The sequence below is a fragment of the Bos javanicus genome, chromosome 3, assembly GCF_032452875.1.
Source record: "Bos javanicus breed banteng chromosome 3, ARS-OSU_banteng_1.0, whole genome shotgun sequence".
NCBI lineage: Eukaryota > Metazoa > Chordata > Mammalia > Artiodactyla > Bovidae > Bos > Bos javanicus.
The window spans coordinates 329,583-390,530 of record NC_083870.1 but is presented as its reverse complement, the minus strand read 5'-3'; the positions used below and the strand labels follow the sequence as shown (position 1 = coordinate 390,530).

Below are 60,948 nucleotides of genomic sequence, written 5' to 3'. Positions count from 1 at the left end.
ATATCATGTATATAATTCATATGATCCTCATATGATCTTCCCAGGTGGCTCAGTGGTAAAGAATCCACCTGCAATGCAGGAGACTCAGGTTCAATCCCTGGGTCAGGAAGATCCCCTAGAAAAGGAAATGGTAACCCACTCAACTATTTTTTGCCTGGGAAATCATGAACAGAGTATCCTTGAGGGTTACAGCCCTTGTGGGGTCACAAAAGAATTGGACGTGACTTAGTGACTAAGCAACGACAAACATACAATTCAGGTCAAGGCACTGTTGTGGATGGCCACAAACATTTGCTAAGAATATTTTAAAATATCTACCTTTTCTATCACTATCATTTCAGAAAATTATAAGTAATTATAGAGAAAACAAGTTCTCCCCAGAAAGTATGGATATTATACCACCACATATACATGACACTTTGTTGTATACTGCATAGTAAATATCTTGTAAGTGCATACATATATCGTGTTTTGTTGTTAAAGACTTTTTTAATTTCCCTGTTAAAATGGTCAAAACCTCATCACATGTAACTTCATCCTCTTTGAGACGAGGAACTGCATATTTCTTAATTGGCACATAGCACTCTATAAATGTTTTTAAAATAAATAACAAATGAATTAAAAAATGAATCAGCAACCATGAAAACAAGGTGGGGGAGGAAGTTATTTTTAAGATATTTTAAGATATCTTGTATTTTAAAACAGTGTTCCTCAAGTATTACATGACCATTGCTTGCACTGTGGGAGAGCTAGTAATATAGGGCTATTGTACAGATTGTAATATTCTGTCTCCCTCCTCTTTCTTATGGGTCCTGCAATTAACTCAAAGTGCTTCCTTCTTCTTTCCAGTAGGAGAGGAGTTTGGTCTCTAACGTTCTCTGAAGGCAGGGATAATGTTTCTTTAATTTTGCATTTGTATGTCAAGCACCTGACTGTGTGTGTGGTATATAGTCCTGTTGTTCAGTCACTCAGTTGTGTCCAACTCTGCAATCCCATGGACTGCAGCACACCAGGCTTCCCTGTTCTTCACTATCTCCTGGAGTTTCCTCAAACTCATGTGCACTGAGTCCGTGATGCCATCCAACCATCTCATCCTCTGTCGGCCTCTTTTCCTCCTGCCCTTACTTTCTGCCAGCATCAGGATCGTTTCTAGTGAGTGGGCTCTTTGCATCAGGTGGCCAAATATTGGAACTTCAGCTTCAGCATCAGTCCTTCCAGTGAATATTCAGGGTTGATTTCCTTTAGGACTGACTGGTTTGAACTCCTTGCTGTCCAAGGGACTCACAAGAGTCTTCTCCAGCACCACAATGTGAAAGCATCTCTTCTTGGTGGACAGCCTTCTTTATGGTCCAACTCTCACATCGGTACATGACTACTAGAAAAGCAATAGCTTTGACTATCGAACCTTTGTTGGCAAAGTGATGTCTCTGCTTTTTAGTAAGTTGTCTATGTATGTAATAGGTGCCCAATAAATGTGAAAGGATTGAAGGCAGTGAGGCTAATCAATGTGGAACAGGGAGGCTGCCTTGGAGAGGATGGAGGGATTTTTGAGGGAAGAGACTGACCTCTTGGAGGAGTTCGCCATTAGCCCTACCACAGAGCCATCAAGTGGGCAACCCACAAACTGGAGAACAATTATACCATAGAAGTTCTCACACTGTTGGGAAGGTCCTAGACCCCACATCAGACTTCTCAACCTGGGATCCAGCCAAGAGACTGGGAATCCCCAGGTCTGAAGCTCAGTGGAGGTTGATTATGGAACTTTCACAAAACTGAGGGAAACAGAGACTCTTGGAGGGCCCAAACAAAACCCTGTGAACATCAGAACCCAGGGGAAAGGAACAGTGAGTGCACAGGAGACTGAGGTAGACTTGCCTGTGACATCTCTTGCAGAGATGTGGGCCTGCCACAGGGTTGGGGGCACTGGCAGCAGTCATCCTGGGAGGCACAGCGTGTTGGCATAGGTCCTCTTGAAAGAGGTTGCCAATCGCCTTACCATAGCCTGTGGCCCTATCATAGCGACTGCAGATTCCAGGACTGGGCTGCCTTGGGCCAAACTACAGCGAGGGATCACAGCCACACCAATAAGCAGAAAATTGGTATAAAGATTTACTGATCATGGCTGTGCCCAACAGAGGAAGACCCAGTTTTCCCCACAGAGAGTCCCTCACATCAGGAAGGTGCACAAACTTCTTATCCTCATTCATTAGAGAGAAGACAGAATATCAAATAAGTACAATCCCTTGGCCTTCAGAATGAAACAAAAGACAACAAACCTAAATGACCACATGGATAACAGCCTTGTGAAACTTAATGAAACTATGAGCCATGCTGTGCAGGGTTACTGAAGTTAGATGGGTCATGGTGGAGAGTTCTGACAAAACATGGTCCACAGGAGAAGGGGATGGCAAGCCATTTCAGATTCTTGCCTTGAGAACCCCACAAGGAGTTTGGAAAGGCAAAATGATATGAAATTGGAATATGAGCACCTCCCCCCAACCCAGGTCAGTAGGTGTCCAATATGTTATGGGCAAAAGTGGAGAAATAGCTACAGAAAGAATGAAGAGGCTGAGTCAAAGTGGAAATAGAACCCAGTTGTGGATGTTTCAGGTGGAGAATGTAAAATCTGATGCTGTAAGAATAATATTGCACGGAAACCTGAAATGTTAGGTCCACGAGTCAAGGAAAAGTCTGTTCAGTTCAGCTGAGTTGCTCAGTCATGTCCAACTCCCTGCCACCCCATGGACTTCAGCATGCCAGGCTCCCCCCTCCACCACCAACACCCGGAGCTTGCTCAAACTCATGTCCATGGAGTCAGTGCTGCCATCCAACCATCTCATCCTCCATCGGCTTCTTCTCCTCCTGCCTTCAATCGTTCTCAGCATCAGGGTCTTTACAAATGAGTGTTTTTTGCATCAGGGGACCATAGTATTGGAGTTTCACCATCAGTCATTCCAATGAACATTCAAGATTGATGTCCTTTAGGACTAACAGGTTTAATCTCCTCCAGTCCAAGGGACTCCCAAGAGGCTTCTCCAACACCATGGTTCAAAAGCATCAATTCTTAGGCACTCAGCTTTCTTTATGGTCCAACTCTCACATCTATAAATGACTCCTGGAAAAACCATAGCTTTGACTAGATAGAACTTTGTCAGCAAAGTAATGTCTCTGGCTTTTTAATATGCTGTCTAGGTTGGTCACAGCTTTTCTTCCAAGGAGCAAATGCCTTTTAATTTCATGGCTGAAGTCACAATCTGCAAAGATTTTGGAGCCCAAGAAAATAAAGTCTGTCACTGTTTCCATTGTTTTCCCATCTATTTGCCACAAAGTGATGGGACTGGGTGCCATGATCTTCATTTTTTGAATGTTGAGGTTTTTAAGAAAATAAATTAATTTATTTTAATTGGAGGCTAATTACTTTACAATATTGTAGTGGTTTTTGCCATACATTAACATGAATCAGCCATGGGTGTACATGTGTTGCCCATTCTGAAGCCCCCTGCCACGTCCCTCCCCATCCCATGCCTCAGAGTCATCCCAGTGTTCTGGCCCTGAGCACCCTGTCTCAGGTATCAAACCTGGACTGGTGATCTATTTCACATATGGTAATATACATGTTTCAATGGATTTCTCAAATTATCCCACCCTCGTCTTCTCCCACAGAATGTTGAGTTTTAAGCCAGCCTTTTCACTCTCTTCTTTCACTTTCATCAAGAGGCTTTTTAGTTCCTCTTTACTTTCTCCCATAAGGGTGGGGTCATCTGAACATCTGAGGTTATTGATATTTCTCGCTGCACTCTTGATTCCAGCTTGTGTTTCATCCTGGCATTTTGCATGATGTACTCTGCATATAAGTTAAATAAACAGGGTGACAATGTATAGTCTTGACATACTCCTTTCCCAATTTGGAACCAGTCTGTTTTTTCATGTCCGATTCTAACTGTTGCTTTTGACCTGCATACAGATTTCTCAGGAGGCAGGTAAGGTGGTCTAGTATTCCCATCTTTTTAAGATTTTTCCACAGTTTGTTGTGATCCACACAGTCAAAGGCTTTGGTGTAATTAGTAAAGCAGAAGTAGATGTTTTTCCTGGAACTCTCTTGCTTTCTCTATGATCCAATTGATGTTGGCAATTTGACCTATGGCTCCCCTGCCTTTTCAAAATCCAACTTAAACATCTGGAAGTTCTCTGTTCAGTTCAGTCACTCAGTCCTTTCCGACTCTTTGCGACCCCATGAACTGCAGACACCCGGCCTCCCTGTCCATCACCAACTCCCGGAGTTTACCCAAATTCATGTTCATTGAGTCAGTGATGCCATCCAGCCATCTCATCCTCTGTCATCCCCTTCTCCTCCTGCCCTCAATCTTTCCCAGCATCAGGGTCTTTTCAAATGAGTCAGCTCTTTACATCAGGTGGCCAAAGTATTGAAATTTCAGCTTCAGCATCAGTCCTTCCAATGAACACTCAGGACTGATCTCTTTAGGATGGACTGGTTGGATCTCCTTGCAGTCCAAGGGATTCTCAAGAGTATTCTCCAACACCACAGTTCAAAAGAATCAATTCTTCATCGCTCAGCTTTCTTTATAGTCCAACTCTCACATCCATACATGACTGCTGGAAAAACCATAGCCTTGACAGACCTTTGTTGATAAAGTAATGTCTCTGCCCTTCACGTGCTTGCTTTGAGAATTTTGAGCATTACTTTGCTAGCGTGTGATATGACTGCAATTGTAGTTTGAGCATTCTTTGGCATTGTCTTTCGTTGGGATTGGAATGAAAACTGACCTTTTCTAGTCCTGGACACTGCTGAGTTTTCCAAATTTGCTGACATATTGAGTGCAGCACTTTCACAGCATTATCTTTTAGGATTTGAAATAGCTCAGCTGGAACTCCATCACCTCCATTAGCTTTGTTCATAATGATGTCTCTGAGGCTGTCTTAACTTCTCATTCCACCTGGCTCTAGGTGAGTGATCACACCATCGTGCCTATTTGCATCTTGAAGATATTTTTTGTATAGTTCTTCTGTGTATTCTTGCCACCTCTTCTTAGTATCTTCTGCTTCTGTTAGGTCCATAATGTTTCTGTCCTTTACTGTGCCCATCTTTGCATGAGATGTTCCCTTAGTATCTCTAATTTTCTTGAAGAGATCTCTAGCCATTCCCATTCTATTATTTTCCTGTATGTCTTTGGATTGATCTGAGGAAAGCTTTCTTATCTCTACTTGCTATTCTTTGGAACTCTGCATTCAGATGGATATATCTTTCCTTTTCTCCTGTGCCTTTCACTTCTCTTCTTTTCTCACTTGTTTGTAAGGCCTCCTCAGACAACCATTTTGCCTTTTTGCATTTCTTTCTCTTGGGGATGGTCTTGATCACTGCCTCCTGTACAATGTCATGAACCACCATCCATAGTTCTTCAGGCACTCTTTTCTATCAGATCTAATCCTTTGAATCTATTTATCACTTCCACTGTATAATTGTAAGGGGTTTGATTAGGTCATACCTGAATGCTCTAGTGGTTTCCCTTACTTTCTTCAATTTAAGTCTGAATTTGGGAATAAGGAGTTCATGATATGAGCCACAGTCAGCTCCCGGTCTTGATTTTGCTGACTGTATAGAGCTTCTCCATCTTCCACTGCAAAAAAATATAATTAATCTGATTTCAGTATTGACCATCTGGTGATGTCCATGTGTAGAGTCATCTCTTGTGTTGTTAGAAGAAGGTGTTAGCTATAACCAGTGCATTCTCTTGGCAAAAATCTGTTAGCCTTTGCCCTGCTTCATTTTGTACTCCAAGGCCAAACTTGCCTTTTACTCTAGGTATCTCTTGACTTGTAATTTTGCATTCCAGTCCTCTGTGATGAAGGACAGGAATTTTTGGTGTTAGTTCTAGAAGGTCTTGTAGGTCATCATAGAACCATTCAACTTCAGGTTCTTCAGCATTAGTAGTTGGGGCATAGATTTGGATTACTGTGATAGTGAATGGTTTGCCTTGGAAATGAACAGATACCATTCTGTCATTTTTGAGATTGCACTAAAGTACTGCATTTCTGACTTTTTTGTTTACTATGAGGGCAATTCCATTTCTTCTAAGAGATTCTTGCCACAGTATTAGATATAATGGTCATTTGAATTAAATTTGCCCTTTTTGGTCCATTTTAGTTCACCAATTCCTGAAATGTCAATGTTCATTCTTGCCATCTCCTGTTTGACTGCTTACAATTTACCTTGATTCATGGGCAAAACATTCCAGGTTCCTATGCAGTATTGTTCTTTATAGCATCAGACTTTACTTCCATCACCAGTCATATACACAACTGGGTGTTGTTTTCACTTAGGCTCCATGTCTTCATTGTTTCTGGAGTTATTTCTCTGTTCTCCAGTAGCATATTGGGCACCTACTGATCTGAGGAGTTCATCTTTCAGTGTCCTATCTTTTTGCCTTTTCATACTGTTCATGGGGTTCTCAAGGCAAAAATACTGAAGTGGTTTGCCATTCCCTTCTCCAGTGGACCACTCTTTGTCAGAACCCTCCACCATACCCGTCCATCTTGGGTGATCCTACATGGCATGGCTCGTATTTTCATTAGTTAGACAAGGCTGTCATCAGTTTGGTTAGTTTTCTGTGACTGTGGTTTTCATTCTGTCTGCCCTCTGATGTATAAGGATAAGAGGCTTATGGAAGCTTCCTGATGGGAGAGCCTGACTGAGGGGGAAACTGGGTCTTATAATGATGGGCGGGGCATGCTCAGTCAGTTTAGTTGCTCAGTTGTGTCCGACTCTTTGTGACCCCATGGACTGTCACATGCCTGGCTTCCCTGTCCATCACCTACTCCCCGAGCATACTCAAACTCATGTTCATAGAGTTGGTGATGCCATCCAACAATCTTGTTCTCTGTTGTCCCCTTCTCTTCCCGCTTTCAATCTTTCCCAGCATTGAGATCTTTTTCAATGAATCAGTTCATCACATTAGGTGATTTGATGGGAGTTTCAGCTTCAGCATCAGTCCTTCCAATGAATATTCATGACTGATTTCATTTAGGATTGACTGGTTGGGTTTCCTTGGTGTTCAGAAGACTCTCAAGACTCTTCTCCAACACCACAGTTCAAAAGCAGCAATTCTTTGGCACTCAGCTTTCTTTGCAGTCCAATTCTGACATCCATACATGACTACTGGAAAAACCACAGCCTTGACTAGATGGACCTTTATTAGCAAAGTAATGTCTCTGCTTTTTAATATGCTGTCTAGGTTGGTCATAACTTTTTCCAAGAGGCAAGTGTTTCTTAATTTCATGGCTGCAGTCACCATGTTCAAAGATTTTGGAGCCCAAGAAAATAAAGTCTGTCACTGTTTCTATTGTTTCCCCATCTATTTGCCACGAAGTAATGGGACTGGATGCCATGATCTTAGTTTTCTGAATGTTGAGTTTTAAGCCAACTTTTTCACTCACCTCTTTCACTTCCATCAAGAGGCTCTTTAGTTCTTCTTCGCTTTTGGCCATAAGGATGCTGTCATCTGCATATCTGAGGTTATTGATATTTCTCCTGGTAATCTTGATTCCAGCTTGTGCTTCATCCATCCTGGCATTTCTCATGATGTACTCTGCATATAAGTTAAATAAGCAGGGTGACAATATACAGCTTTTACATACTCATTTCCCAATTTGGAACCAGTCTATTTTTCCATGTCCAGTTCTTTTTGTTTTCTTTTTAAAATTAATTTAATTGGAGGCTAATTACTTTACAATATTGTGGTGGTTTTTGCCATATATTGACCCATGTCCAGTTCTAACTTATTTCTTGACATGCATATAGCTTTCTCAGGAGGCAGGTCAGGTGGTTTGCTATTCCTTTGTGTTGTGATCCTTTGATCACAACAAACTGGAAAATTCTTAAAGAGATGGTAAATCTTTAATCCACTTATCTGTTGATGGGTGGGGCTGTATTTCCTCCCTATTATTTGGCCTGAGGCCAAACTGTCCATGCATGCCTCCACCTTTTCCAGACTTCTGGACACTAATAGGAAAGTATGTGTGTTCAAACAGGAGATGACAACAGTGAATATTGGTATTTAAGAAATCACTGAACTGAAATGGATGGAAAAGGCTGAATTTAATTCAGATGACCTTTATATCTACTACTGTGGGCAAGAATCCCTTAGAAGAAATGAAGTAGCCCTCATGGTCAAGAAAAGTGTCCGAAATGCAGTACTTTGCTGCAATCTTAAAAATGACGGAATGATCTTGGCTCATTTCTAAGGCAAACTATTCAATATCACAGTAATCCAAATCTGTGCCCTAACCACTAATGCTGAAGAAGCTGAAGTTGAACTGTTCTATGATACCTACAAGACCTTCTAGAACTAACACCAGAAAAGATGTCCTTTAAATCATAGGGGACTGTATGCAACAATAGGAAGTCAGGAGGTACCTGGAGTAACAGCAAGTTTGGCCTTGGAGCACAGCATGAAGCAAGGAAAGGCTAACAGAGTTTTGCCAAGAGAAAGCACTGGTCATAGCAAATATCCTCTTCAAACAACGCAAGAAAAGACTCTACACATGGTCATTACCAGATGGTCAATACTGAAATCAGATTGATTATATTCTTTGCAGTGGAAGATGGAGAAGCTCTTTTACAGTCAGCAAAAACAAGACCAGGTGCTGACTGTGGCTCACATCAAGAACACCTTATTGCCAAATTCAGACTTAAATTGAAGGAAGTAGGGGAAACCACTAGAACATTCAGATATGACCTAAATCAAACCTTTTACGACTACACAGTGGAAATGATAAATAGATTCAAAGGACTGGATCTGATAGACTTCCTGAAGACCTATGGATGGAGGTTCATGACTTTTACAGGAGGTGGTGATCAACACCATTCCTGAGAAAAAGAAATGCAAAAAGGCAAAATGGTTGTCTGAGGAGGCTTTACAAACAGCTGAGAAAAGAAGAGAAGCAAAAGGCACAGGATAAAAGGAAAGATACCCATTTGAATGCAGAGTTCCAAAGAATAGCAATGAGAGATAAGAAAGCCTTCCTCATTGGTCAATGCAAAGAGATACAGGAAAACAAGAGAATGGGAAAGACCTGAGACCTCTTCAAGAAAATTAGATACCAAGGGAACATTTCATGAAAAGTTAGACACAGTAAACTACAGAAATGGTATGGACCTAACAGAAGCAGAAGATTCTAAGAAGAGGTGGGAAGAATACACAGAACTATACAAAAAAGATCATCATGACCTAGATAAACACAATGGTGATCACTCATTTAAACCCAGATATCCTGGAATGAGAAGTCAAGTGGGCCTCAGGAAGCATCATTATGAACAAAGTTAATGGAGATGATGGAGTCCCAGCTGAGCTATTTCAAATCCTAAAAGATGATGCTGTAAAAGTGCTGCACTCAAGATGTCAGCAAATTTGGAAAACTCAGCAGTGTCCACAGGACTGAAAAAGGTGAGTTTTCATTCCAATTCCAAAGGAGGGGAGTGCCAATGAAAGTTCAAAGTACCACACATTTGTGCTCATTTTATGTGCTAGCAAGGTAATGCTCAACATTCTTCAAGCTAGGCATCAACAGTACTTAAACTGAGAACTTACAGATGTACAACCTGGGTTTAGAAAAGGCAGAGGAACCTGACATTTCCAACATCCACTGGATCATAGAAAAGGCAGGAGAATTTCAGAAAAACAACTACTTCTTTTTCATTGACTAAACAAAAGCCTTTGACTGTGTGGATCACAACAAACTATGGAAAATTCTTAAAGAGATGGGAATACCAGGCCACCTAAACTGCCTCCTGAGAAATCTGTATGCAGATCAAGAAGCAACAGTTATAACCAGACATGGAACAGGAGACTGGTTAATAATTGGGAAAGAAGTATATCAAGGCTGTATATTGTCACCTTGCTTATTTAACTAATATGCAGAGTACATCATGTGAACTGCCAGGCTAGATGAATCACAAACTGGAATCAAGATTTCTGGGAGAAATATAAACAACCTCAAATATACAGATAATACCACCCTTATGGCAGAAAATGAAGAGCAACCAAAGAGCTTCTTAATGAAATGAAAAAGCTTTCTTAAAACTCAACCTTCAGAAAACTAAGATCATGGCATCCAGTCTCATCACTTCATGGCAAATAGATGGGGAAACAATGGAAACAGTGAGGGACTTTATTTTCTTGGACTCCAAAATCACTGCAGATGGTGACTGCAGCCATGAAAATAAGACACTTGCTTCTTGGTTAAAAAAAAAATCTATGACAAACAGACTATTAAGAAGAGACATCACTTTGCTGACAAAGGTCAAAAAGTCAAAACTATCATTTTTCCAGTAGTCAGGTATGGATGTAAGGGTTGGGCCATAAAGAAGGCTGAGCGTGGAAGCGCTGATGCTTTCAAATTGTGGGGCTAGAGAAGACTCTTGAGAGTCCCTTAGACAGCAAGGAGATTAAACCAGTCCATCCTAAAGGCGATCAACTCTGAATTTGGAGTTGGAAGGACTGATGCTGAAGCTGAAGCTCCATTACTTTGGCCACCTGTTGTGAAGAACAGACTCCTTGGGAAAGACCCTGATGCTGGGAAAGATTGAGGGCAGCAGGAGAAGAAGAGGACAGATGATGAGATGGTTGGATGGCATCACTGACTCAATGGACATGAGTTTGAGCAAATTCCAGGAGATAGTGAAGGATAGGGAAGGCTAGTATCCTGCAGTCCATGGAGTCACAGAGTCGAACATGACTTAGGGGCTAAACAACAACAACAGACTGACCAGGCTTTTTCTGGGGTAAGGTCCCCTGCTCCAGTCCTGCTGGAGATGGGTACCTAGCCTGTCTGCCTCAGGATGAGATTCTGTTAAGAGCTTTGCTCTAGATGAGGCTGTCTGGATCATAAGAGTTATAATATCCTGCTTCAAGTAATTTTATCACTCCTTGAACATAAAGCTTGTACACTGAAGCCTTAATAGCAGGTTTCCCCCCATTCCCCATTTTAAAACAGAAATTTCTTAGATAGAATGGCTATCATCAAAAAATCCACAAAAAAGAAATGCTGGAGTGGGTGTGAAGAGAAGGGAACCCTTCTACACTATAGCTGGGAATGTAAATTGGTATAGCCACTATGGAGAACAGTATGGAGGTTACTTAAAAAGTGAAAAATAGAGCTACCATATGACTCTGCAATCCCACTCCTGGGCATATATCTGGAGAAAGCATGATTGAAAAGATACATGCACGCCAATGTTCATTGCCTGACTATTTACAATAACCAAGACATGGAAGCAATCTAAATGCCCATTGACAGAGGAATGGATAAAGAAGATGTGGTTCATATATACAATGGAATATTACTCAGCCATTAAAGAATGAATGATGCCATTTGAAGCAACATGGATGGATATAGAGAGTGTCATACTGAGTCAAGTAAGTTAGACAGAGAAGGAGAAATATCACATGACATCCCTTATACATGAAATCTAAGAAAAAATGATACATATGAACTTACTTCCAAAACAGAGAGACTCGCAGACTTAGAAAATGAACTTATCGTTGCTAAGAAAGGATAGTTAGGGACTTTGGAAGAGCCATGTATACACTGCTATATTTAAAATGGGTAACTAAAAGGACCTATGATATAGCACACAGAACTCTGCTCAATGTTGTGTGCCAGCCTGGGTGGGAGGGGTGTTTGAGAGAGAATGAATACACGTATGTGGATGGTGAATCTCTTCCCCATTCACTTGAAGCTACCACAACACTGTTAATCACCTATATCCCAATACAAAATAAAAAAAAGTTTTTTGGGAAAAAAAGAGATAACCATCAACGATACTGCATAGCACGGATAACATAGTGGTGAATGATGAACGGTGCAGCTGGATTCGTGGTCTCCAAAGGAGAAGCTTTAACTCTGGGACCAAAGACAGTCTCAGTCACTCATAACTTTGTGTAGATTTTTATTTAAAGTGAAAGTGACAGAAAAAGCTTCTGACATAGACATCAGAAGGGGTTAGGTGAGTATCCACCTCACTAGTTTAAGCGGGGCCTTACATATTTCTTAACTGGCTGCTGAGAATAGATAAAAAGAACACCTCAAGGTTGTAAGAGTTCCACCAGACCCTTTCCCAAGGCATACATCCTGAGATAATTTTTGGCACAAAATTAGCCAGGGAGAAAGGGTTCTGGGCAACGTCTCTGGGCAAGGTATACTGTTGCTATGTAATCAGGGGTACAAGTCTTGAGAAACAGGTTCCCAGGTAATATTTGTTACAGTTATAATCATTAACATAGAGCCTAAGAAAAAGCAGGTAAGGTAGGAATACCAGACCACCTTACCTGCCTCCTGAGAAATCTGTATGCAGGTCAAGAAGCAACAGTTAGAACCGGACATGGAACAACAGACTGGTTCCAAATTGGGAAAGGAATACGTCAAGGCTGTATATTGTCACCCTGCTTATTTAACTTATACATAGAGTACATCATGAGAAACACTGGGCTGGATAAAGCACAAGCTGGAATCAAGATTGCCAGGAGAAATACCAATAACCTCAGATATGCAGATGGCATCACCCTTATGGCAGAAAGTAAAGAAGAACTAAAGAGCCTCTTGATGAAAGTGAAAGAGGTGAGTGAAAAAGCTGGCTTAAAGCTCAACATTCAGAAAACTAAGATCATGGTATCCAGTCCTATCACTTCATGGCAAATAGATGGGGAAACAGTGACAGACTATTTTCTTGGACACCAAAATCACTGTGGCTGGTGACTGCAGCTGTGAAAATAAAAGATGCTTGCCCCTTGGAAGAAAAGCTATGATCAACCTAGACAGCATATTAAAAAGCAGAGACATTATTTTGCCAACAAATGTCCGTGTAGTCAAAGCCATGGTTTTTCCAGTAATCATGTATGGATGTGAGAGTTGGATAATAAAGAAACCTAACACCGAAGAATGATGCTTTTGATGTGTTGGAGAAGACTCTTGAGAGTCCCTTGGACTGCAAAGGGGTCAAATCAGTCAATCCTAAAAGAAATCAGTCCTGAATATTCATTTGAAGGACTGATGTTGAAGCTCCAATATTTTCTCCACCTGATATGAAGATATGACTCATGGGAAAAGAACCTGATGCTGGTGAAGATTGAAGGCAGGAGAAGGGGACAACAGAGGATGAGGTAGTTGTATGGCAACAACGACTCGATGAACATGAGTTTGAGCAAGCTCTGGGAGTTGGTGATGGACAGGGAAGCCTGGCCTGGTGTAGTCCACAGGGTCACAAAGAGTCGGACATGACTGAGTGACTGAACTGAACTGAAGAAAAGCATTTCCATGAATAATATACTGTGCTGTGTGTGTGTGATCATTTTCCAGACCTAAAGAAAGGCCATATCTTGGGCAAGATACATTGTTGCACAAGGCTTAAGGGAAGCATGAGCAAGAATGTTCACCTTCTTCTTAAAGGGCCCTAAGCTTTAACTCTCTCATTCCCTCCTTTTTCTTTTAGGAGAATATGGTTGTCAGGGAAAGGGGTGGAGAAATCATATGTAATTTCTTCCTGTTGGTAAGTGGCACAGACCCTAAATTGTTAAGGCAACATATTCTCCTTACCCTCAGGGTCTCTGATCTAGAGGCCCCAAGTAACAGTTGGAGGAGGCTGTGGCAATTGTAGGAGCTTGAACCATTGTAACTTAAAAGTCTCAAGCTGCTTAGATACAAAATTCATTATACAATTACAGATACAAGGAACAAACCACATAAATAAGATGATTACAATTATCAAACTTATCCCAGATTTAGTGGGTAATACTGGCCCTTTCGGAGAAGGCAGTGGCACCCCACTCCAGTACTCTTGCCTGGAAAATCCCATGGATGGAGGAGCCTGACAGGCTGTAGTCCATGGGGTCGCTCAGAGTCGCTCATGACTGAGCGACTTCACTTTCACTTTTCACTTTCATGCATTGGAGAAGGAAATGGCAACCCACTCCAGTGTTCTTGCCTGGAGAATCCCAGGGATGGGGGAGCCTGGTGGGCTGCCGCCTCTGGGGTTGCACAGAGTCGGACACGACTGAAGCGACTTAGCAGCAGCAGCACTGGCACTTTGTGATGTTCCCATCTGTAAGACAAAGAAAGAGATGATGTTCAGCGACTGTTCTTTCTTACTGTGGAAGCAGCCCTCCCCCAGGTCTCTGCTGGGTGACGGGTAGAATATCTAGCCTCTCCCTTGCACTGGCCGGTCAGAGTCTGCCCATTCATCTGGTGCAGGTGCCCATCTTTCTCTCAGCTTGCTCTGAGGGAAAGGTGAGGACTGGTTGGGAAAGTCCCTGGCCATGTCCCAAACCCGTTGCCAGTCCCTGTCAAAAATGATCACCCCACGGCTTCCTTTTTGTCTCATATCACATGCTGGGTGGAGCAGTGTAGCTTGCTCCAAGGCTCCTATGGTCAAATCCTGAAGAGCGGGTACCCCTCTCATTACTGTTTTCATTTGTGCTCTTATGATATGAGACAGTGCTATGTGTTCTGAGTGACTTTTCTATACACCAATGAGTCAGAGTTGAAACCCAAAGTGGCTTCCCCTGGTGACTTTACACCACTTCTTTAGTTACCTCCCAGGCTTTCCAAGATACAGTCTAAAGGGATGGGACTGAAATGGTGTGAAGCTCCCATTTGTAAGAGAGAAAAAGTGGCACCTGACACCCTTTTTTTTCCTACCAGAGGTGTATCTCTCTGTTCTAGATGGTGGTGGAGACAAGTTTTCCACCTAAGTGTCCCTTCCCTGATTGGATTTAACTCATCTCCTATTGGCGCGGGTGTACTATCTGTTCTCTTTGATCCTACTCGTTCCACCGTCAGGGAGGGGTGGAGATGCACCAGGAGCGGACCTGGTAGCATTCCACATTGACGTCTAGTCCCTTACCATCAAAGCCTTCATTTCGTTTCCCCTTTTTCTCAGACGCCACCCAGGGTGCCACAGGATAGTCTTCTGGAATGCGCCCCATGCCAAAGTCGCAAGGGGACCATGAGGACTGTGTGTGTTCGTGCCCTGTTGCAGGAAAAGTGGTAAGTCCAAAGGGACAAATGTGAAACCCAAACGTCTCTTCTGAGAAAAGCCATGCCAGTCTATGGAATTTCCAAGGAGGCAATGGAGAGTTGGCCAGCAGTGAAAAGATAGTCTATCCTGTTCATGGAGTGTCAAGGTCAGCCTTTCTATTCCTGTCCTGGAGATTGTACAGAAAGATTATCTAAGGAGCTGAGACCAGAGCCACCAGGCATTCTCTGGTCTGCTAAGAGCTAGCATTACCAAGGGAAGAAGCGTGCTGCTTTTCCAATTTGCCCCAAACTGAGGTGCCCCAATCTATATCCTCAGGAATCTCATGCTCACCAGCAATGTCTCTGTCCATATAGTCCAGAGGCATAGTGGTGACAAGAACTCGCCTCTGGGTCTCTGAAGTCAGGATGGTGATTTCCAGTCTGAGAGATGTCCCTGGAGCTAGAGCTCTAGCTAGCTCCCTAATGTGTCTGTGCCTGCAGTGTCTGTAAAACTTGAAATGGGGGTCTGGCTAGAAAAACACAATAGAAGCATGGATTGAAGGTCCCCTGAAAGTCTATAAACTGGCACACTAGGTTCAGTTCAGTCAGTTCAGTTGCTCAGTCGTGTCCAACTCCTTGCGACCGTGTCCATCGAGTCGGTGATGCCATCCAACCATCTCACCCTCTGTTGATCCCTTCTCCTCCTGCCTTCAATCTTTCCCAGCATCAGGGTCTTTTCCAATAAGTCACTTCTTCCCATCAGGTGGCCATAGTATTGGAGCTTCAGCTTCACCATCAGTCCTTCCAATGAGTATTCAGGACTTATTTCCTTTAGGATTGACTGGTGTGATCTCCACAATTCAAAAGCATCTATTCTTCAGTGCTCAGCTTTCTTTATGATCCAACTCTCACATCCATACATGACTACTGGAAAAACCATCACTTTGACTAGACTGACTTTGTCAGCAAAGTGATGTCTGCTTTTTAATACACTGTCTAGGTTGATCATAGCTTTTCTTCCAAGGGGCAAGTGTCATTTAATTCCATGGCTGCAGTTACCATCTGCAAAGATTCTGGAGTCCAAGAGAACCAAGTCTGTCACTGTTTCCATTGTTTCCCCATCTATTTGACATGAAGTGATGGGACTGGATGCTATGATCTTCATCTTTTGAATATTGAGTTTTAAGCCAGCTTTTTCACTCTCCTCTTTCACTTTCATCAAGAGGCTCTTTAGTTTCTCTTCATTTTCTGCCATAAGGATGGTGTCATCTGCATATCTGAGGTTATTGATATTTCTCCTGGCAATCTTGATTCCAGCTTGTGCTTCATCCAGCCTGGCATTTCGCATGATGTACTCTGCAATAAGCAGGGTGACAATATACAGCCTTAACATACTCCTTTCCCAATTTGAAGCCAGTCCATTGTTCCACATCCAGTTCTAGCTGTTGCTACTTGACCTGCATACAGACTTCTCAGGAGGCAGGTAAGATGGTCTGGTATTCCCATCTCTTTAAGAATTTCCCACAGTTTGTTGTTATCCACACAGTCAAAGGCTTTGGCATAGTCAATAAAGCAGAAGTAGATGTTTTTCTGGAACTCTCTCGCTTTCTCTATAATCCAGTGGATATTGGCAGTTTGATCTCTCTGGTTCCTCTGCCTTTTCTAAATCCAGCTTGAACATCTGAAAGTTCCTTGAAGCCTGGCTTGGAAATTTTGCACATTATTTTGTTAGCTTGTGAGATAATCGACCTTTTTCAGTCTTGTGGCCACTGCTGAGTTTTCCAAATTTGCTGGCACATTGATTGCAGCACTTTCATTGCATCGTCTTTTAGGATTTGAAATAGCTCAACTGGAATTCCAACATCTTCACTAGCTTTGTTTGTAGTGATGCTTCCTGAGGCCCACTTGACTTTGTTTTCCAGGATGTCTGGTTCTAGGTGAGTGATCACACCACTGTGGTTATTTGGGTTATTAAGACCTTTTTTGTATAGTTCTTCTGTGTATTCTTGCCACCTCTTCTTAATATCTTCTGCTTCTGTTAGGCCCATACCATTTCTATCCGTTACTGTGAGCTTGTATGAAATGTTCCCTTAGTATCTCTAATTTTCCTGAAGAGATCTCTAATCTTTCCCAAACAATAGAAGCTGTTTTCCTTTATTTCTTTCATTGATCATTGAGGAAGGCTTTCTTATCTTTCCATGCTATTCTTTGGAACTCTGCATTCAGATGGGTTTATCTCTCCTTTTCTCCTGTGCCTTTCTCTTCTCTTCTTTTATCTGTTGTTTGTAAGACCTCCTCAGACAACCGTTTTGGCTTTTTGCATTTCTTTTTCTTGGGGATGGTCTTGATCGTTGCCTCCTGTACAATGTCACTAACTGCCGTCCATAGTTCTTCAGGCACTCTATCGGATCTAATCCTTTGAAGCTATTTGTCACTGTCACTGTGTAATCATAAGGGGTTCGATTTAGGTCATACCTGAATGTTCTAATGGTTTTCCTTACTTTCTTCAATTTAAGTTGATTTTGGCAATAAAGAGTTCATGATCTGAGCCACAGTCAGCTCCCAGTCTTGTTTTTGCAGACTATATTGAGCTTCTCTCCATCTTTGGCTGCAAAACATATAATCAATCTGATATTGACCATATGGTGATGTCCACGTGTAGAGTCATCTCTTGTGTTGTTGGAGGAGGGTGTTTGCTATGACCAATGCGTTCTCTTCGTAAACCTCTGTTAGCCTTTGCCTTGCTTCATGTTGTACTCCAAGGCCAAACTTGCCTTTGACTCCACGTATCTCTTGACTTCCTACTTTTGCATTACAGTCCCCTATGACTTAAAGGACTTCTTTTTGGTGTTAGTTCTAGAAGGTCTTGTAGGTCATCAAAGAACCATTCAACTTCAGCTTCTTCAGCATTAGTGGTTGGGGCATAGACTTGGATTGCTATAACATTGAATGGTTTGCCTTGGAAATGAACAGGGTTCATTCTGTCTTTCTTGATGTTGCACTGAAGTACTACATTTCAGACTCTTTTGTTGATTATGAGGGTTACTCCATTTCTTCTAAGGGATTCTTGCCCACAGTATTTAGAAATAATGGTCATCGGAATTAAATTTGCCCAGTCTGGTCCATTTTAGTTCACTATTTGTAACATGTTGATGTTCACTTTTGCCATCTCCTGTTTGACCACTTCCAATTTACACTGATTCATCGACCTAACACTCCAGGTTCCTATATATTGCTCTTTACACATCAGACTTTACTTCCATCACCAGTCACATCCCCAATTGGGTGTTGTTTTTGCTTTAGTTCTGTCTCTTCATTGTTTCTGGAGTTATTTCTCCACTCTTCTTCAGTAGCATATTGGGCACCTACTGATTTGGGGAGTTAATCTTTCAGTGTCCTATCTTTTTGCCTTTTCATACTGCTCATATGGATCTCAAGGCAAGAGTACTGAAGTGATTGGCACACTAGGTTAGTAGCTTCAAATTCCCCAAGCAGTTACAAAATGGTCAGAGAGACCAGGAAAAGCTGATTGGGCAAAAGAACTTCAGTCCATATGCTTTTGAGTTAGCAAAATAGAGCCTTTACAGTAAAACAGTAAAAGAGTTCCAGCTCTGAGTATTCTTACCTTGCTTTGAAGGTCCTGGATGAGCCCCCAAGATGATAGCTTAGCAGTGAATGGTGAACACTGCCACCGGATTTGTGGTCTCCAAAGGAGAAGCTTTAACTCTGAAACCAAAAACAGTCTCAGTCACTCAGAGTTTTGTGTAGATTTTCCTTTAAAGTAAAAGTGACAGAAAAAGCTTCTGACATAGACATCAGAAGTGGGTAGCAGAGAACCAACCTCCCTATTTTAAGCAGGGCCTTATTTACCTCTCAGCTGGTTGCTGAGAATAGATAAAAAGAATACCTTAAGGCATAAGACTTTCACCAGACCATTACCCAAAGGATACATTTTGAGATAACTTTGGCACAAGATTAGCCAAGGAGGAAGGATTCTAGGAAAGGTCTCTGGGAAAGATATACTGTTGCTCTGTAATCAGGGGTACAAGTCTTGAGAAACAGGTTCCCAGGCAAGATCTGTTACAGTTACAATCATTAATATAGAGCCTAAGAAAAGCATTTCCATGAGCAAGACCTTGTGTGTGTGATCATTAGTTCCTTAGTTCCTGATCTAAAGAAAGGCCAGTTCTGAGGCTGGGTACATTGTTGCACAAGGCTTGAGGAAATCATGAGCCAGAATGTTCACTTCCTCCTTAAAGGGCCCTAAGCTTTAACTCTATCAGCACAGGGAACTCTACTCAATATTCTGTCATAACCTATATAGGAAAAGAATTTGAAAAAGAATATTATATATACATAACTGAACCACTTTGTTGTATATGTGAAAGTAATACAACATTGTAAATCAATTATAATATAAAATAAAGAAACTAAAAATGAAACAGAAAGTCTTTGTACTTTTATATCTGAACCCATCTAGCATTTCCCCTCAGACAACTCAAAAGTCCTTTGACTGGACCACTTCCAGGTAAGTGTTCCCCTAAGATTTTCAGGGCCTGAGAAACTGTACAAATGGAAGTCCATATGTCTAAATACTATTTTAAAAGCCATTGGAATATATTATAACAACATAAATTCAATTTTCAAATAAAATTGTCACTTTTTTATGTTTGCAAGAGTAATTTTTCTAAAATGTTCAAAATCAAAAGTTAAAGGGAAGAAATATAATTTATGATTAATAAACATTAAGAATTGAATATCAAGTATTTAAATAAAGTTGAAACTTTTTACTTGACATTTTGAAAATGTAATGAAATTTTATTAAATAAAGTTATTTATGATTCAAGTGTTCAATATCAAGTTAGAGTCATGTTTCACATACTTTATGTGTATTCATATTAAAGAGTAATATGAATTGTTTAATTTTGCAAAATACTTGCCAGCCTCCATGTGAACTGCTGCAAATACTGAATTAATTTATGGGTACCTCTGGGATCTTAAATTAGAGCATGCAGAAAAACAAGAAAATGGTTATTTCGTAGTGCTGGGAGATGGTATGTTCTTATACAAGAATCTATTGCATTCAAGGAATCTTAGTGGAGGGATCTGACAAGTGGACTTAGCTTTCTTCCGTTGCCTAAGCTCTTCCATTGTTTGTATTCACTGGCGAAGCAGTCTCTGCACAGGTAGTGGCACAACCTAGGAACTTCACAGCATTCAGATGTTGCCTTCTGTTTCAAGGACACTGGCTAGAAAACATGGATAAGCAGCTCCCTGGGACCTGAGCAGTGTTAACCACGAGAACGGGGTGTCACAGTGTTGAGAGTGAGATCCCAAATAACCACAGTGTCCTGTGTTCTTTAATGCATGTGTGCGTGTATTTGTGGTTTTCAGGCTCCCTTGCCAGCCTGGGCTAAGAGCAGTCTATCCCTACCCAGTCGAAAGAGAAATACTAATTTTAGGCATGAGGTGAGATTACAAGTATGGTCTTTCTTATCAAAATCTCACTGACTCTGATGAATGCAGAGTGGAGGTGGAGGTGGAGGGCAGACCAGTGGGTCTCACTTTGCTAACAAAAATAGGCTTTCTCTGCTGAGTTACATAGCATGGCCATTTAAATGTCACCATATCTGCCAATCTGGCTGTTAAATTCACTGAATTGCAAAAGACAGAGGCAAGTTTCTCATTCATTCATTCACTCACTAAATGTGAATTTACTGAGCACCTGTTTTGTGGGTCTTCTCTGGGTTCAGGGAATAAAGAGATGAGTGGCACTGTGAGGGTCTCCCAATGTAGAGGAGACAGGCGTGTAATAAAGGTAATACTGTGAGGTTAAGTATTTACAGTATGCTTAAGGGGCTCCGTGAACACAGAGGAAAGAGCAACTGCCATGTTAGTATGGCCTAGAGCAGGCTTATAGGATGAGGCAGAGTAATGCTGGCTCCCATGAGTTGCTAACTGAATGCCTGCCATGTTCCAGACTTTCTATAAACTGCCATGTTTACTGCCCACAATCACTTGCAGAGGTGGTCATTTGTGTCCATTTTATGCATGAGAAAGGTTAAGTAAATTGCTCAATGTTACACAGCTAGTAAGTGACGGTAAGATGTTTAACACCCATTTCTTCCTAACTCCACTATGGATGGACTTCTCACTGTGTCCTTATATTTGAAGAGTCTTGAAAGACGTGTAGGAATTTACTTGAGTGAAACAAGAGGGTAAAGAGCATCCAGGCAAGAGCAGTAGCATTTGTTGTTCAAGATCTCAGGTGTAAACTAAAATTATAAAGCACAGCCTATTCATAAAGATGAAATCACATAAACATGTAATTACAGCTATTTGACTGATTTGCATAGGGTCCTGTGCAAATCCCTTTGCTTAGTTGATTTACAATAGTTTCTAAAGGTCAAGTTCTTGGTAACATCTAAATTCTCTCCATTCAGACACAGCATTCCTACTCTTTCATGAATGTTCTCCTGTGTGTGTGTGTTCATGGTGGAGAAAGAGGGTATAGGAATATTCTCTAGTGGGTACTCCTGGTACTCTCCCTGTGGATTTCTTTTTTGTAAGCCTTTTTACACTTGAAATTAGTTTTCCAGACATTTCCCAGCAAGCAGTTTGAGATGTGAGACCATGTCCTGTCTATGCACCATCTGAAGGTAACATGGATTCTCTAACATAGAATCATTAGCACTGGAGTCTGGTTTCAGTACAACAAACCAAGGTGAAATGAAATATTTTCTGCCATATGGTGAGCAAGAAATGTCACAGCCATCAGTGATTTCAGGCCTCCAAATGTGAATGAAGGCTCCCAAAATGGAACACAATGCCTGCAAACCAGCAGATGCCACCAACACCCCACGCCCTCTCCCCCACCCCACACAGATTGCTGAGGAGCTGGGGGTGGGGGAATGCAAGAAGAAGCCATCTGCTACACCTGCCACCCCTTAGGGTGAACAAGAAATTAAGAAGGTAAACAATCTAGAAACAGGATTTGGCCCCATATAGTTGGCGGTGGCGGCTGAAAGGTTTTAGTCGTGTCTGACTCTTTGTGACCCTATGGACTGTAGCCTGCCAGGCTCCTCTGTCCATGGGATTCTCCAGGCAAGAATACTGGAGTGGGTTGCCATGCCCTCCTCCAGGGGATCTTCCCAACCCAGGGATCAAATCGCATCTCTTATGTCTCCAGCACCTGTAGGCGATTTCTTTACCACTAGCGCCACCTGGAAAGCCCCCCAGATAGCTGAGAGAGAGAGAGAGAGAGAGAGAGGGAGAGAGAGGGAGAGAGAGGGAGAGAGAGGGAGAGAGAGGGAGAGAGAGGGAGAGAGAGGGAGAGAGAGGGAGAGAGAGATCAGTCGCTCAGTCGTGTTCGACTCTTTGCGACCCCATGAATCGCAGCAGCCAGGCCTCCCTGTCCATCACCAACTCCCGGAGTTCACTCAGACTCACGTCCATCGAGTCAGTGATGCCATCCAGCCATCTCATCCTCTGTCGTCCCCTTCTCCTCTTGCCCCCAATCCCTCCCAGCATCAGAGTCTTTTCCAATGAGTCAACTCTTCGCATGAGGTGGCCAAAGTACTGAAGGTACATGTAAAAGGAATGAGTTCAGTGAGCCCAGAGGCTTGCATCTTCCCATACATAGAACACTAAATTTCTTAGCTTGACATCTGGCTTTCCTTACTACTTAACAATAATCTTTGATGTTCAGACTGCCTGCCCGCTTTGTTACAAACGTGCATATAGCCTGACTCCCTTTCCTGCCTCCTCAGAACAGTTTTCTCAGGGTTACTGAGACACTATTTCCCAGGCTCAGTCTTCCAGGCTCAGAGTCGTTAACATTCCCACGAAATAAAATAACTCCCTACTTTCAGATTGTGACTAATTTTTTAGTCAACACCAAAAACCACAAAACAATCTAATATAGATTGCACTCCCTCAAGCAAGTTCTACTCCTTTCTGCCAAAATCAGTCTTCTGGATGCATTTCCAGTTGGAATTACAGTAGTGTTTTTGTTAACTTTTCCATAAAGCTTATTAAATGTACTCCAGTTGGCCTCAAGTGATTTTTAAACAGTTGTTTACACTGTAACTAGGACATGAATGCAGATTCCTCACAGCATTTGTTTATAAGTTTGCACCCACACCAGAGGGAGTGTGGGACACAGGAAGATGGGTTCCAGGCGTCAGTCTTGTTTTTGCAGTGTCTTTCATGTGCTAGGGACTCCGCGTTTGTTCACTGAACCTATGGAGGGCCCCCGGAAGGGAGGGCTGCCGCTTGCAGTGTGTAATGCAGCGCTGGACGCAGAACCGCGACTTCTCCTAGCTCGGCAGACCTTAAATCCAGCTCTTCCTGCCCACCCCGCCTTCCCAGACCAAAATCAGCCGGAGAAAGAGGGCGGGGCGTAGGCGGGCTGTGGGCGGTGGCCTCGCTGGGCGCCTGCGTGGGTCGGAGCCAGGTGGGCAAGTACCTGGGCGGGGCGCGCTGTGGTTGGCGACGGCTGGGGCAGCACCCGGAAGAACCTGCGACTTAGCCAGCGCAACAGGCGGCTGGAGGGGCAGCCGGGTGGACCCGTCCCGCCATGGACAAGCTGAAGAAGGTGCTGAGCGGGCAGGACTCTGAGGATCGGGGCGGCCTGTCTGAGGTGAGTGCACCTTGGCGCCCCACCCTCCTGGTCGCACTCACCTCCGCCCCGCGGCTGCTGCTCCCCTGCAGCGGTGGTAGGTCCGTCGGGGGCCTCGGAGAGCACCAAGCCCGCCCCCCAGCTCCGCCGGCTCTTGTTGCTGGCTGGTGAGAAAAGCATGCTGGACTTCTAGGGTTTCTTGGAAAGCAACTCTGCCTCTGCCCCTTTCTCCTCCCTCGCAGGCTCAAGACCTTCGCGCTCCCCCCACTTTCCACCCCAAGTGCCAGGGCCCAGGCACTCTGCATAGGGCGGTTGGCACCTGTTTACTTTTCTTGTCCTTCACCCTGTCAACCTTCCGCGCCCCATCCCCTCACAAAGGGAGGGCCACGCTGGAGCAAAACTGAGAAACATCTGCGAAAGGAAGGGTGGCCGTCGGCGACCCCGTTCCTGCTGGCCAGGGAAGAGGCTTTAGCGCCGAGCTAGGCTGAGGCCTCTGAGAACCCGGCGGAGGGAGTCTTCGTATAGATTGCCTGGGCTAGGCCCTGGTGAGGGTCCCTGCTCGATGCCCACTGCGCGACGGGGCTTGTGGCCGCGCCCTGGTAGCCCCGGCTCGGTTTAAGTTGTGGGGTGTTACATGCCCACCCGACGTTTGTGTACACTGCTGCTGTAAATTGTCTCCAGGAAAACCGTGAATTCCTGGAGCTTTGGGACCACATCTTGTTTCTCTGCCGGCACGTAGGCGTCTTAGACTTCATCGACGCCCAAAACCTCTTGAGGCCGCCTGCTTGTTTAGCTTATTAGAAAGGTATGGTCGAGTTGAAACGTGGGCAGTATTACCCACTATGTTCTAGAGCTACACAGTATGTTTATTGCCTATTTCAAATGCTTTGAGCTTTTGTTATTTTTTTTTCTTTGTAGATGACAAAATAACATTTCTCTTTATTCTTTTTTGTATTCCATGGGCTTTGGTTTCCTCAATTATAAAAAGAAGCCGTTGCACAAGATAATATAGCTTCTTTCAACTCTGTACCTAAGTTTTTCCTCAGATTTTCATCAGTGTCTTTAGTGGTTATCTCAGCATGCTGCTTTCAATTGGTTTTGCAGTTGCTGATTTTATGTTGAGTGACCCTGATACCTCCACTCCTCCTTGAAATCTCAGAACCCTAAAATTTGCTGTCTGAATCTTCACCTTGAAGAAGTAACACTATAGATGTTGAGTGTTATAGGAATTGGGGTTTAACATTTTTTGGACAGTTCATAGCAGCCTCTGGCTTCTTTTAAATCGATTGCCTTTATTAATTGGTCAAGGCTCAGAAGTAATTTCATTAGTTCCTGTTCTTGATTTCTGGCTTCTAATATGAACCCTTAAGCCCAACCTCAGACTAGGCCTAAGAAAATTTAGATGGTTGACAGTCATGCTTATCTTAAGTTTTTGTTGCACAGACTGTCAATAAAGTTTTAAAGCAGCTGGGGTTCAAAAGGGAGATGTTTTCTTTTCCTGAGAATTCTTGGGGGGACAGTGGGAATTATGCAGTTATTTTGATTTGGAAAACCATCATGAAGTGGTAGACAGACCCTCAAGAGTGAATGATGGTAGTACAGATTGAAAGTATAAATGCTGAGTTTGTTTTTACCTAAGATAGTGAATGCCTATGTTGGATACAATGAAGGGCTTTAAAGAGTTGTAAGCTCAGGCATGTAAAGTCTGTTTTAGGAAGACGAGGTGCTTCTCTCTTGTTCTAAAACACTGCTGTCAGTTTCCTCTTTCTTGAGTGTGAGATTCCTGATTACATACATCACTGTGTGGTACTTTCTGAGTCCCCACTCCCAGGAAGCATTTTGCATCTGGCTGAATCACTCTCAGGGTTGCTTTTGGCTTAGTTTTTACTTATTAGGTCCAGGCTGCCTTGAAAATGTTGGTCCTGACTTGTCTCACGTTTCCTATGCTTTTAAGGCTTAAGAATGCTGGTGAAATTTCTGTGTTTGTGTGTGTGTGTGTGTGAAGTTAGACTTGGTGACCTTAAAGTCTCTTTTAGTTCACTTCAGTCGCTCAGTCGTGTCCAACTCTTTGTGACCCCATGAACCGCAGCATGCCAGGCCTCCCTGTCCATCACCAACTCACGAAGTCCACCCAAACCCATGTGCATTGAGTTGGTGATGCCATCCAACCATCTCATCCTCTGCTGTCCCCTTCTCTTCCTGCCCTTAATCTTTCCCAGTATCAGGGTCTTTTCCAATGAGTCAGCTCTTCGCATCAGGTGGCCAAAGTATTGGAGTTTCAGCTTCAGCATCAGTCCTCCCAATGAACACCCAGGACTGATTTCCTTTAGGATGGACTGATTGGATCTCCTTGCAGTCTAAGGGACTCTCAAGAGTCTTCTCCAACACCACACACAGTTCAAAAGCATCAGTTCCTTCGGCACTCAGCTTTCTTTATAGTCCTACTCTCACATCCATACATGACCACTGGAAAAGCCGTAGTCTTGACTAGATGGACCTTTGTTGGCAAAGTAATGTCTCTGCTTTTTAATAAGCTCTCTAGGTTGGTCATAACTTTCCTTCTAAGGAGTAAGCGTCTTTTAATTTCATGGCTGCAGTCACCATCTGCAGTGATTTTGGAGCCCAGAAAAATAAAGTCAGCCACTGTTTCCACTGTTTTCCCATCTATTTGCCATGCAGTGATGGGACCGGATGCCATGATCTTCGTTTTCTGAATGTTGAGCTTTAAGCCAACTTTTTCACTCTCCTCGTTCACTTTCATCAAGAGGCTTTTTAGTTCTTCATTTTCTGCAGTAAGAGTGGTGTCATCTGCATATTGAGGTTATTGATATTTCTTCCGGCAATCTTGATTCCAGCTTGTGCTTCCTCTAGCCCAACGTTTCTCATGATGTACTCTACATATAAGTAAAATAAGCAGGGTGACAATATACAGCCTTGACGTACTCCTTTTCCTATTTGGAACTAGTCTGTTGTTCCATGTCCAGTTCTAACTGTTGCTTCCTGACCTGCATACAGGTTTTTCAAGAGTTTACATTCAATTATAAAAGCTGTCAGATGTCACCAGAAATGAGTGCTTAAAAAAAAATGTCATTCTTTTAATGCAAACAATAGAAGTATGATTAGTTCTGTTTCTCCTATACATGAAACTACAGAATTATAAAACTTGCCTGGTAATGTCTAGTCACAGATGGCTTCTTGATGAGTTTTCTAACTGATAACCCGGTCTTCATAAATCCAACTTCAACCTTTATTTTCTGTGGGCTTTCTGAAAATAGAGGCTTTGCGTTTTCTCTACAGGATTGTAGGGACGAGGAAGGTCTGAATGGTACCTGGTTTGAAAGCACAGGAATGAAGCAGTGTTCCTTTCTCACCTTCTTCTAGTTACCAGTCCTGTTTTCCTGAAAGGTTATCAGTTTTTCTTATTTTGGCAACAGCCCCTCTTCTCTCCACATCCTAGAGTCAAAGGGACCTTTGTGTATAACTACCAGTCAGACAGCCTGGGAGCTGTTTGCCTACAGCTTCTATCCAGGTGCTATTCCAACTACTCTAATTTCCAAAAAGTGCACTAGCAGTTTCTAGAAACCATGAATTTAGGGAGTTATTTTGCATCCACACGGTTGATCTTCACAAACAGACAAGAAGTGTTTCGTTTTCGCTGGGTCTAGTTGGAAGTGGAACAACAGCAACAGCTTCCTCTGGCCTGTGACCAAGCACGGGTGTGAAAGAACCTGCCATTACATGGATGAAAAATTATGGCCCCTCCCCCATTTTGCCAAATAGGGTGACATCTGGATGGTAGTCAGCTTGAGAGACGTGTAGAACCAACGCGTTACTTTCCTTTCTGAAGGCAGAAACCAGAACTGCTTCCTATAACAAATGATTTTAATTTTTACAAGAGCTGGCATCTCATCATCCTTTTGAAACTATTGTGGCTTATCTTCTTTAAAAAACAGATGACTCTTAAAATGTCTCTAGATGCCAAGCAATCCTATCCAATCTCGCTACCACACTTTTTTTTTTCTTCTCACGGAGCTCTGTTCCTTTTTCCACCTTGACAAGCACCTTCTTTGGTGCTTGCATGAGTAGCAAGAGTGGTAGCTTTTGATTTTTTTCCTCTGTCCTTGGTAGGAGGTTGAGAAAGGGTCTAACCTGATTTTCTGGGATGCCAGTAAAGCCTGGTAACAGAGCATCACAAGGCTCATTTCGGGGGAGAGTGTGGAATCAGGTGGCTCTGCTGTCAGCTCCTGACTCCTGCTCCCCTTGCACGTCACCATCTCTGATCATGCTGTTCGTGCATTCTGTGGCCATGTGTGTCTGCAGGGGCTCTTTGTGTGTTTGTGTACGTGTGTGTGTGTGAAGGGGTTTGCAGTGTCATGAGCCCACTTTCAATATGTGTGAATAGATGGGACAGGAGAGCCCCTTTTGATAAGCTGCCCTAAATACTTTTCTTGTGAGTGGAGAGGAAGCCATGCTGTAGCAAACTTGCCATGCCTGGGGGAGCCTCTGGTCCTGTTCTTCTGGCTTCTGGTTTGACAGGAAGTTTGGAGACAGGGTTGAGAACAGACTCCTAAGCTGGGAGCAGTCAAGGCGGTGCCCATCTAGTGACTTTCGCAGCCTCTACCACACTGCCTTCTTCCATTAGGTAATGGGATGTGGAGTCTGTAAGCTCTTCCCACATGGCCTGGTGGAGACTGTGCTGTCCACCTGAGGCGAGGCCTGGGTGAATGAATATACGTGGGGCCTGGCTGCCCTGCCTCAGCTGGGCTGGAGGAAAGGCCTTTGGTCTCCCTGGCAGCTACCTGTGCAACTTGGAACAGCTGTGGCCAGTGCATGAGGTGAACAGGCCTCATGTCTCTGGTGCAGACACCTGACTGTCATCTTTGACATGGGGAAAAATAGCCTCAAGAGCTACTCATAGGCTCCCTTGTTTTAGCAGAGCTTTTCTGGAAATCTTGGCCCCTTCTGAACTTTGCTCTTGGGAAGGATCAATCGTGATGGCAGAGAGGGATGAGTAGGACAGTCATTAATTAACTAGGATCCGTCTCACATGAGGGTGGCTTGGCTGATGCCAACACCGTGAAGAACAGTTTCTACCAAGAGTAAATAGACTTGGATAAGAATCCTGATTAGGGTGAGAGTCAGACTCCTCCTGGGTCCTGGAAGGGCCAGCAAAAGCAGTGAGTGACAAAACTTGACTGGTTGAATTAGGAGATGGTGCCCCATGGACCCCACTGCCTGAGTGCCACCCCTGTCTCTTCCCCTTTTCCTGGGCCTCTACAGGCAGAGCTCATGCCTTTCCAGGTGTCCTCATCATGTCTGGGCTGCCGTAAGGGCTCAGGCTACTCTAGGATCTTCTGCAGTCTCACCTTTCTGTTTGTGAAGTGCATTGTGCTTAAGGCAGAGAGTTTTCACCTCTGCAGATATTCAGCCAGAAGTTGGTAGCCTCTAATTAGCTATAGGAGACGAGATTCATGGGATGGATAAGGAGCTGGATTCAGTGACTCATGAGGGCTGTTGTAGACATGACCAATTAGGAGTCCGTGTTCCTGCCTTCCTCAGTACAAATTCTAAATTTAATTATGTGTATCCTTTGTTTTGGTGATTAAATATGCATACACATGTATGTAATTAGTTTTTTTATTTTATTTTTTAACTATTTTAGGTTGTTGAGGCAACTTCATTAAGCTCGGGCACCAGAATAAAAGGCTTCATTGCCTGTTTTGCTGCAGGAATTCTCTGCTCACTTCTGGTAAGACCTCTCTCCCCTCCTCCAGTCTTTCCCGCTGCCTGCCTTCTCTCCTCTTTGTACTTTCATCAACCCCCTTTTCTCTTTTATTTTTCACTGAAATGCATGGATAAGAGGAGGGGGAGGTAGGTAACAGGGGTGGAGAGGGAGCTGAGGGGTGCGGGGAGGGAACAGGTTCCTCTGTGAACTCCTGATTCTGTGGCTGTGGTAGAAGGGGTTCCTCATGTGCAAATGTGTCTTGTCTTACAGGGAACTCTTTTGCTCTGGGTGCCCAGGAAGGGACTATATCTGTTCGCAGTGTTTTATACCTTTGGTAACATCGCATCTCTTGGGAGGTAACAGTTTTGTTTTTTTTTAAATCTAACCTTAGCCAATTATTAGATGGGGAAATGGATGTAGATTGTGTTTAGAGGGAGGTGAAGGAGAATGCTTCAGTAATTATAAGGATTTGGAGAGTAAAGAAGTCATTAAAACACATCACTTTTATATCCTACCACTTCTATATATACATATGTATTTTTAACTTCAGCATGTATTTATATCTTAGTTCATCTTTGAAGTACCCCCGGGAGGAGGCAAGAACCACTTGTAAAAATTACCACTGTAATTTTACATGGCACAGAGCAGTTGAATGACTTCTTCAAGATTTACAACTCCACCATCTCCAACACCGCCTTCTCCATTGCTCTAGTCTTACTGCTCTGCTCCTCGCTGAGTGACTTACATGCTCCCACCTTGTGCTGCGCTCAGCAGATTCACAGACAAACAGGGTTTGGATCCTTACTGGTTGGCCAGGCAGACAGACATACAGGATATGGAGAGAGTGATGCTTGGGAGAGCGGCAGGTGGGCTGAGCTGATCTGACCCTTCTTGGGGAGCCAAGAGGACTTTCTGTGGAGAAGGTGCTATTTGAGCTGCTCAGAGCTCTGGCATCTGTCACTGCTCCTCTGAAGACTGTGTGAGTTTCCTGTTGGGCTTCCCTGCCTCTTTTATGGACCCCTCGCCGGGCCATTTTCCACAGGACTGTGGAGTCACTCCTTTTGTAGCCCACCTTGACCCCTTAGTGGCCCCCCCATTCCCTCTCAACAGGTGAAATCCAAACCCCTCAGCATGCATGTGGGGCAGACCCTTCCAGCCCTCCTCCTCAACCAGGCTCAACTTGCATTTCCCCCAAACGTTTTTGGTCTTTGCTGGGACTATTCTCTGCCTGGGGTCCTGGCCCTTGTGCGCCCCATATTTGACGGGTACTTGCTTATTTGTCAGTACCTGACTCAAAAGTCACCTCTTCTATGAAACTTCTCTTAGTTCCATTTTCCCCTTCAGAATCACTGACCTCCTCCTTTAAAACGGGCTCTGTCTATCCCATATATATTTATGTGACAACACAGATAGCGTTTTATTACACTGACTTGTTGCAGGCGTGTAAACCACTTGACATGGGCTGCACTTCTGTCTTACTTGTCTCTACATGTCCCCCAATGTAGGTCTTTTTCTGGCTGGAAATGCTAACCAAATGATTAAGTATAATGCACTGGACACCTTCCTGAAGCTTCGTTTATTAATTCTTATGATAGTATAATGCTGGACCTTGGAGATGTCTAATCTGGCTCTAAAGCTCTCTCAAAGACTAACTTTTGGGGAGTTTTGCTTTGGGTAGGCAGCACAGGTTATAATGTAGAGTCTAGATTGAGCAGAAATATATAGGTGTGTTAGTCCAAAAGACCTATTTAACAAATCCTAATGGAACTGACCCTTCATGGCATTGCTTGGGGAGATAATAAAGGGAGTGAATTATTTCAGCGTGTGTCTAGGAGTTTGTGATTTTACCTGTAATCTTTTATATTTTTATATATGTGCTGCATTTAATTTTGAAAGCTGCCTTTGGCTCTTGCTTCTTGTTCAGTGTAGGCTTAAGAGTGCACTCAGCTCCAACACTTGACCTGGCAGCCTTGAATTCAAGTGGAAACTTAATGGCACTTCAAAGAGAGGTAGATTTATTTAGCTTTTTTTTTTTTAATAGAACACTTAGTAGCTCATGTCACCTGCTGGTTGGCTGTGTTAAACACTGACTATAACCAGCTACTCCTGGAGCGATGCTTCTTGTGGCATTTCTGTCAGAGGAGTTGGGAAGCATGACTTACAGCTGGCCCTGGCTCTTGCTGTGTTAGGCATGTCTGATTCATTTGTATTTACTCTTTCTTATTAGCCACCTCCGGAGACGGCAATGGCACCCCACTCCAGTACTCTTGCCTGGAAAATCCCATGGATGGAGGAGCCTGGTGGGCTTCCGTCTATGGGGTCACACAGAGTCAGACACGACTGAAGCGACTTAGCAGCCGCAGCAGCATTAGCCACCTCTCAAATTTCATCCCTGCAGAAGACATGCTGAACCTGTCCTTTGGAGCTTGGTAATCCAATAGATGTGGGCTGGAATGCCAGCTTGTTTAAATGCCTAGCTGTGTGATCTTGGATAAGTAAATTAACCTTTCTGAACTTCATTTTCTCAACTTCAAAATAAGCGTAATGATACCTAACTGCCAGAGTAGTTGAGAGGATGAAATGGAATCATGTATGTGATATCTGCTGCTGCTGCTGCTAAATCGCTTGAGTCCTGTCCGACTCTGTGCGACCCCATGGACTGCAGCCCACCAGGCTCCCCCGTCCCTGGGATTCTCCAGGCAAGAACACTGGAGTGGGTTGCCATTTCCTTCTCCAATGCGTGAAAGTGGAAAGTGAAAGTGAAGTCGCTAGCATTTAGCAAATAGTCCATACATCATGGATGCTACTAGTATCATCATTAGAATTATTCTCTGGAGATTATGAAAGAAAATGGAATTCTCTACTTATTAACATAAACTGCCTAAGCCTGTAAGATATGTTTTTTCTTTTTTCAATTTCCTGAGTCTTTTTGTCTCCATGGGTAGGTTGTTAAGCAGGCCAAGGTAGCACCTGTGAGAGAGGGGTCCTCTAGCCTAGTGGTTTTGGAGGTTGTTCTGGAGTCAGGCCTACATGCATCTGCAGCCTCCCTGTACCATTTTCTAGTTGGATGGCCTTGGATAAGTAAGAAGTACTTCTGGATTTAAGTTTCTTCACCTGCAAAATAAGTATGGTAACTGTTCTGTGATCACTTCATAAACTGTTAATGGATTGAGTAAGAATAAGGCACAAAGGCCCTGAGCACAGCACCTGGCCCAGAGCTTTCCGAGTGCAGGCCACTGTTCCCGCTCGCATTGCCACAGGTGAGCTGCAGCGGGAGATGAGGCGGCACCTTGGTGTCCCCAGTGTGGTTTTGTTCCAGTCTGAACGGCTTGTCTGTGTTTGCTTCTTAGCACTGTCTTCCTCATGGGACCAATGACACAGCTGAAGCGAATGTTTGAGCCTACGCGTTTGATTGCAACTGTCTTGGTGCTGGTAAGGTCTGCCTGTCAGGTAACAGAAGTTACCTGTTTAATTATTATTATTATTTTTAAAAATTTTTTATTTTATTTTTTAACTTTACAATATTGTATTGGTTTTGCCGTATATCAACATGAATCTGCCACAGGTATACACGTGTTTCCCATCCTGAACCCTCTTCCCTCTTCCCTCCCCGTACCATCCCTGTGGGTCGTCCCAGTGCACTAGCCCCAAGCATCCAGTATCATGCATCAAACCTGGACTGGCAGCTCGTTTCATATATGATGTTATACATGTTTCAATGCCATTCTCCCAAATCGTCCCACCCTCTCCCTCTCCCACAGAGTCCAAAAGACTGTTCTATACATCAGTGTCTCTTTTGCTGTCTCGTATACAGGGTTATTGTTACCATCTTTCTAAATTCCATATATATATGTTAGTGTACTGTATTGGTGTTTTTCTTTCTGGCTTACTTCACTCTGTATAGAGTTTTTGTTTCTGCTGTTTGGAGTTTTTTTCCTCTTAAATCTATAGACTTCTACCCTTTTCTCTTTCATCTTCAGTTACAACCCAGTGTCTGCACCCGCTGTGGCAGAAGGGGGTATCCCTTTTTTAAAATTTATTTTTATTTATTTATTCGGTGTGCTGGGTCTTAGTTGTGGCATGCAGGATCTAGTTCCCCCATCAGGGATCGAACCTGGGCCCCTTGCATTGGGGGTAAGGAGTCTTAACCACAGGACTACCAGGGAAGTCCCAGGAGCATTCTTTATCTAATAATTTTTCTCTTCCCTTTGACTTGTGTTTTAGTTGGTATTAAGGTATTGCCAGTTCTATAAAGACCTCCCAGAAGGTGTTGCTTGTCAATTTAGCCAAACTCATGTGGTAAAAGGCTTCCCAGGTGGCGCTTGGAGTAAAGAACCTGCCTGCCAATGCAGGAGACATGAGACGTGAGTTTGATCCCTGGGTTGGGAAGATCCCCTGGAGGAGGACATGGCAACCCACTCCAGTATTCTTACCTGGGGAATCCCATGGACAGAGGAGCCTGGCAGGCTACAGCCCATAGAGTCACAAAGAGTCAGACTTGACTGAAGTGACAGCATGCATGCAGGCATGTGGTAATAAGAGAGCTGTGACATCCTTCTGGTAACGGGTGATGCCACATACAAGCAGAGCTTGGAGGGCATTACTCAGGAATACAGGGTTCATTCTCTAGAGTGGGTATCCAGTCTAACATGGTCTCTTTTTCTCCTTGTCATTATCTGACTTTGGAATCCTGTTTGTTTTTGTCAGTTTTCCTGCGGTGGGTCTGGTCTCCCTCTGGCTCAGCACCCCTGTTCCCTGCTGGTCACCACAGTGCCTTAAGTCTTGTCCTGTCTTTCTGTCCCTAATGGGGAATGCCTCTCTCTTCCTTGGGCCATTTCGTTCCCTTGGACCATCCCATCATTCCAGACCATATTCTCTGGACTTCTGTTATAATTACCAGTATTACAGTGTTGTAACTTGATCCATATACTTCTGTTTTTAGTTTTGTGTACATCTCATTTGTTCAGATAGGTAAAAGTCCATTGCAACTATTTTGTGTTCTTTGAGAGCCTTGTGTACAATGCTGGACACCAGTTTATTTCCATCATATTTATTTAGCAATTACTGATACAGCAGGGTAGAGAGGACAAGCGTGACTGACAGCTGGATTAATTGTTGTTGGCCAGCCCTGGAGGTAGATGAGCTGGAGAAGTCTCTTGCAGAAAGAACTTTCTAAGAAAGGATGCAGTGCTGAGGGGAAGGCGTGGGAGTCCCTGGCAGTCCAGTGGTTAGGACTTTGTGCTTTCACTCTCATGGCTTGAGTCCAGTCCCTGGTGAGGGAACTAAGATCCCACAAGCTGTGTGGCGCAGCCAGAAAAAAAGACTAGAAAGGATTCGGGGAAAATGTTAGGTGTAAACAGATACAAACAGATAACTGACTCATGGGCTCTGAGAGTGCCATCTCATGTTAAACTTTGTCCTTTCTACTCCAGAGACTATAAAGAAGTGTGTGTTAAACCTACTTTCGCACATTTGAATGGAAAGATGGATGGATGGGTAGACCAGAAATGTGCTTGTATTTGCTGGACAGAGATTTTGGGAAGATTTGAAAGTAGAAGAGGATCCTCCTTCTCTTTTTAATCTACATGAATCCTTATTGACAGTTTCATTTGTACTGTTCTGCCAAAACATGGGTTCTGAGGTAGCTTAGATGCTTTGAAATAATGGATACATTTGGTTGCTGTGATAATCACAGAATCTGATTACCGCAGTTTGATGTGCTGTTGTAAGTTTGTCAAGAACGACAGTTTTTCCCCTCCCTGTTGTCATTGTCACTATATTAATTAACGTTTCCATTCTCTCTCTAGTTGTGTTTTGCACTTACCCTGTGTTCTGCCTTTTGGGTAAGTGTTTCTTTTAGTTTTCCGTAACCTTTTTGGTGTGTGCCTCTTGTCGTACACATTCCTGTAACCGAATCATTTTTCTTCCAGTGGCACAACAAAGGGCTTGCTCTCATCTTCTGCATTTTGCAGTCTCTGGCCCTGACGTGGTAAGTAACCTTTTCAGCCGTCTGCTCCCACATCAGTCTCTGACTAATGCAGCTGACGGAGATAAAATCCCACATGATTTGGGTAGGAGGATTAGGAAAACAGAAGCTTTTCAATTTAAAAATCCTTAATGATGCAAGTCAAGTACACTGTCGAGCCAAAACCTGTCAACTCAGCGCACTGCCAGTAGGTGGCATTAGTGGTCTTGAGTGGTCATGGGAGGCTGTTTGCCCACTGCGGCATTTTTGCTGGGCTCAGGGTTGATTTTGAGATGTTGCTAGCATTATTCAACCATTCACGTCCGGTAAGCACAAGGACAATGAAGTATTGTAGGGGCTGGTAAAAAGAGGCTTGTGAGTCAAATAGACATTAAAGAAAAGGGAAACTGGCAAAAAAAATCATGAGTGTTATATTTATGGTTGGATGAATCATTTAACAGAAGGACAAAAAGTGTCACTGTCCAGAAACAGTGACTGATGAAATGGAAAACCGTGTGGCTGTGGGCTGTAGCACGACCAGAGAATGGTGGCCCAGAGCCCAAGCATAGAGAAAGGACCACTGGAGACATTCAAAACCATGGATGGTGCTGTAGGTTCATGGACATTTCACACCTGCCCAGGCACATATGGAGACAACAGCTCCTGAGACATTTCCGTAATATGTCCACAGTTTATCAAAGGATGATGTCTGCCAGGACAGTTTCATAAAAATGTGACTAGATCTACTTTGGGAAAAAAATGTTGGCTCTAATGCAAAGAAAGGAGGACTGAAAGCTTTAAAACTTCCAGGGATCAAGTATAGTCTTATTGGATAGAATTCAATATTGAGACTGCGTGCTTAACATCCATTCTTCCTTTTAGTAATTTTGGACTTTTGAATAAATGTACTTTCAAAATTCCCTTTGGAATTTACTCTGTTCCAAGTAAGTGAGCTTCTGTACATGGTGAGTGTCAGATTCAGAGAAGGATGGCCTGATTTTAATATGACACATACAGTGTGTTAATGTATTGAAAGCGCCTGGTGTAATGGCTTATGTTTATATTTTTGTTTTTTTTTCTGGAGGCAGAAATCAGTCCTCACATGCCCATGCCTTTCTTTGCTTATCGACTGATTATGAAGCCAGTTTTTAAAGGTTTAGCATTCATATGGGCAGAAGCAAATGGCCCTGTTACAATGCTGATGTTTTTCAACTATATGCGCCTTCTTAGGGCTGATTGACTTCCAGCCTGCCTGACACCCAGGCCTGGTCTTTTAGGGTGTGGCCAGCTTCCTCCCTGTGTGGTTCCCTCCTGGGGAAGGGGCTGAGTTAACTGAGACCACCAAGAAATCTGTGGGCTTGGGTTCTTAAAGAATCATAGTTTAAAAACAAAAAAGAATCATAGCTTGCTTATACTTTCATCCATAGAGCAGTTGGTAGTGTGTTTCCCCACCTTTACCTATTCTCTTTTCACTTCTTTTACAATTAATAGGCACAGACCAGAAAATTTATCCCAGTTGGGTAGAAGGTACATTCTGTTGAGGATTTGTAAAATATTAGGGGACAACTGATCTGGATCTTATTTAGTGTTCTTTAAGAACAGGGCTTCTAGGATATCTGGAATCTGTATGTTGTAGGTGATGTTGCTGGCTCATTTGGTTAAAGATTAACCCCGTGAGGCTGAGGTGACAATTACCACCACATGGGCCTTTTGCCCTCCAACTTTGATTACAGATAATACTTGCTTCCTTGTTATACACATGACAGTGTGTGTGTGTGTGCTTGTGTGTGTGTTCATGCACCCTCCACACATTGCAGATGCTCAGAAGCCCAGTTCACTCTGTAACCTTCCACTCACTTCATCTGACTAGATCTTTTGTTTGTTTTTCATTGTAGGTACAGTCTTTCCTACATACCATTTGCAAGGTAAGACTGACTCTCCTTAGGACTGTAACATCAAGTATTTGGGGATGAGGATATGTTTGCACAGGTCCTTTTAGTTTAGGGTGGTTTTATAGAGCTCATGCTATTATATGGTTACGAAAAATCCTTGAGACAAATAGGCAGATGTTATACATCTGTTTTATGATTTTATACATTTGTAAGCTGAGGCTCATCCCCAGCCCCACCTATAATACAACCAGTGATGGTCATTGACCCAGGTCTACCAATTCCTGATGCTGGGAACATTCTGCTGTGATAGATAGATAGATAGATGGATTCCTTATCGCTTTTTTAACCTGTAACTTTGTGAATATTTTCTTAAAGGTGATTATCACCTTAATAATCACTGAGCAAAGCATGGAAGGTTCATGCTTGTTTTCTTGCCCTATCCCACTGATGGAACATTTCAGAAAAGAATTCAAAAAGGGAAGTAAGCAGGGCCAGAACTCTGGAGGACTGCAGTTTTCTAATGAAAGCAGTATGACCTTGGGCAACTCACTTGGCCCCACCTTGGCCTGAAAGGACTCATGATAACTAAGAATAGTTTCACCCCTTCTCACTTTGAGCTTCTGACCTCAAGACCTCCTTAAATTAGCACTTTCAGTGATCTCTATCTCTGACTCTGTTCTCATGTCACTCTTTAATGTCCATTCTTTTATAACCTGTGAACTAAAAAGGGGCTTTTCCTTAACTGTGTTAAGGAAATGAGAAGTGTGGGAGAGCTGAGAATGAGGAAGAATAGGCTTAAGTTTCAACGCCTTCCAAGGCTGTGTCTGACAGTGACCAGAAGATGCTGGGGAGTGACTGATTAGACAGGAAGTTAAGCAGCTCATTGTGTTAAAGGCTGTGTGAATAGACTTCCCAAGTCCTTTAATATGTTATGTATATTGTGAGCTGCCACGAAGGATCTTCGTCACAAAACACTTTCTCGTGGATCTGCTGACTTCAGTGTGCAGCGTATCTTAAGAAATGCAGTCCTAGAATTATCTTGATAGTAAAATACAGTGTCTTTTCATGTGAATGCGTTCTCTCATGCTCCCTCCCTCAGGTGACTGTAGCGTCCTTAGCACAAGAACACAGAGAATAGAGCTTGGGTGAGAAGTCTTAGATGTGGAGGTGGGATGGACATGCCTGCTTGGAGAGCATAGTAATTTGCTGAGTCCTCACTCTTTTCTTGCATGCTCTGCACTGAATTCCAAGGAGTAAGTGCCTGAGTTAGGGCTCATACAGCAGGGTCACAAGTGCTTAGTCCTCATAGAGAGCTCCATGTGCTAGGGAACTGCACGATGTCTCTTAACAAGTTTCTGCTGCCTACTTAGAAGGAAGAAAGGCCCTAGTGCTTATTTTATTTAATGTTTTTAGTGCATTCTGTGCTTCTGGTTGATATTAAAGTACACAGTTCTGACTAATTTTTTGGTTTCAGAAAGTTTCTGCTTTCTTCCTATTTTTTCCTCTGATTGTCAAAATAGCTGTTGTTTATTAAATACCTCCTCTGTTCAGTGCATTAATCCCTGAACTGGTCAGTAGGATTGGTGGGAACATGTCCTTTTACAGGTGAGGAATTTGAAATTCAAGTAAGGCAAGTAACTTGCCCAGTATAACATTGCTAATAGATGTTGAAGCTGAAGTCGATGCCATGTAGGTCTGACCTCATAGTCTAGGTGCTTTCTGCTCTGCAGCATGCTACTCTGGGTGCCCAGGAAATCTCAAGGAGGGCCTTTACCACTTCCAGGAGGCTTTGGGGTGATGATTTCCTGTTTTTCTTTGTGTTTTTTTCTCCCAGGGACGCTGTAAAGAAGTGTTTTACTGTGTGTCTTGCATAACACAGCCAGTTTTGCAAAGCTCTGGAAAACACCGTGGATGGATGTGGGTGGACCGTGTTGTAAATATCTTCTAAACCTCTGTCTCAGAGACATGTGCCTTTGATCTTGCAAGCAACACGTGGCTTGCATTTTGAACCTTTGAGGATTGCTTCTGGAGGCAACTGTGTGTTCCCAAACCCAAGTGTCTGCCACATGATACAAGAAATGGTTCTGTATCTGACACAGTGGAATCTTCCTCATATACCTTTGGATGGTGTTCCACTGAGTTTTTATGGGTAAAAACCTTGTTAGGAGCAGCAGATAAGCCTTGGGAGCCAGTGATTCCCAGTTAGTGACAATGGCCCCATTGGATACAAAGGTGCAACAGTAAGGGATGGAGTTTGGGAATCCATGGGACTTTGTAGATTTGTCCCTCAGCGTGTCACGCCTGCCCCATACAACATGGATATACTTCTACTTTGGTGTCCAGGAACAAGCTGCCATCCTGACATTTGAACATGAGCCTGTGAAGAGCCTGGCTGTGGAATGAGGTAGAAAAGCACTTTCTGATGATGCGTGTTGTTTTTAAACCTGAACAGCTGTCTTCTGATTCCACACCTGTGAATGTATTTTCTTTCCTTTTTTTTTCTTTTATTGGAATATAGTTGCTTTACAGTGTTGGGTGGGAATGTATTTTCTAATGCTCATTGCATACTCTTCTTCTTGGGTTTTCATTTCTTTCTTTCTCCCTCCCCAATGTATCTTTACTCTTGACCTCCTGGAACGAGATTGAAAGAGAACAAAGCTGCGGCAGTAAATACTAGTGTTTCCTTTTGGACAGGAGCCAGTAGGAGGTGGAAAACCATGCTGCTCTCTGCTGTGTTCCGCCCCCACCACCATTATTTGTAAATGTTTGCTTTTAAACCGATTTTATTTTCCATTCTCCCCTGGAATGGGGCCAGGGGAAAGTAGGTGGGAAGACAGAGCCCAACCCTGGAGCCAGCAGAAAGTAGGCACGCCCACCCAGTGACCTTTAAACAGTCCCAGTGTTTTGCACTGGAGTCTGTGCTGGAAACAGTGGGAGAAGACACCAGGGGCTGCAAAGTGGCCACATCACAGCCTGAAGCCTGATCACAGACAAACTGCTTTCGTGTCCCTGATTTTGTCTAGTACTGGTAAGAGCCTTGTGATGAAGCAGAGACTGTTAACCCACTTGGCAGGCCAAAAAAATCAAGGCTCAGAGAAGTTACTAACCCTAACCCAAAATCAGAGTTGATGGCAGAACTGAGTCCTGAGCCTGGGTGCCCCCACTTCAGTCCCCTTTGTAACCCGCATTTCTGGATGTGGCTCTGGTGATATCTCCTGTAACTATTTTCCCCGTTTTCATCAGCAAGCTTCTTCCTTTTCTGGCCCAGTCCTCTACATCGTTGTATCTTCTCCTGCTTAGTCTCCCTGTGGGAAGCTTTCTCCTGGATCTGTGGCCTCTTCATCAGTTCTTTTGTGCCCGTTTGCCCTTCCTTGCTGCATGACCATCAGAATGTCCTGTATTGATCATCAGAGCTCTTGGCATTGCAGGGCCTCCAAAGTCTCCTTCAAAGCCAGTCTATTTGTGTTTGCCTTTCTTGTCTTCTTCCAGGTCTGGCCTGTCCACTCAGGCTCTTGCTCTGGGAGCCTCCAAACCAAACGCAGTGTTCCACCTCTTGTCTCCCTGCTTGCTAATTGCTGAATTCTTTCTTCTGCTGTAGCTGAGACCTCAGACTGGCAAGACTTTTCTTCTGATCTGGGGAAGGTATGAACAGGCCTGATGGTGCCAGAGTGAGGAACCAGTGTTACTGGGTCCTTTCTAGGCTGTTGAGGGCATCCTGTCTTCTGCTGAGACCCCTAATATTCATTCAGCTAGAAGTGGAAAGTATATACCACTATCTGGGGTTACCTTAACATGCCAGGTGCTTCCAAGAGACTGCTCAGGTCTCAGAAGGACCCTGAATGGGGCCAGAAGGAAGTCAGGAGTCTTCATCGTTTCTTCTCTTTAAAGCTAATGTGAAACTAACCTGGTCTCACTGTGAGCTTCAACTAGCCTGGAGGCCACAGACAGCCACAGGATCTCTGGAGGCTACAGACAGCCACAGGGTCTCTGTGGCTGACCCCTTTGTACCTGTTTCAGAGGCTGGACTTGGACTTTGTGAGACATGAGGTTAAGGGGTCACCTGGCCTGTGTGATGTAGTGGTAGTTAATGTGGGCTGTGAAGTTAAACAGGTCCGGGTGAGTTGTGGCTCAATCACATGCTAGTGTCAGGTTGAACAAGCTCCTTAACCTCTGGTCTTCATGTTGCTCATCTGTTTAAAAATAATGGGGATAATTGCTGCTGGATCATTGCAGGATGTCAATGAGAAATATGTCAAGTGCTTAGCAGGGGGCCCAGCATAGGTAAATATCTCAGTAAAAGGTGGGTATTATTATTTAAGCCTGACAATAATGGATGACCATTGAAGGTGACAGGGTGAATGTCTCTGGTCGTTAATTTATCTAAAAAAATTTATTTTGTAGTATGTGTCTGGCACTATAGACATCACCATGCAACATCTCACTGAATATTCACAATAACTTTGCTAGGCTAGCAGTGTATGCTAGTCGCTGGGTTGTGTCTGGCTCTTTGCGACCCTACATACTGTAGCTCACCAGGCTTCTCTGTCCATAGGATATTCTAGGCAAGAATACTAGAGTGAGTTACCATAGACTAGCAGTCTTGTCTCTATTATGAGACAAGAAACAGCCTCGGAAAGGGTAAAGGGTCTGTACCAGATCTCACCGGCAGAGGACGCCAGTTCTTAGATAAAAGCTCCTACTTTGTCTACTCTTGAGTCCTGTGGCCAGTTTGCTCAGACAGGTCCATTCCAACACCTTAGCAGCTCGTGGGTGATCTTGCCTTCCAGGATCTTCCCAGACTCCTACATTTTTCTTTCTGCTGCCTTACCTTTTGGTTGGTTCCCTACTTGTTTTTGTCTGCCGGATTGTAGGTGCCCATTTCAAATGTACTGAAATCTGTTACCAAGCAACAGTGCCGGTTAAAAAGCAACCCCATGGATGAGACAAGGAGTGGAGAGTTAGGGCTTTAGATCCTGTGGCTGTTCGTGGTCTGTTTCCCTGCTCCTCTGCCTTCTACCTTACCTGTTCATTGCTGGGTTAGATCTTTGCATTTTGGAATGAAGGGAGCCATTGAGGTGGCCCTTTTGTAGACAAGAAATGTGTTTGTTCAAGGCGGTGCTTCCAGCAGCTGGCTGGGAGGCTGGCCTGAACGCTCTTCCTTGGCTGTGTTGGTCTGTGACCACTGTGCTGGGAGCAGCACTGCTCTCCAGTCCTGGAGGCCTGGCTTCTTAGGTTTCCCCGCCCCTTAGAAACTGCTAGTCTGATGCTGGGCCAGTGTGTTTTCTAACTCATTGCCCCCCATCTCCGGTCTCAGAGTTCTTCGCTTTTGCCTGATGTGTTCAGGGTGGCCTCTGGCTCTCCAACTTCTCTGCGTGGCTGTGCCCATGGCTATGGGCTGCTGAGACCTGGCCCAAGGTTTCCTCTTTCTCTTCCACAGACTGTCTTGTCTCTGGGAAGGAGCAAAACACTCTATCTGGCTGAGCATTCTCATTGGCCTCATTATCAGTGCTTGGAGCTTCTGTGTATCACTCCTCTGTGGTGATTGTGGATTATCCGCCTGAGTGCTACCCTAATCAGTATATGCTGAGAAGCAAGAAATATAATCATGAAATGCATCTAAAATTACTTTTGGATACTTCCATTAGGAAAGATAATTAAGAAGAGGGTCATACCTTAAAAAAAAAATGGTGTGGGGGCACTGGTTTGGCTGCTTCTGCTTTTGGTATCTCCACAAGAGTGACACGTGTTACGACACACGTGATGAGACTTGGTGGAATGAATTAGAAAATAAAACTGCAGCCCTGTGACTTCAGTATTCTTTTTGTATGGGGTTGCCTATACAAGGCTTGTCTTCTCATCTCTTTCCTCAGATAACTTCTGACTAGAGTCGGCTACAGAATTACAGATACTTCAGAGTTCACAGCCCATCCTTAAACTTCATTTTAAGCAAATAAAAACAACAAAATCAGTGTTTAAGGTTTATAAAGTCATTTTGCTAGATAGTAGGCATCATTCTTTTGATTTTAAAATCCAAGACTTAAGTTTTTAGATACGCAGTAGTTTCCTTGCAGTTAGCATTTTTAAAAAGTGAATAGACTCTACACCTGATGTGTAGCTGTTGAAAAGATTAACAAAAGAATTTACATTTAAAAGTCTACATTTTTTTTAACCAATTTTTATTTAAAAAGTTGGAAAGTTAAATCATGTGACTTTAACGTACCTTCTCATTTATAATTTTATGAAAGTCTGAGACCTTGAGGGTGTTTTGGTCAAGTGAAGAGGAGAGTGCCATGCAGTGTAGTTGCCCAGTTTACTTGGGGTAAGGCATTTAGTTCTACTTTTCAGTTACCTAGTTCTACCCTGAATGCCTTGATAACACTCCTAAGGCCCTGGTACGCTTACGCTTTGCTGTTTTTGGCTCAAATTTCTGCCCCTTGGCTTCACAAAGCACTTCACAAAGCAGAGATCTCGCTGCAGAGCTTGTGAGCAGAGCCCAGGGACCATCAGTGCCTTTGTTGATGTAAACTGACAGAATAACATTATGTTCTTTTTTAGCTGGAGCTGATAAACTGATGATGAGCTTGAAAATATACAAAGCATTTTCTATAGATGGAATGAACTGAAAGCAGGGAAGAGTATCTTCACTAGGCAGAAGGAGCATGGCTATTTGAAGTGAAAGGTCAATCCATAGCATTGTAATAAACAATCCACAGCATCGTAATAACTACTACTATTGATGTGTATATTCAGAACAATATCACTACATTTTTTTAGTGGAGGGTAATTGCTACAGTGGTCATTACATTTAATAAATAGCACCAAAAAACAGACATAGCATAGGCAAAAATTCCCTGATATAAATGGCTGCCTAGATTTAATATCATTGTGGATCCGTCCGTGGGAGCCATCCTTTGAGACCAAATGGAGACTCAAACTGGGCAGAATGTTGCTTTCTGCCTGTTGAACTTCCAAACTGCACCTTAAGAGGTTAATGCACCTTAAGTGTGGATGAACCTTATACTTGTTTAGTGTCTTAAAGGAGAAACACAGTTGACATGCAATCTCGTGGTCTTAATGCTATGAAAAGTGCTTTCTTTGCCTTTTTCAATATATTTGCTTGACTTAGCCACTTTGAACAAGGAAAAACAATTAAAACCTGAACTATGATCTTTTGCTGCTTTGTACATTCTGATTGTGCAGTTGAGATGACGGATTTTTAAAAGCCCCTGGGGAGTTTATATGCCTACAGAACATTGTGCCTGTTCTAATATGATAAGCTTTTAAGACACTTTGTTAAAAATTCAATTTTTATAATTGTATAGATACTCAGCTAATTTTGAATGCTGCTGATGGCATACCTAGATTTTTATGTCAAAAATATATTGTGTGTTGTTTTTCCTACCTTGAGATCCTATTTCATACAATGAATATTGTTTTCTTTTTACTAACTCCTTTCAAAGAGAAAGAATTTTACTGTTAAGCAAGCTGTTTTTCCCCCAAATATCACAAAACTTTTTTTTTCTCTAATAAATGAGAGCATTATGATCTTTAATAAATCTTGTGCTGTCTCTTATTCATGTTTGTTTTTCCAGGAGTCACTAAGCCAAATGAAGACTGCATGACTATGAGAAAAGGCCATGTCTTTAAGATGAACCTTTAATGGTAGCACATGTCATAGGTACTTAAAGATGTGTTTTGAGATAAACTGATATGCTTATCCTTTTTTCAAATGACTTAGGATAAATACAGATCTAAGGACAGTTTTAAAGGTTTTGAAATGTAAGAAATTTCAAGTGGTTATTCTGGATTATTCCTGTATACCTAGCTAGTTTAGTTACTTTGTGGAAACCAGGTTGTCAAATTAATTCCTGTAAGGTTTTTAATAATAATATTTCCTTGTTCTTTTAATGTCTGTAGCACTTATACATACATTACACTTGTACAGACTTGTACAGACATTGAAAGAACTTGTCAGTTCTTTCATTGCTGATACTGATCATTTGTGTCGATATTGATCAGTCTAGCTTGAAGTTTATCAATTGTATTGATTGTTTCAAAAGACAACTCAGTTAAAAAGATTTGAACAGACATTTAACTTAAGAAAATATGTGACTAGCAAGCAAACACATCTAATAATAATATATCATCATTATATGAAGTTAATAAAAACAGGTAAAACTCAATCCTAGATTTTGAGGATGTATTCTTAAGTGGTAAAATTATAATGAAAGCAAGGAAGTTATTTGCATAAAAGTTTGGATAGTGATTGCTTTGAGAAGGATGGAGAGGTTAATGATTGAGAAGAAACAGAATGTGTAGGGAGACCCTGGGTGCTGATTGTATTTCTTGATCAAGTGGTCCTTACAGGGTGTTCATGAGTAAATCATCGCACTTTGTATTTTTCGTGTATGTGCTCTTTAAAAGAATATTTATTTTTTTGGCTGCACTGGATCTTAGTTGCGGCACACAGGTTCATCATTGCAGCATGCGGGCGGGATCTTCCATGGGAGTGCACAGGCTTCTCTCTAGGTGCACTGTGCTGGCTTCGTAGTTGAGGCACATGGGCTTCACGGCATGTGGGATCTTAGTTTCCCAGGCAGGGATTGAACCTGTGTCCCCTGCGTTGGAAGGTGGATTCTTAACCACTGGACCACCAGGGAAGCCCCTGCATGTACACTTTTGTGATGTGTTGTATTTTATAATAAAAGAACCAGCTTCAGTTTCATTGGTTGTCTGTTTTCTATTTAATTAATTTCTTACATTTCTTCTTTCCTTTCTTATACTTACTTTGGGTTTATATTACTTTTCTGGCTTTTTCAAAGTTAAGACATTTAAATAGTTGACTTTAGATCTTTCTCGTAATATAATTTAATACTGTAAATTTCTCTTTAAAGATTATTTTAGCTACATCTCACAAATTTTGATATATTGTGTTTTCATTTTCAGTCCAATATATTTTTTATTTCTCTGATTTTTTTTCTTTGGTCCATTGGTTATATACAAGTGTGTTTAATATTCAGGTATTTGGGGATTTTCTTGATTTATAATTTAATTCTGTTGTAGTCAGAGAATATAGTCTACATTATCTTAATGTGTTTAAGTATATTGGGACTTGTTTTATGGCCCAGCATATAGTCTGTCTTGATGGATGTTCCATGTATATTTGAAAAGAATTGCATTTAGCACTGGTTGTGGGGAGTACTCTATAGGTACCAGGTCAAATTGGTTAATAGTATTATTTAAATTCTAACCTTACTAATTTTGCCTACTTATATAAATTGAGTGAGATGGTGTAAATTATAATTGAATTTAATTATCCATTCAATTAGCTTTTTAAAAATAGCTTATTTAAAGCATTAAAAAATAAAATACATGTGGAGAAACAAAATATGAGACAAAAATGTTTAGCTCAATGAATTATTACAGAATGATTGTCTAACTACCACCCAGGTCAAGAAATAGAACATTGCTTGCCATCACCCCAAAGTTCCCTTATGCTCCTTTCCAGGTATCATTTCCTATATCTCTCCTTCAAAAAGGGGACCAGTATTCTGATTTTATAGTGTCACTTCCTTGGTTTCTTCAGAGTTTTTTCTTTCAATTTTATTGAGATATAATTGACATAACAGCACTGTATAAGTTTAAGGCATATAGCATAATGACTTATATACATCTTGAATTGATTGCCACAATAAGTTAACATCTATAATCTCATATATATACAAAAAAAGAAAAAGAAAAATATTTTTTTTCCTTTGTGATGAGAACTTCTAGGATTTACTTTTCTTAACTTTCAGATATACAGAGTTTTAACTATAGTTATCGTGTTGTACATTATATCCCCAACACTTATTTATCTTCTAATTGGAAGTTTGTAACTTTTACCCACCTTCATCCAATTTTCCCATCTTCCAATCCCTGTCTATAAATCTATAAATAGTAAGTATAAATCAGAATCTTTTTCTGAGTTTTATTTTGAAGATTCCACATATAAGTGAGATCATATGGTATTTGTCTTTTTGTGTCTGACTTCACTTATCCACCCATGCTGTCATAAATGGCAGGATTTCCTTTTTTATGGCTGCACAGTATTCCTGTGTTTGTGTTTCAGTATGATGTTGAATTTGGTTTCCTGGGGCTTTTTTTGTTTTGCTTGTTTTGAGCACTTCTGCATCAATGTTCATAAGGAATATTGGTCTCTAGTTTTTTTAAATAGTATGTTTGGCATCATAGAATAATTTAGGAAGTCTTCCTTCCTCTTCAAGTTTTGGGAAAAGTCTGTGAAGGATTAGTTTTTCTTTAAATGTTTGGTAGAATTGTAGTGTCTGTATCATGTCCAGGGTTTTTCTTTGTGGGAATGTTTTTGATTACTGATTCAACATCCTTACTAGTTATAGGTCTATTCAGATTTTGTATTGGTTTGTGACTTAATCTTGGTAGACAAATACCAAGTGTTGTGTTTCTAGGAATGTGTTCATTTAAACTAGGTTATCCAATAATTGTTCATAGTACTCTCTTAATCCTTTTTATTTCTGTAGAATTGGTAGTAATGCTCCTACTTTCATATCTCATTTTAATATTTTGAGTTGTCTCTCTTTTTTTCATAGTTCATCTAACTAAAGATTTGTTGATCTTATTGATCTTTATTTGTTGTTGATCTTTTTGTCAGTCTTTTGTAGATCTATTGACCTGTTGTTTTTGGTTCATTGATTTTTTTCTATTGTTTTTCTATTCTCTGTTTATCTCTGCTCTAACCTTTATTATATTAAGTTTACTTTATTACTTTACTACTAGCTAGCTTTGAGTTTAGTTCTTTTTTTCCCTAGTCCTTAAGTTGTAAAGTTAGGCTGTTGGTTTTAGATCTTTTTCATTTTTTTTTTTTTTTTTGACAGTATGGCAAGTATTTTTTTATTTTATTTTATTTTTTTTAATTTTTTTTTTTGCAGTATTATTTATTTATTTATTTATTTTTTTTACTTTTTTTTTCCTTCCAATTTTATTTTATTTTTAAACTTTACATAATTGTATTAGTTTTGCCAAATATCAAAATGAATCCGCCACAGATATACATGTGTTCCCCATCCCGAACCCTCCTCCCTCCTCCCTCCCCATACCATCCGTCTGGGCCGTCCCAGTGCACCAGCCCCAAGCATCCAGCATCATGCATCGAACCTGGACTGGCAACTCGTTTCCTACATGATATTTTACATGTTTCATTGCCATTCTCCCACATCTTCCCACCCTCTCCCTCTCCCACAGAGTCCATAAGACTGTTCTATACATCAGTGTCTCTTTTGCTGTCTCGTACACCGGGTAGATCTTTTTCATTTTTTAATGTAAGCGTTTATATAGCTATATATTTCCTCCAGGATTGCCTTTGCTGCATCCCATAAGTTTTGGTATGTTGTGTTTTCATTTTTGTTCAACTATTTTCTTTCTTTTTAAAAAATTGTTTTTAATTAGAGGATAATTGCTTTACAATACTGTGTTGGTTTCTGCCATATAGCAACATGAGTCAGCCATAGGTATACATACGTCCCCTTCCTCTTGAACCTTCCTCCTACCTCCCTCCCCACCCCACCCCTTTAGGCTGTCACAGAGCACCAGATTTGAGCTCCCTACGTCATACAGCAAATTCCCACTGACTATGTTACATATAGTAATATATTTGTTTCAGTGCTACTCTCTCAATTCGTCTCACCCTCTCCTTCCACTGTGTCCACAAGCCTCTTCTTTATATTTCCTAATGACTTTTTTGGTTTAATTTCCACAATCTGTGAATTTTCCAGTTTTCTTTATGCTGTTGATTTCTAACTTAATCCTGTTCCGGTCAGAGAAGATCTTATGTATGATATCTGTCTTTTAAAATCTATTGAGACTTAATTCATGGCCTAATATATGGACTATCTTGGAAAATGTCCTGTGCATTTGGGAAGAATGTTTATGCTGTTGTTGGTTGGTGTTCTGTATACGTCTGTTAGATCTCATTAGTTTATTGTGTTAAGTCCTCTATTTCCTTATCTTCTGGCTGGTGGTTCTGTTCATTACTGAGTGAGATATTAAAATCCCCAACTATTATAGTAGAACTGTTTATTCTTTTTTTTAATTCTGTCAGTTTTTGCTTCATAGATATTCATTCTGTCATTATGTGCATAAATGTTTATGGTTGTTACATCTCTTGCTGTATTAAATCTTTCATTAATATATAGTGTAATTCTTTGTCTTTTTGCTTTAAAGTCTGTTTTGTCTGTTTTGAGTATAGCCATTTCTGCTTTCTTCTTATTACCATTTGCATGAAGTACCGTTTTTCATCTTTTTACTTTTGACTTGTTTGTAACTTTGGCTTTCAGGTGAATCTCTTGTAGATAGCATGTAGTTGAATCATGCCTTTTTTTTTTTTTTTTTTTAATCCATTCTACAAAATTTTGTCTTTTGATTGGAAAGTTTAGTAGATTTACATTTAAAGTATTCGTAATTGTTTATCAGGGAAGACATATCTGTCATTGTACTATTTCTTTTCTATATGCTCTATAGCTTTATTGTCCCTCATTTTCTGCATGTTCATCTTCTTTTGTGTTTAACTGATATTTTTTGGAGTGAAATATTTAAATATGTTCTTAATTTCCTTTGGTGCTTATTCTGGGCCATTTTATTTGTGGTTACCCATGGAAATTATGTTTAACATCCTAAAGGTATAAATTTGAATATATTCTAATTTGAGTGTGTAGCAGCTTACCTTCAATAACAAATAAAAACTGTATTTCTTTATAGTTCTTACCCACACTTCTTTTGGTTGTCAGTGTCATATTTTTGTGTGCCTGAAAACATAAACTAATAATTTTTTAAAATGTAGTACTCTCCTAAATTTTGTAGAAAACAAAATTTGGAGTTACAAACCAAAGTCATAATAATATAGTCTTTTATACTTTGTTGATAATTGCTTTTTTTCTTTAAATGAATTAGTCTCTAAAGTCGTGTAGAAAATAAGTACAATTACAAACTGTTGTTACAATAAAACTACCTTTTATAATTGCCTAGGTATTTACTTTTATTGAGATCTTTATTTTTCCATATGGGTTTGAGGTGTTGTCTAGTATCTTTCCAGGTCTCCTTGCAGGACTCCTTTGAGCACTTTTTGTAGGCAGGTCTAATAGTTATGAACTCTCTCGGGTTTTGTTTATCTGTGGGTATTTTGATTTCTTCCTCACTTTTGAAGGACAGTTTTTCTGAACATGATTCTCAGGTGGCAGTTTTTTCTTTTAGTACTTTAACTATCTTGGCCTACTGTCTTTTGGCCTTCCCAGTTTCCGATGAGAAATCTCATTGAGGATCTTATTGAGAATCCCTTGTGATGATTAGCTTCTCTCTTGCTGCTTTCAATATTTGCTCTTTGTTTTGGCTTTTGAAAGTTTGATTATCCTGTGTGTTGGTGTGGGTTTCTTTGAATTCACTTTACTTAGAGTTTTTGGGCTTGGATGTTTCATGTATTTCATTCATGAAATTTGGGAAGATTTCAGTCATTATTTTTTCAAATATTTTCTCTTTCCCTTTGTCTGTCTTTTTTCCTTCTGAGAAACCCACGATGCATATGTTGGCCCACTTGCTGGTATCCCAAATGTTCCTTAGACTCTGGTCACTTTTCTTCAATCTTTTTTCTTCCTGCCCCAGCCTTGATAATTTCCATTGTCCTACATTCAATTCACTGATTCTTCTGTCTGCTCAAATCCACATTTAAGTCCTTTTTACTACCCTAGCTTCCATAAGCTGTGTGCAGACTGTTTCAGGAACACTGCACGGCTGCCTTCCAGTTGGGTGGGGATGGGTGATGGGTAGGTGCTACTGAGCTTAGAGCTGAAATTGACCACAATTTATTGTCCAAGCCTTCTCCTCAAAGTTGCAAGCCTTCAACAGACCCCAGAATTCCAAAATAGTTACATCAGACACATTCTGCCAAATGTAGTTGTCTAGGTGGGGAGGCAGATTCCTGGTGCTTTTTACTCTGCCAACCTTCTTAGAATTTTCATTGTCTGTTACTTTCATCGTGTTTATTAAGAAGTCAGTTTTATGATAATCAGTACGTCTTTGAAGGTAATCTATTTTTTCTACCTGCTCTCTGTACTCAGTATTTTACTATGACATTCTTAGATGTTCATTTCTTTTTATGTTTTTAGAATTTTTAGGGCTTCATGAACTGTTAGCTCAATGTCTTTCATTAGTTTTGGAAAAATATTAGCTTTTATCTCTTCCATTATTTTTCTCCTTTCCTTCTGGGACTGTAATCAATGTGATAGTTTCACTTTATGTCTCTTACCCTGTTTTCTGTGTGCTTTTAGTTCTTTTGTTTCTTCACATTTAATTCTAGATATTATCTTATGACTTCTTCCAGTTCATTTGCTCTTCAGCTCTCCTATGTTGAACTTATCTACACTGAATTCTTAATTTCAGTTGTATTTTTAGTTTTAAAGTTTCTATTTAGTACTTAAATAGTTTCCAGTTTTCTGCTGAAAAATCCCCATACTATCTTTTATCTCCCTGAAAATGATCAGCATGTATCTGTTGAATCCGTGCATCTATTATTTGAAGGTCCCGATAGTTCCCTTTCTAGTGTCTTGGGTTTTATGGGTTTTGTTCATGTCGTCGCGTTTCCCTTATTTGCCTGACTATTGCATGCTAGGAAGAGCTTTACAGAAAGCTCTGTGGAAATAATTTGAAGCCTATATCTTCCAGAGGTAATTTATATTCGCTTCTGTCGAGTAGCTGGGAATACTAGCACTCAGGGTAATTTCAAGGTGATTGATAGATAAGTTACTCCTGGTTTACTCTGTTTCCCAGTGCACAGATCTTCAAGGCCAAACCCAAGAAAAGGAGGATCTCTTCCCTGTGTCCTAGTCTTCCTGCCCTGACCTAGATTCAGGAAGCCTTCAGAAGTGTTTGCTAGACCCCTTTGGAATCAGCAAAACCTTCCTAGAAAAAGCACCCCAAACAGTTATATCACTTTTCCAGTCTCTGTCTTCTTTCCTATCTTGACTTTATAAATCCTTACCATTTTGTTGGCTCTCTAATGCTTTCAAGTAGATAATTACATTTTGTTCAGATTTTCTATTTGTCCTCAGGATGAAGGCTAGTTCAGATTATTTGGTTTGCTATGAATGGAAGCAAAAAGGTCTTCCTATTAACTTTTGTGATTCTATCATAGTCACAAATGACCTTTTCATGCTTTTTATGGTGCTTAAGCTTTTGACTAATAAGAATAATGACCTTATTTAGCTTCCTTCCCTGTGTTTTTTTGTTGTTGTTGACTTTTTTGCTCACCCTCAACGTTTATTTTTTCATTTGGCATCTTTTCTCAAGTTATTTCAAAGCTGCATGCAACAACAACAAAAAACTTGTGTGTTGTGAATATATCCTTATATGCAAGGTAAAATTTGTTTTCATTCTTCCTCATAAAAAGAGTAGTTGTTGGGCCTTAGAATTCTTTTGCTTGGGAATTTAGTATTAGAAGATACCATAATATTTAGTAACTTAGATAAAATGCTTGAACTATACATTTTAAAAACATCTTTTAGTTATATATATATATATATGTGTGTGTATATAAATTTAAAATTCTCATTAGACATATATATACACATAAATGGGTAATTAATAAAAACCTACTTTTAATTTATTTTCTTCTGAACTATTTCATGGAAGTCATACTTCTGTTTTCTGGAGTATACTTATCCTAAACCTAATTTAGGAAAAAGGGAGAGAATGTTGGCCTCTAGATAGAACATCAAAGAACTTGATTTAGGGGGTAGATAAGCTAACCAACTGATAGAGGATACTTCCAAAAACCACTCATAGGTTTCTATATAGAAATGTTTTATTTTCCAAACAAGCAAGTAAAACTCTTCTGTTATAAATTATCATTGTATTTTGGGAATTAAAGTAAGAAATAAGGGAATATGTCAAATAATGAGGTCCATTGAGGATCAAAGTTGAGGTTGCTTCTATTTTAGTATTCTCTTAAATATTCCTCAAGAGTGATTACATATAAAATTAAGAAATTTATAGATGAGGTAAAGTTCACCTAAAAAGTAAAGTTCTGAGCTGATATAAAGTGCAGGAAAATCCAACCAGATCTTAAGAATGGTCAGAAAAGTGGTAGAAGACTAAGCACAGAGTATAAAGCAACTCAAATTGTGTTTATGATCATGGGCTTCAACTTGCCTATTGCAACCTTGAGAGGAACTTTGGAGTCCTTATGGGTATTGGTGGGAAGGTATTATAAACAAAACAGAGAAAGTCTTCCCATGGATTTTTTTTGTACCAAAACACTGGATACAGTTCTATCAGCACACTTCACAAAAGCTGTGATACAGCTGGAAATGGTTCACAAAATCTTGGGTTTCCGAATAAGGTGAGAATAAAAACATGTGAGGTCCTTAGGGTAGAAAAATGAAGCTAGCTAACTGGCTATAAATGGAGATTCTATAATTATAGAAAGAATGGGAAAAAAAAAAAAAAAGAATGGTAGTCATTGAAGAAAACACAGGTTGGTGTCACAAATCCTTAAGTCCCAGAACTGGAGGTACTCCTTGAAAATTAAAGGAGACCATTTTAGATTCAAATCATTACTATATAGCAGGGGAGTGAGAGCTGGATGATAAAAAAGGCTGAGCACTGAAGAAGTGATGTCTTTGAACTGTAGTGCTGGAGAAGATGCTTCAGAGTCCCTTGGACAGCAAGCAGATAAAACCAGTCAATCCTAAAGGAAATCAACCCTGAATATTTATTGGAAAGACTGATGCTGAAGCTGAAGCTCCAATACTATGGCCACCTGATGCAAAGAGCTGACTCATTGGAAAAGACTGATTCTGGGAAAGTTTGAAGGCAGGAGGAGAAGGGGACGACAGAGGATGAGATGGTTGAATGGCATCACCAACTCAATGGACATGAGTTTGAGCAAAGTCTGGGAGATGGTGAAGGACAGGGAGGCCTGGCATGTTACAGTCCACGGGGTCACAAACAGAAATGACTGTGGCAGGGGAGTAAATGTGATGTTTGTGATTCTGAGAAATAATACACATAGTCCAAGTTAGTGGTGGTTTAGTCGCTAAGTTGTATCCAACTCTTGTGACTGACTCATGGACTGTAGCCTGCCAGGCTCCTTTGTCCATGGAATTCTCCAGGCAAGAATACCAGAGTGGGTTACTATGCCCTCCTCCAGGGGATCTTCCCAACCCAGGAATTGAACCCGGGTCTCCTGCATTGCAGGCAGATTCTTTACAGACTGAGCTGTGAAGGAAGCCCTCAGTTACTAATGGAGCTGTCTACTAATTCGTCTGTTCACATCTATTCTAGCATTCTTCTAATAGTCTCTTTATTGTAACCAGAGTGATTTTTTAAAAAAAAAATTTTTATTGGGATATAGTTGTTTTACAATGTTGTGTTAGTTTCTACTGTACAACAGAGTGAATCAGCTATACATATATTCCCTCTGATTTAGACTTCCTTCCCATTCAGGTCACCATGGTGCATGAAAGAGTTTCCTGTGCTATACAGTATGTTCTTATTAGTTATCTATTGTACACATAGTATCAATAGTGCAGAATGGTCTTTCAAAAGGGCATTTTCCCATTGTTTTTAGGATTACTGAATACTTCATATTTTGACCTATAAGACTGTATATTGTCCTGTATGGTCTGGCTTCTATCTACCATTTCATCTTCATTTTGCCTCCATTTGTTTCTCTTTTTGTCAGGTTCTCTCTTGTCATGTGGTCTTTGCACATGCTGTTTCATCTGCCTGTGTTCCTCCTGTTAGCCAAGTTATTTCTTCCTTACCTTCTGTATTTCAGAGCAAGCTTTGCTTTCCAAGGGTGCTCTGCCCTGACCTCCTTGACTCAGTGCCATTGTCCTTAGCAGACCGTAACACTTCCACAAGAGCATGGGCTGTGTTTCTTTTAGCTGCCCTTTCTCTAGCACTTAGCATACCACCTAACAGAGAATAGACACTTAAGATATTTGCTGAAGGAATGAAAGTATAAATAGGCATATATGGTCACAAGTGGGTCACTTTGGCTTATAGATGTATTTTGTTTATTCCCACACTATGTTTAAAATGTCTTTTGATGCCTCTGGATTGACATGTGCATTTCCATTTCCCTAGTCTCTGATGTGCCTGTCCTTCATTCATGTTAAGAGTGTTTATGTTCCTTGGTTTGGCTGCATGAGGGCATGGCAGATGCACAGTGGGTATCTATGGGGAAGTCAAGGGTCTTTTTACTTTGTCCACATGGAGAACAGTCATATTCCTATCCCAGTGCTGTTCCTTCTCATTATTGTTAGAAACTCAACTGAGAATTTAGAATGACATTCTCATGGACACCTAAAAACTCAGGACCCAATTAATTTTTGAGTGAAGTTTTCAGTGAAAAATCAGATATGTAGGGGTCTGACAAATAGGTTGTTAGTGACTTTATAAAATCTAACCTTTCACACATGGAAAAGGATGAGCTGTTGTTATGGAAAGGTATCTTAAAAGGCTCTTATGATTGATTTGGAAATGACTTCAGACATTAATGAAAGAGTAATCTTCCTTAAATCACCCAAAAGCTAGTAATCCCTAGGGCTGCATGTTGGTGATTAAAAAAGAAAAGTAGGAGCAGCTGTCTTTTTGTTCAGTTTAATTATGACCCAATATCTGGGGGAGTGTTAATTTCCTGGTGGCACTGGAGGTGGGTGGAGAAAGGTGTTAGGTTTCTGTACACTGCAGGGACTGAATGTGCAGACATGGATTCTACCTGGTTTGTGCCCAAGGATGCTGACAATGTTCAGGGGAGCTCATGCTCATGTGCTCAGATTGCATGGCATTCAATTCCTGCCCTTTATGTCTGAGACATGAACCTCTGTGTGCCAGAGGACACAAGAGTGCTATCGGATGTCAGTTAGACTACACACCTTAATTAATAGCCCCTCACCTCCAGCAAGCCATCTGCTGCACCTGTGAGATAGAACTCCTTTATGTCATCAGGAAGAAGAGGAACATTTAGCCCTCTTAATTCCTTCGGCAGCATTTAAGGCTGGAAGTCACTGAACTGGGCATCTTCTTTCCCAAGTTCCGAGTTTTGAATATTCAAGTTGGTGTCTGAGTGTGTATTCACAAACAGTCTGTGAACTGCTGGCTGTTCTTGAAAATTAACACCCTGCTAGTGGTGAACATGAACACCATTCCTCCCAACTTTTCTCCTTTTGTATTTGATATATTGAGAATGGCCCTGTCATCTGCCCAGTCATCCAGCCAGATGCTTGGTATCATGTGCCTTCTAAATAGCTATCACATCTACTGTGTCCTCTCCTCCATGGCACCTACCCTGTTCTCCTTCACCACCCAACCTGAGATTTCTGCAGCATTCTCCCTGCCTGCCTGAAATCCCATCACTTTCCTGTCCAGCTTCCACATGACTACTAAAGCACTCTTCCAGAAGTGTCAATCTCAGGTTGTGTAACCTGCTTAAAGTTACAGAGTGGCTCCTAGTCACATGCAGCAGCTTTTGCTAATCGTCAATCTTCTTACCACCTTTGTAATGTTCAAGTTTTACCTTCACTATTTCTTTATTAGTATTTTAGTTTAAACCACACCACTCCTTTTAGTCTTACTTGTCCTAGGAATGGCCTGGGTTTCACATGCTAGTTAAAGTTCTTTGCTGTAACTAATATAATAATTGATGTTAGTCCATTTGCCATCTAAAATTGTTTCCTTGTGGGAAATACTTAACATCAAAAGCCCTTTGTCATTTCCTCTCTAGTCTAATGTTTCACAGGTTTGACTCCTTGATATTACTTGAGTATACAACCTGCCAAGACTGAGCCAAGAAGAAACCATTTGAACAGACTGATCACTATTAGTAGAATTGAATTTGTAATAAAAACTCTAAGGAAACAAAAGTCCAGGGCTGGACGGTTTCATTGCGGAATAATACCAAACATATAAAGAACTAATACCTATTCTTCTCAAACTATTCCAAAAATTTGAAGAGAAGGGAACACTCCCAAATTCATTCTGTGAGAACACCATTACTATAATATCAAAACCAGACAAACACCCTACAAAAAAAATTATAGGTCAATATCTTTGATAAATATAGATGTAAAAATACTCAAGAAGATATTAGTAGGGACTTCCCTGGTGGCTCAGTGGTAGGAATCCAGCTGCCAATGAAGGGGACGACGGGTTTGATCCCTGGTGTGGGAAGATTCCGCATGCTATGGAGTGACTAAGCCCCTGTACCACAGGGGCTGAGCCCGTGCTCTAGAGCCTGCAAGCCACAGCTACTGAAGCACCCATGCTACAACTACTGAAGCCTGTGCTCCGGAATAAGAAGCCACCACGGTGAGAAGCCCATGTACCACAATGAAGAGTAATCAGTGCTAGCCACAGCTGATGTAAGCCTGTGCAAAATCAACGAAGACCCAGCACAGCTCTCCCCTACCCGCCCCCTGCCCCCCAAAAAAGATATTAACAAACCAAATTCAACAATATATAAAAAGAGTCATATACCATGATCAAATTGGATCTATTTCAGGGACACAAGGATGATTCAACATTCACAAATCAATCAATGTTACGCATCACATTGGGCTTCCCAGGTGGCTCAGTGATAAAGAATCTGCCTGCCGGTGCAGGAGACACAGGAGATGTGGGTTCGACCCCTGGGTTGGGAAGATCCCTTAGAGGAGGAAATGGCAACCCACTCCAGTATTCTCACCTAGAAATTTTCATGGACAGAGGACCCTGGTGGGCTATAGTCCATTGGGGCTGCAGGGAGTTGAATACAACTGAACTACTAACTACACACACATGTACCACATTAACAAAAAGAAGAATAAAAATCACATGATCATTTCAATTGACACAGAGAAAGCATTTGACAAGATTCAACATCCACGATAAAAACTCTCCAGAAAGTGAATATAAAAGGAAAATTGTTGTTGTTGTTTAGTCACTGAGTTGTGTCTGACTTTTTGTATCTCCATGGACTGTAAACCTCCAGGCTCCTCTGTCCAGGCAGAAATATTTGGAGTGGGTTGCTGTATCTCAACATAATAAAGGCCATTTGTGACAAACCCACAGCTAACATCGTGTTCAGTGGTGAAAAGCTGAAAGCCTTTTCTCTAAATTCAGGAACAAGACAAGGATGCCTACTCTCACCAATTCTATTTAACATAGTATTGGAAGTCCTAGTTACAGTACTAAAGAAAAAGAAGGAAAAGACATCCAAATTGAAAAGGAAGAAGTAAAACTGTTGCTTTTGCAGTAGACTTGATACTTTATATAGAAAACCCCAAAATCCACACCCCAAAACTATTAGAACTAATAAACGAATTCAGCAAAATTTCAGGATACTGGATTTATATACAGATTTATATACTGCTTTTCTATTCACTGATAATGAGCCATCAGAGAATAGATTTTTAAATCTCATTTAAAATCACATCAGAAAGACTGAAATACCCAGGAATAAACTTAACCAGGGACTTCCTTAGCTCAGATGGTAAAGAATCTGACTGCAATGCAGGAGACCTGGGTTTGATCCCTGGGTTAGGAAGATTCCCTGGAGAAGGAAATGGCAATCCACTCCAGTATTCTTGCCTGGAGAATCCCATGGACAGAGGAGCCTGGTGGGCTATAGTCCATGGGGTCACAAAAAGTCAAACACGGCTAAGCAACTAACACACAAACTTAACCAAAGAAGTAAAAGACCTATATTCTAAAAACCATAAAAAATTGATGAAATAAATTGAAGATACAAATTAATGGAAAAATACCTCATGCTCTTGGACTGAAAGAATTAATATTGTTAAGATGGCCATACTTACCCAAAGCAATCTACAGACAATGCAATCCCTATCAAAATACCCCATGACATTTTTCATAGAAGTAGAACAAATAATCCTAAAATTCTGTGGAACCCCAAACTGAAAAAGACTAAATTGTCCAAGGAATCTTGAGAAAAAAAGAATAAAGCTGGAGGTATAAGCCTCCCAGACATCAGATTATATCACAAAGTTATGGGAATCAAAACACCATGGTACTGGAGCAAAAACAGACACATATATCAATGGAACAGAATAGAGAACCCAGGAGCAAACCCATGTACCTATGGTCAATTAATCTATAACAAAGGGAGCAAGAATATACAATGGAAAAAAGACAGTCTCTTCAATAAGTGGTGCTGGGAAAATTAGAAAGCAACATCTAAAACAATGAGTTTATAGTATTTCCTTATGTGCTGTCACCCCATGGACTGTTTGTGACCCCATGGACTGTAGACCACCAGGCTCCTTTCTCCATGGGCATTCTCTGGGCAAGAATACTGGAGTGGGTTGCCATGCCCTCCTCTAGGGGATCTTCCCAACCCAGGGATTAAACTGGGGTCTCCTGCATTGCAGGTGGATTCTTTATCAGCTGAGGTACCAGGGAAGCCCAGTATTTCCTTATATAATATACAAAAATAAACTCAAAGTGGATTAAAGACCTAAATGTAAGACCTTAAACCATAAAACTCATAGAAAAGAACAAAGAACACTCTTCAACATAGCAATATTGTAGCAATATTTTGGGGGAACTGTCTTCAAGGCAAAGTAAACAAATGTGACTTAATTAAACATAAAAGCTTCTGCACAGCAAAGGAAGCCGTCAACAAAACAAAAAGACAACCTACAGAATGGGAGAAAATATTTGCAAAATATATAAACAGCTCATATAACTCCACATCAAAAAGATTACCACCCCCCCCCCAAAATGGCAGAAGATCTGAGCAGACATTTTTCTAAAGAAGACATGGCCAATAGGCACATGAAAAGATCATCAACATTGTGAATAATCAGAGAACAGCAAATCAAAATAGGATACCGCCTCACACCTGTCAGAATGTCTGTTATAAAAAAGTCTATAAATAAATGTTGACAAGGATGTGGACCAAAGGGGACACTTGTATACTATTAGTGAGACTATAAACCGGTGCAGCATTATGGAAAAAAGTATGAGAGTTTCTAAAAAACTGAAAATTGAATTACCATATGATCCAGCAATTCCATACTGGTTATATATACAGAAAAAAAGGAAACACTAATTTGAAAGGAAATATGCACCTCAATATTCATAGCATCTCTGTTTACTATAGCCAAAATATAGAAGTAAACCAACTGTCCATCAACAGATGAATGAATAGAGATATTAATATATAAAGATAACACACACACACATATACATACATATGTACACATAGTGGAATATTACTCATCCATAAAAAGAATGAAATCCTGCCATTTGCAGTACTGTGGATGGACCCAGAGAATATTATGTTGCTATTATTGTTTAGTCGCTAAGTTGTGTCTAACTCTTTGCAACCCCATGGGCTCTAGCCTGCCTGGCTCCTCTTCCCATGGGATTTCCCAGACAAGAGTACTGGAGTGGATTGTCATTCCTTTTCTAGGGGATTTTCCTGACTCAGGGATCAAAGCTGTGTCTATTGCATTGCAGGTGGATTCTTTACTGCTGAGCCACCAGAGAAGCCCAGAGAATATTATACTAGTGAAATAAATCAGAGAAAGACACATATTGCAGGATATCATTTATATATGGAATCTAAAAAATAATAGAAATGAATGTATAGAAAAACAAATAAAACAGATATAAAAAACAAGCTAGTGATGAACACAAGATGGTGGAG

At 41.4% G+C, this 60,948-nt stretch overlaps 1 protein-coding gene and 1 long non-coding RNA gene across 2 annotated transcripts; one reads left to right on the top strand and one right to left on the bottom strand.

Moving 5' to 3' along the window:
* Positions 1-10,993: 10,993 nt before the first annotated feature.
* LOC133236977 (uncharacterized) lies at positions 10,994-18,944 on the bottom strand. Its single transcript, XR_009733091.1, has 3 exons — positions 18,653-18,944; positions 14,915-15,040; positions 10,994-14,113 (listed from the first exon to the last, which is right to left on the bottom strand). It is a non-coding gene; the product is annotated as an uncharacterized LOC133236977 (long non-coding RNA).
* A 4,536-nt stretch (positions 18,945-23,480) lies between these two features.
* Positions 23,481-45,954, top strand: SFT2D2 (SFT2 domain containing 2). Its single transcript, XM_061399310.1, has 8 exons — positions 23,481-23,668; positions 29,310-29,396; positions 29,643-29,728; positions 32,723-32,804; positions 35,180-35,215; positions 35,303-35,361; positions 37,233-37,262; positions 39,064-45,954. The coding sequence occupies exons 1-8, from the start codon at positions 23,606-23,608 to the stop codon at positions 39,101-39,103; spliced, it is 483 nt and encodes a 160-aa protein (XP_061255294.1). The 5' UTR covers positions 23,481-23,605; the 3' UTR covers positions 39,104-45,954.
* The last annotated feature ends 14,994 nt before the right edge of the window (positions 45,955-60,948 follow it).

What these genes read in the sequence shown, in the direction of transcription:
- SFT2D2 (XM_061399310.1), top strand. Translation starts at nt 23,606, where the DNA reads ATGGACAAGCTGAAGAAGGTGCTGAGCGGGCAGGACTCTGAGGATCGG. An exon ending in CCCTGTGTTCTGCCTTTTGG is followed by an intron (nt 35,216 to 35,302) that starts GTAAGTGTTTCT and finishes TTTTTCTTCCAG; the next exon opens with TGGCACAACAAAGGGCTTGC. An exon ending in TCCTACATACCATTTGCAAG is followed by an intron (nt 37,263 to 39,063) that starts GTAAGACTGACT and finishes TTTTTCTCCCAG; the next exon opens with GGACGCTGTAAAGAAGTGTT.